Here is a 71,069-nt window from a genome sequence, read left to right as displayed (position 1 = left end):
TAATGGCATCTACAAGGTGGTTCCCATCATTCACACCCGGACCCATCCCTTTTCAACTTTGGATGACGTTCCTTGCACGGTGGCTTCGCCATGAGCCCCGGTTTATCAGGTAACTCCTTTTATGAATTTAGCATCTTTTTGTTCAAGATATGGCTTTATATTGGTGTGGGTGTGACTATTTGGGATTTTTTTTTGTAGGATCGAGCCAAGAGAGAGCGCGAGCACGCTTATCAAAGACTTCCCGAGATCCAGATGTCATTGTAGCAACTAGGTCTCGGATTGCGGCTCGGGCTAATCGAACTGGGACTAGGCCTGGTCCTTCGACTAAGTTGGCTCCCAAAGCTTTTCTGAAGCGCCCGTTGGCCTTAACTCCTTCGAAGACTCCTTCAAAACTGAAGCAAGTTCACTCGATGACTATGATTGAGGCCATGCACAGGGTCTCCATGATTCGGCTCTAAAAAATTAGAGGGATGTTGTGTCGACGAGTTGTCTTGAGTTTTTCCATCATGGCGTTGCTGATGCGCAATGAGTAAGCTTGCCTTGTCAATTTTCCCCTTGTATTCTTACGCCCGTATTGTGTTTCTGATGTGTGTTTTTTTTACTTAGGTACATGGCCGAGCGATGCGTGATGATAAGATTCTCCTTGACTCTATCCCCAATATAGGCCTCGTCAAAGAAGAATTTGCTCAAGCTAAATATCAGTTAGCTCAGATGGAGGGGAGTCCCCAATCCAATGCGAGGCTTGAGAGACTCCGCAGTGAGCTTCAAGAAACTCGCGTAGAGCTAGGCATTATTAATGGTTAGGGTTATCATGCCTAATCGGAGGCTGAGAAACAAGTGGTTTGTCGAGCGTAAGGCGTATGAGGGGGCTGCCCATACTGTCTAGATTTTATGTGGTGATGTTCAAGACCTTCGGCAGCTCTTAGACTCTCGGGAAGATGAGTTGGGAATCGTACAGGGTCACCTTATGATGAGCAAGGCTGCACATGTTCGGGGGGAGTGCGAGCGCGACTCTATGGCAGACGAAGTGACCCAGGACGTTCGGACGAAAAAAGAGGCATAATAGCTCGCAACTGAATTGCAAGATGACTTTGAAGTGAGAGTCAAGGATGCTCGCTATGCCCGGATAGGTTGCTCTCCAAGATGCCACTACGACCAAGGATGTGTACCGAGGAGTCAATTTTTCCTTCTTTGATGCCATGTTACCGCCCTTTCACGAGTTTGGATCAGGTGGCTGACCTTCCGGTGACGGCGAAGATGAGAAGATGGACTTCGGCTTTGATGGCAAGTAGTCTACTATTTTATTTATTGCGCCCTTGTTTAGCGCAGGCGTTCTCTTTTAGGAGTTTTCCCTTTCAGTGTACTTATTTTAGCGCTTGCTTTTTAGGAATTTCCCTTTCTGCGTACTTGCCTTTGCGCTTTCTTTTCAGGAATTTTGAAACAGTTGCTGTTTTCTTTTTAGTTCTAAGATGTTTTTTTTATTTCCTTTTGAATGTTATCTCTTGATTTTTTAAGCAAGTTTGCTGTTGTTGACTTTTTCCTTGAAGCAATAATTATGTGCTCTTATCTCGATTGGTCGTGGCGTGTTTCTTGAGCAAGCGTGTCTCATTTTGTGGGTTAAGACTATTGTCTCTTGCTTAACGAAAGGTTGGGCTTGTGTCTTTTTTTGGGCATAGAAACCATTGTGTGGTTTTAGTCTTTATTGTTGAGTGAGCGTGTTTTCTTTGCAAGCAAGTCGCGTCTTGGGTTAGCGATTTTCGTATTTAGCAACTAGGTGGGCTTTTAGCCTTTTCCTTTTGCCACATGACCATCTTCCGGTTGTGATCCTTGTTCTCGTGTGTTTCGGGTTGGGATAGTTGTGTCGTACTTAGCGATTTGGGGATATAGCCATTTCGCATCAAACCATCCTAAAGCTCAAGTCTTTCTTCCCATGCAAGCGTGTTGCTTCGGCAAGCATGTCACTTTATTGGATTGAGACGTGGTCGCTAGATCGACTGTGTCATCATTTGTTGAGTCTTTTTTGTTGGAGTGCGTTTTGCCTGAGGTTTCATGTCTTATTGCCTATGTCACTAGCCCCCCATGTTTTTTGAGTTTACAAATAAATTTACTTCATGTCTTAAAAAATTTTGTGGAGTTAGTTTTATAATGGAAAACTTATTACTTTTATGGAAGTCCCAAATATTTGAATATTCTAAAACGTTGGCTCGCAAGCCTTATTGAATTTTAAAAAGAAAAAAAAATTAAAATTGGGGGAGTGTTGGCTATTGGTAGTACTGCCTAAAGTGTTCCATGTTCTAAGGATGGATGATCAAGGTCCCGTCTATATACTTGATATAGTAAGTTTTGACGTAGATCTCTCGGTGGACTATGTACTGTCCTTTCCAGTTTTGTTCGAGGACGTCGTCGCCTTGCACTGTGGCATTTTGAAACACCGTTTTTAGTATGTAGCTTCCTATGGCAAAGCTTCTCCTCTTGGTCTTGGCATTGTAGTACTTTTCGACCTTGCGTTTTTGTGCAATGAGGCAGGTGAGAGCCTCAGACCTTTTTTCGTCGATCAGGTCTAGCTTGAGTCGCATTGCCTCGTCGTTGTTTTTCTCGGTGAAAGTCTCAACTCGAAATGTGGGCTCGCACCACGGCTTTAATCCTGTATGTGAGGGAAAATGTCTTCCCGATGGCATTCAGGGTAGTTGTCCGGTATGCCCACCAGACACATGGTAGCTCTTCGGCCCATGCGCCCTTCTTCTCTTCGAGCTTTTTCTTGAGGTTGCACTTTTTCATTTTATTAACTGCTTCAACTTGGCCATTGGCTTATGGGTGGCGCGGCGAGGAGAAGATCTAGCTTATTTTGATTTGAGTGCAGATCTCTCTCACTCTAGAGTTGTTGAATAGTGATCCATTGTCTGTCACAACTGAAGCCGGAATCCCGTATAGGCAAATGATATTCTTAGAGATGAAGTTCGTGGTGTTTTCCTCACTAATCTTAGCTAGTGGCTCGACCTCTACCCACTTGGTGAAGTAATCAATGGCGACGATGCGTATTCGTATTGCTTTGGCCCTCTTGGGAGTTTGCTGGTGATTTCAACGCCCCATTTGGCGAAGGGTCGCGACACTATGATTGTGCACTGAGGCGTGGAAGGCTGCTTTGGCACATTTGCAAAGCATTGACAATTGTCTCATTTTTACGCCCCCTCGTAGGAATCCTTTTTCATGGTGAGCTAGAAATAGCACTGTTTCGGGGCTTTTGTGTGAGTGAGAGTCCGGTGGAGTGGTTCCCGTAGATGCCCTCATGGATATCGCAGAGGAATTTCATCGACTCGACTTTGTTGAGGAACCTAAGCAGCGGTGTAGAATAACCGCGTTTGTAGAGTATGTCATTTCTTAGTTTGTGTTTCGATGCTAAGGCCTTTAACTTCTCGACTTCCTTGCCGCTACCTCAGGTGGATGGGAGTCCCTAACCAAAGGCGGAGCTTGAGAGATTCCACGGTGAGCTTTAAGAAACTCACGTAGATCTAGCCATTTTTCGTGGTCAGTGTGATCATGCCTAGTCGGAGGCTAATAAACGAGTGGTTTGTCTAGTGCAAGGCGTATGGGGGCAGCATGTACCATCCATATTTTATGTGGTGATGTTCAAGACCTTCGGCAACTATCTGTTAGACTTTAGGGAGAATGAGTTGAGAATCGTACAGGGTACCTTACGATGAGTGAGGCTGCACACGTTTGGACGGAGTGCGAGCGCGACTCTTTGGAAGAGGAAGTGAGCCGGTACGTTCGCGCGAAAGAAGAGGCAGAGGAGCTCGCAACTGAATTGCAAGATGACTTTGAAGTGAGACTCGAAGATGCTCGATATGTTTTCAATGGTGCCCACAAGAAGAGTAGTAGTGTCTATTTATGTACATTTGATGTAATATAGTCTCACGAAGACTCTTGCTTGTAAATGCTAAATCATTAATAAAAGTTGAAACCTTCATTCATTCTTCCTTGTCTGTTTGAAGCTTTATGATAATCTATAGTCTTTAGTCCTTAAACAAACCTAACAATATATGAAGAGACAAATGTAGATTTGCATGGTTTGCTTAAAACAATATATTCGCAATCTAAGGATCAAAGGACTATTGATCTCAGTACGATTGTTAGGAGAATCTATGATGTCTAGTTATGCAAAATTGAGAGTTGGAGACTCTATAAGTCTTCTAGGTATCTTATGAAGTTACTGAATTGACTAGTGCACTTCTAGAGACAGAATAAGAACAAACCATATAACCTCTTATGTCTCGAAGTCACTACGTATGAATTGCATCATGCTTACCTCAATCCTGAAATGAGACATCTCATTTCATAGTTTACGTATTCTCATTTGAGAAAGTCAGAGTTCGGATTCACTATGTGATTCTGAACAAGACCTATTGGTGAAATACTAAGTTACGAAGATGTCATGAGTAACTTTGTGAAGATCTCATAGATATGGAATTCATGTACAAGATTGCTGAAATGCAATGTATATCACATCATGCTTTGTTCCTTGGAATGTGAATAAATGAACTGGTCAGTGTCCAAATTGAGTCATGACTCTTTTGGATGAATCAATGTGACTTGTTAGCTCCTCGTCAATACATTGTTTCTAACTTATTCACAAGCGGCAAAGGAGTTGAGGAAATAATAGCTAGAAGGGTAAAATGGTAATTTTGTAAATCCCGACTAGCTGATGATATTCATGAAGGGTAAACATAGATAATATTCAGTGGATCCACTCATCACAATTAAGTTGAATTCTTGAGTAGAAAATAAATTCATTTGAACCGAGAGATTCTCAGTGGCAACTCTTTAGTGGAGTCAGTTGACATTAACCTAAACTTGGAAAAGGTTTGTGAACCTTTGAGTCCAAGTGTGTTAGCTCAAGCTTTGTTCACTTGGATCCATGAGGTCACTGTCACAAATCATATCGAGTAGGAATAGTTAAACTAGAAGCTAAGTCAAAACAAGAACGAGACAAGTTTTACGAAAATTGTCTAAAGAGTATTTTTGTCTTTTTGGACATAGAATGAAATGAATGTCAATAAATTTTTTTGACATTGTCATATGATGACAAATAAACCACTCGGCCATAACATGTTATTTGGGCCTTGAGGATTAATTTCATTTCATGGAATTTTACTTGAAAATTCTTAATGGGCTTTTCTTACGTTGTCATGAAAAAATGAAGAAAAATCTAGAAGACACTTCTAGAAGATGTTGCACGCCCAAACCCAAGAGAAAGAGAGTTTATTTTGTGCATTGATGTATGAAGATACTTGCCAAAAGAAAAAGAGGAAACAAATTTCCTCTAGAAGGAAATCCATTTGGGCGGCCAAGGCTAAGGGAGAAGCAAAAGAGGAAACAAATCCAAGGCCTTCTAGAAGGACTAGGCCGTGTGACTTAAAGGGAAGGAGAGCAAATTTTTCTCATGAATATCTGATATTCTATAGAAGAGGAAACTACCTTGTTGAAGGTAATTCCTCTGCTATAAATAGAGCCCTGATTCCTCTCATTTTATTCATCCCACATAAGTTAGAGATTGAGAGCTTCTCTCTCTAGACCTTGTGGCCGCCCAACCTTCTCTCTCTCTCTCTAGTTCTTTTCGTTTTTGTTTTGGCACCTAGGTCCACATTTGACCAAGTGTTTTAGCTCTTCGACTTTTAGACTTGTTCTTGAGTCGTCGTGTTTAAAAGTGCCCACACACTAATTCCTTTCTTTCTCGAGTGATTCATGTGATAAAAACTTTCATGGTTATTCGAGTTTCCCGAAGAACGAAGAAAGACGAGCTGCGTGGGGAGATGAATGTTTCAACCTTCCTAAGGCTACTCAACGTTCAAGCTTCACAAAAGTTAGTAAATGAGTAATGTTCATTAATAGTTTTAATTTAAATATAAACATGTGCTTGTTCTTTGTCTAGGTTAGTAAAATCGTTTTACTTGTTTAAAAGAAATTTTTTAAATTCCGCCGCTTGCTCGAAGCGTTAAATCTTTTCTTAACCCTAGATCAATTCCAACACGCTATGCCGTAGAGGTTGCTTGTCGAGATGCCACTGCGACCAAGAGTGTGTCCCGAGGAGTCATATTTTCCTTCTTTGATGCCATGCTTCCGCCCTTTCACGAGGTTGATCAGGTGGCTGACCTTCCGGTGATGGCGAAGAGGAGCAGATGGACTTCGGCTTTGATGGCAAGTAGTCTACTAGTTTATTTATTGCGCCCTTGTTTAGCGCATGCTTTTTCTTTTAGGAGTTTTCCCTTACAGCGCACTTATTTTAGCACTTGCTTTTTAGGAATTTCCCTTTCTGCGCACTTGCCTTTGGCGCTTGCTTTTCAAGAATATTGGAGCAGTCGCTCTTTTCTTTTTAGTTATGAGATATTTTTTATTCAGTTTTGAATGTTATCTCTTGATTTTTTTTTAACAAGTTTTTCTTTGTTGACATTTTCCTTGAAGCAATATTTATCTGTGCTCTCATCTCGATTTGCCGTGTCGTGTTTCTTGAGCAAGCGTGTCTCATTTTATGGGTTAAGACAATTGTATCTTGCTTGACGATTAGTTGGGGTTGTGTCCTTTTATTTGGGCATAGAAACCATTGTGTGGTTTTGGTCCTTATTGTTGAGTGAGTGTGTTGTATTTGCAACTATCAGATCCGAGTTCGATAATAATACCGATCACTCAATTACTAGACGGGACCCGAAAAAACTCGAGATAAGCCGATCCAAACAAAATCTAAACTTTAATCTCAAATTCAAAACACAACCTCTGAAGAGGAATGCGCATGGACGAGACAGGAACAAGTATACTCTGAATTCACACCTCTCAACACGACCCCGGACAGTATACTCGCAGTCGCACGCAGTCTCTTTAAGGATCCACCTCCTCTAAAGAGGAATGTGCATGGACGAGACAGGAACAAGTACTACGAATTCCACCAAGACTAAGGACACTTCACTTTGGATGGTATAGTATGAAGAAGCAAATCGAGGCCCTAATTCGCGAAGGACAACTCAAGGACTTTGTACTGAAGTTAGTGGGCATGTCACAAGCCCTAATTCCATAACACAAGCAAAATGAAAAGGAAGACAACACGCTTGTCACCATCACCGACAAGACAAACCTAGGCCAAGGACGAACACCTAGAGCTACGATGAACGTAATGAGCACCATATTTGGTGGCCATGAGACTAGAGATACCGCGCGGCAAAGGAAACAATATGTGAAAGTAGGCTATGGAGGAGGCGTACCCAAGTACGTCAAATCTGACGCAACACTTCGAGGAGCTGCTTCAGACGCCATACGAGAAGATACGATTCACCAAGGAGGAAGCGTTACGCATTGCTCACCTGCGCAATGACGTTGTTGTTGTAGCCATAGTGGCCAATAACTTGGTAAGGCGAATCTTGGTTGACAATGGAAGCTCTGCCGACATACTGTACAAGGCCGCACTCGACAAGATGAACATGGAAGGAGTAACACACACGCCCACATGCACACCACTGTACGGGTTCACTAGAGAAAGATTCTACACTGAAGGCACAATCAGCTTACCTCTGACCTTTGGGACACTTGGAGCGTCCGAGATAACGCGCATGGTCCATTTCCTAATAGTAGACAAGCCTAGGTTCTACAATTCTATCATTGGGAGACACACGCTCAACGAACTACGAGCGATCACCTCCACTCACCATCTTTTGGTAAAGTTTCCGACCGATATAGGAATAAAAAAATATAGGGAGATAAGGCTCAGGCAAAGGAATGTCTCGTACATTAAACAATGCTTGCACGTTTGGCACACGCATCCCAAACCTTAGCTTAGGAAATACCCACCAAGGAAGAAGCGTTACGCGTGAGCCGATTGAGGCAATGTTGTAGCCGACACTACAAGAAATACGACATTTAGCGACGAAACTATTAGCGACGATTTAATCGTCGCTAATTAATCATCGCTAATCACCTTATTAGCAACGATATTTTCGTCGCTGATTATTTGGTGCCAAAAATATTAAAGTTTGGCGGCAAAGATAATTAACGACGACAGTATCGTCGCTAATTATTTTTTATCGTCGCTAAGTTCGCGGGAAAATCTTTAGCGACGAAAAAATCGTCGCTAAATAGTTGTGAATTCAGTTAGCGACGATAATATCGTCGCTAATAATTTAGAATTAATTTCGAATTTTAAAGAGGGAAAAATCCCTCCAATTTAATTAAAACGAAATCATTTAGCGACGATTTGATCGTCGCTAAATATTTAAATGTCGTCGCTATACATTTAGCGACGATAAAATCGTCGCTAAATGATTTCGAATTTTAACGAATTTTAAAGAGGGAAAAATCTCTCCAATTTAATTGAAACGAAATGATTTAGCGACGAGAATATCGTCGCTAAATATGTACGAAAACATTTAGCGACGAAGAAGTCGTCGCTAAATGCCTGGTTATGAACTGAAAACGTAAGTTCAATTAGCGACGAAATGTAAAGATTCAGCGACGATATTATCATCGGTAAATGTCTTTAAATACCAGATCGCGCGTTTCAGTTTTCCCCATTTCAGTTCACTCATTTCAACCTAAATCCCCAAATCAAAAACGGATTTTATCCCCTCCCCGTCCTCCGCCGTCGTTGTCCTCCGCCGCCGCTATCCTCCGCGCCTCCGCTGCTGTCCTCCGCCGATCATCTCCTCACGTCTCTCTCTCTCCTAACCGGTCTCTCTCTCTCCTCACAGTTTTCTCTCTCCGGCCGCGCGTCTGAAGCTGCGCCGTCCTCCGCCGGCTTTCTCTCTCCTCACGTATGTAAGTCGCTATCCCTCTCTCTCTCTCTCACTTTCACTGCTCTCTCTCTCCCTTTTCTGCTCTCTCTCTCTCTCTCCTCCGGTCCTCACGCCTCTCTCTCCCCATTTGCAGATCACCCGAGTCCCACCGCCATCCTCTGCCGTTCCGCCGACGACGCCGAAGTCCTTCAGTCTGCTATATATACAAGTATATATATATATATATATATATATATATAAATATTAATATTTACATAAATGTTTAAATTATGTATAAGTATAATTATTTATATATAGATAAATATAAATTTGGATTAGATATATAAATATATATATTATGAAATGAAATTTTGTTTGGATTAGTAAATTAGAAATTATTAAATTAAGAAATTTTGTTAGGATTAATTGAAATTAGAAATTTTGTTAGGATTAATTTTGTTAGAGTAAATTAGAAATTTTGTTAGGATTAATTGAAATTGTATTTAATTTTTGTTACAAATGAATAAATTAATTAGGTGGTTATGGATTTAAAAATGAATAAAAATGTTAAATTAATTAGTTGGTTATGGATTTAGAAATGAATAAAAATGTGAAATTAATTAGTTGGTTACGGATTTAAAAATGAATAACAATGTGAATTTAATTAGTTCGTTATGGATTATGTATTTTAATAATCGAACCACTGAGGTTCGATTTATTGTTAGTTTTAGGATGTTTCTATGCAGGTTTTAAAGTTAAAGGCTTGATGCCGGGTTGTTAAGTTTATAGGGGAGGTTCTGCCGAAATTTCGATAGGATCGTGAAATTATAAAATAAAATCCGAAAACTACTAAATTTTGAAATGTTCAATCTATAGGTAAAATGAGTTATCCAAATAGGAATTGGATAATCGAGGACCAACGCTTAAGCGTTGAGTTTGCGGCTGGCATGACAGAGTTCATGGCAATAGCCCGACAACACGTAAATGTCGAAGGACGAGTTAAGTGTCCATGCAAGAGGTGTAACAACGTGTTGATGCAAAAAGTTCCTAATATAGAGAATCATCTCTTTATCAGAGGATTTAAGAGGAATTACACGAGGTGGAACTTTCACGGGGAGGAAGAAGATGACGTAATGCAGTATCCGACGGATTACAGAGGAGGAGGCGGGATGTTTGATGTTGTACATGATATCTTAGATCACAACGACGTAGACGGTGACAATGACAGTATTGACCCGAATGCAGAATACCAGAGTGGACAGTTCGATGACCTTTTCAGCGACCTGAACACATAATTATGGCCGGGTTGTACGGAGTATTCGTCACTCTCCTTTGTTGTCACGTTGATGCATTTGAAAGTGATGAACAAGTGGACGAATAAGTCGTTTGATCAGCTACTGAAAGTACTGAAAAAGTCTCATCCGATAGGCAACACGATTCCAGAGTCACACTATGAAGCAAAGGCGAAATTGCGTCGATTTGGTATGGGTTACGAGTCGATTCACGTTTGCAAACACGATTGCGCGTTGTTTTGGAAGGACAACGCCAATCTAGACGAGTGTCCAGTTTGTAATGAGAGCCGGTGGCTGAAGAAAGACGATGGAAAAAAAGTAGCGCATAAAGTGTTGCGCTACTTTCCACTGAAAGATCGACTTAAGCGACTGTACGCGAGTCGGCACACAGCTCTAGAGATGCAGTGGCACGAGAATGAACGCATTAAGGAGGATGGTGTACTGCGACATCCTACAGACGGAGCAAGGTGGAAGGAGATCGATCGAAAATATCCCATGTTTGCGGCAGAACCGAGGAACGTCCGGCTTGGACTTGCCGCCGATGGTTTCAACCCATTTGGTGACATGAGTTTATCGTACAACCGCTGATTGATGAGCTGAAGGAATTGTGGGAAACCGGTGTTGTGTTGAGAGATGGTTCGACCGGTGAGCTATTCAGGTTGTTTTCCGTACTTCTATGGACGGTGAATGATTTTCCAGCGAGAAGCAGTTTGTCGGGATGGAGTGGTCAAGGGTACCTTGCTTGTCCGACATGTAACGACACACCATCTTTCAAGGCTCGAAACAAGATTGTTTACTGCGATCATCGTCGATTCTTGCCGTTGTTACACCCGATGAGGAAGAGCAAACTGTACAAGGTACGAAATGAGAAACGACCACCACCAGTGAGAAAATCAGCGAGCGACATACTTCGACAATTGCGATTAGTGGGAGATGCAACCCCGGGGAAGCACCCTGACTTCGGCGGGAAGAAACGAAAGCGCGATGCGAGTGAGCTGAATTGGACAAAGAAAAGTATTTTCTTCGAGTTGCCGTATTGGTCGAGTCTTACGCTGAAGCATAACCTCGATGTAATGCATATAGAAAAGAATGTATGCGACAATCTTCTGGGTACCTTGCTGAACATCGAGGGGAAGACGAAAGACACAGATAAGGCGCGGTTGACTTTGGCGGACTGGAACATAAGGCACGAGCTTCATTTGTACCAAGAAGGAGATAGATGGATGAAACCGCCTTCGTATACCAAGTGATAGCGGGGTATGTGTACTAAGTGAAAGAGTTCACGACTTCTACGGTCAAGTAGAAAACGTCATTGTCTTGACTTATCAGAACAATTATCGTGTCGTCTTATTTCAATGTCGTTGGTTCGGTGACCAAGATCCGAGGAAAAGGACACGCAACGACAATAAGTTGACAAGCGTGTATGTGGCAAAAGAATGGTACAAAGACGAGCCATTTATTTTGGCAACTCAGGCGAAACAATTTTTCTACTTGGAAGATAACTTGAATGGTCCTGATTGGCGAATCGTCGAAGAGTGTAATCATCGAAATGTGTGGGATCTTCCTGATATTGACCTCATTCTTGGTCAATCTTTGTCTTCAGTTCAGTTGTCAGTAGAACCGTCAGATTTAGATTCACTGTCGACGCGTCATCAGTCTGCGATACCAGAGCCCGTGAGCAACGAAGGAGTGAACTTGGAAAATATTGAAGAAGAAGAGTTTATCGATGACGAAGAAACTGAGGACAAAGATTTGATGGAAGAAGATGATTTATCAGACGACGATGATTGATAGTATATAACGTTTTTCATTTACTTACTAAATTAACTGATTTAAATCATTACGAATGCATAACTAAATAAATTTTGTTTTGAATTTCAGATGGCTGCGGCTACAGGAGCTGGAGGCAGCGGAGGCGGGGATGACTACTTAGCCCGTCTCCCAAATTATTGCGAGTCGGCGCCCGTACGCGATGGCGTCGAAGAAGAAGACGAGGATATCGAACCGGCCGTGCGTGGGCCGACGGTCGGGCTTCGATCTGAGCGTGCACGGCGTCCCGGGGTGAAGGAAGTCGTTATTTATAACGAGGAGTTTCAGTCGTTCTTGCAGCCAGAGCGAGAGATGGATCCGGATCTCGTGACGTTCGCGAACACGCTCGGGTTGCTCGTCCGAGACAAGATCTCACCTACGGTCCCAAGGTGGACGAATGCGAACGTGGGGCCGGCGAAGGAGGCCGAGATCCGAGCAGCGATTCGAGACAAGTACGACATTCGAGTCGATGGTGATGCAACCGGGAAAAAGAAGGCGATTGTCGATGCGGCAATCATTCGAGACGCGAAGACTCGTCTTCGCGATTGGAGGCATACCTTGCGGTCATGGTTCGACATCGACTACAAGAGCAGCGTACAGGTGGCGCGGTCGATGAAACCGAGGACCGTTAAGCTCGACACCGAATGGGAGACGCTGATACATCGATATACGAGCGATGAGTTTAAGGTAATCAAATCATTTACGTTAAATATGTGTTTACCCTTTTATTAAACGATTTGTTATTTACGTGTACGTTTACTTATATTACAGGCCATACAAGCGAAGAACAAGGCGAATCGCGCGAAGAAGAAGACGAAGACTCGACAGGGGACGATTGGGTTCTCGACCCACCGCATGAAGAACATAAGTTTTATGTTTATATGATACATCAAATCATTAAAATTATCTAACACTTGAAGTTTTGTTTACATGCAGAAGAGCGTCGAGACAGGCGCTTTCGAGAGCTTGTTTGCGAACTACAAGCGCCAACATCAGTCCGACAAGTCCGAATGGCTGACTCCTGAAGCCTCTGCACGTTATGTAAGTTTACATTTATTTTGTCTTATTTTTCGATTAATATATACTAACTAGTTAATTATATCAGGATTGACTGGTCGATAGGTTCAACACGTTGCGAGCGGAGGCTGAGCAACAAGGAGCGGACGTTGATATTTCCGTCCTAGAGCAGCAGGCGATCCGCGATATTATGGGTTCGCGGACTGATCACTTGACCGGCGTCGGACGTTTGGTGCCACAGGGAGCACGGATGGCGGCTGAAGTCACCGAAGTCTACGGTTCGGAGGCTGGGACGTCGCAACCAGGATATATCTCGCAAGAGGTGTTGACATCGACCCTCGCCGCGTTCGCAGAGGCAATACAGAGTCAAGTGCCCAGCCTCAACCTTAGCTCGTTCATGCCCCAATTTCCGCAGAGTTCGCAGCAGGCTCCGTCATCCCACAGCCAGCAGACTCCGACGGCCGGCGTCCACACTCCGACAGGCGGCCAGCAGAGGACTCCCGACGCTAGCCAGCAGACGACGCCCGGCGGACCAAGTCAGTCTACTGATCAGCACATCGTTCCGCCGTATCTTGCAGAGTTACAGCGCCAGCAGAAGAGCGTTTCACGTCGCGGAGGGGGAAAACGAGCAGTGAGACGACAAAGCAAACGTCGCGACTAGTGTTTTATTAGATATTTTGTGTATAATAGATTATTATTTACATATTTCTCGATAACCGAAAACGTACGTAACCGGATTTTACATATTTGTTGATTTGGATAATATAATTTGGTTTTTATTTGATTTTTCATTTTAGAATTTCATAAACAAAAAACCATAACAAAAAATTAATAATTAACGACGAAAAAAATTAAAAAATAAATAAATAAATAATAATTAGCGACGAAAAAGTCGTCGCTAATTATTAAAACACTGAAGGTATTAGCGACAACTTTTCCTTTGCTAATTCGCGCGGGAAATTTTCCCGCGTGAATTAGCGACAGAAAAGTCGTCGCTAATTATCTTTCACAAAATTAAAAAAAACTTTTCGTTACAACATTTAGGGACGAAATTATCGTCGCTAATCTCGTCGGTAAATATTTAGCGACGACTAAATCGTCGCTAAATATATTTAGGCATGGACATTTAGCGACGATAATAATCATCGCTAAAATCGTCGCTAAATACATTTAGCGACGATTAATGGGTTATTACCGACGAAAAAAATCGTCGGTAATTGTTATATTTGTTGTAGTGCGATTTCATTGCCGAGTTAACGTATGCGTGAGCCTGGAGGAAGACAATGGAGAAGGAGAAAAATGGAAACTGCTAGCGAAAAAGAGGAAGTCGAGGCCTGTAGGGCTCGTATGGAAGTTACATGTGGATGACGCTTCGAATTGTTAGTGGAATTTCGAATTCGAATTCTAATCTGCTCGACGGCTAAAAAAAAGTATCAAGTAACCTCAAAAAGCGTGCGGATCGAGGTATCAAGACAAGAAGCGTTTCTGATGCAAATATTCCAGTAAGTGAGGAGACATAGGTCAACTCATTACCAAGGGAATAACCCTGTTTATGTGTATTTTACGTGTTAGTAAACAAGAGCATGTGAAAGCTCTAAAATTAATACACTAATAAGATTAAGGCTTCCGCCACTTTTGTTTTAAAACGTAGTTCGGGTTTTTTCCGAGAAGGTTCAAACGTACATTGGTTAGAACCCAGCCTCTATTATGTGATATTGATATCCATTAGTTCTCTGCTTGACCCATTAGTATTGGGGAAACATGATATCATAAATTAACTCTCGAATTCAACTCGAGGGTAGAAGTACCAAGAGTCACGTCCCGAGTCTTCAACTTAAAATACTTAACAAGCATCAAAGGGAAATGATAGCCCATCAAAGCCCACGAAGGCTAAGGTCCATGCAAAAACGGCCCAAAAGTCCAAGCCCAAGCTCATGCACGAAGCGGAGCTCACTCACGCACCACACGATAAACGCACGGCACACGCCCTCTCCTCAAAGGAGCACCGCACGCTCCTAGAAAAAAGCAGGCGCACGCACGGCGCGCATAAGACATGGCGCGCCGCGCCATATACTAGTCGCAGCGCACCAGTGTGCGACCATACCGCGTGCTTCGTGATGTGCACATCCACTATTAATACCCTCCCTCGGAGAGGATCAGAGACACATTCATTCATCTTTAAGATTAGTCGCTCTCAGAGTTCTGAAACGCTCTTGGAGACTTTCTGCGCACGGTTTCCTCTGATCGAGCACTTAATCTCCTGCACACACTGCGCCCAGAATACTGTACTGAGAATCTCCCTCATCTCTAAGAGAAAACACACATTTTCTCTCGGGTCACTCAATTCTAGAGTCTTGAGACATCACCGAGTACTCCTCGACGCTCTATTTCCTCTATTGAGCATACCCTTCAGGCTCCGCGCCTCAAATAGCGTACACACACGCATTTTGAACTACGTTATGACTTGATCATGTTGTGCTCAAGCACGTAGGCAGCTAATAAGAAGGGCAGTCATACCCCTCATTCACCTCATTCTCTCTTCATAGAATGCCTCCGACCGGAGGAACAACAACTCGAGACTTTCGAGTTTCCACACTTGGCTCGGGTGCGGCCACTTGGTCCGGCCTTGGGTCGAACCACCCGAAACTTTAAATCGTTGTTCATTTTCGTGCGACAACACCTTTCGTGGTCTAGGACCTGCTTTTTTTTTTGTCGTGGGTTGATACCGATCAAGAATTTTTCCGTGACTGGCTTGGTACCTTGTTGATTCTAAATATTCTTTTTCCATTTCGTATTGATCCTTACCATGTTTCCAGGATTTCTTAATCCACGGTTCTTGGTCCATGGATTCTTTGCCTGATCGATGCGAGGGTTCTTTTTCGGGGATTACTACTGCAATTCGCAATGTGACCTTCTTCACTCAGAGTCTTCCCTCCAATTCCTTGTTGCAGGCTTCCAAGACTAGGAGATGCTCTTGCATTTCCTTGAACTGTTCAGCGAGGCTGGGTTGGGGGAGATACTCGCCAAGTTCCTCCGGCGTGAGTGGTAGAATGCGGTTATTTTGTTCGATCTGAGAATCAGAACCATCATCGGTATTGTTCTCGGTTTGAATTGATGAGCTAGCCATTGATCTTCAACGTTATCCCTTCCTTCTAGCGCCAAATTGTTGACAAGTAAAATTATAACAACAATAATCTTACGGAGTACGACTTTGTACCGAGAACGCAGTCCCAAGAACTCCAAGTAACTAGGCAAGACTTTCTCTAGGTATAGATTAATCTAGTAGAAGATAGTAAGGAAACGAGGGTGATAAACGATATGTGAAGCTTTGGGCCTATGTTCTGTGCCTCAAAAAATGAAGTGTCCTTCTCCAGCGAGCTACTCTTCTATTTATAGACATTTTGAATTGGGTACGTTGGGTGATCAGTCTCACGTCTTTGACAGTTATCAAATAACCGCTCCCAAAACGTGTGTAGTCAGTGGTTGCTCCTCGTATGCTCGACATAACCGTCGAAATGAGTGTTTTATTTTAATTTTAGATTATGTACACGTGTTTGCTTTCTTTTGACTAGTCTTTGACCTATCATCTTATCTTTTCTTCGAAGTTCTGCTTGATAGAGTTCATTCTTGACTTATGAACGGGTCATCCCTTAACCTTCAAGAGTTTTCGGAATTATTTGACTCGAATTCGATGTCAGATAACTTCTGTAACGTAGAGATATTTAATTATAATATATTTTAGAAAATGATGCGTCAAAATGCACATTTCATGTGAGATGCTCGTACAGATATGTAAAAGTATAAATCATGTTCCCAGACGCATTATAAAAAAAAAAAAAAAAAAAAAATTAAAAAAAAAATCATGTACCTTGACATGTTTAATGATTTCACCACTTGACTGGTTCATAATTTATATCCATATAAGTAATATAATACCTAGTCTTTTTTGCACAACATCCAAAAGAGCGACTAATTTATTACTTCTTCATCACCACAGTCGTAATAGCTACATATAGTAAAGTCAAACTATGCATATACAAACAGCTGTCATGTCACTATTTATGGTCTACAGGAGAAAATATGCCGACGTGGACTCGGCAAGGAAAGTTGCTTTTGAAGTCGTCAACGCGTCCACAACAGTGGAAATGAATTACTCACAAGTATTAAGTATTAACACCTAACTCCAAGGGCAGTTCCGTAACATGGTCTCTATATAAACAGCTACCAATTCTAAACTCAAACACCATAAACACAACGTAGACGAAAGAAAGAAAAGAAACACGGCAGCAATGGCGAGAGCTTTTTTCTTCAAAACATTGTTCTTCTTCTTCTACCGAATCCTGTTCAGGAAGATAAAAGGCTTGAGAAGAAACAAAAGCAACGTTCACAAGTTTCAGTCTCTCTCCCATAGACCCGACCTCACGGAATCAACCTTGGTGTTCAACGTGGAGAGAGCTTTGTTACGATCTTCAAACCTCTTTCCCTATTTCATGCTCGTCGCTTTCGAATCCGGGGGGATTTTCCGGTCCATCGCGCTCTTGACGGCGTACCCGATCCTCTGCTTTCTCGGCGAGGATTCCAAGCTGAGAGCCATGGTGGTGATTTGCTTCTTCGGGATGAAGAAGGACGGTTTCAGAGCCGGCTCGGCGGTGCTTCCGAAGTTCTTTCTTGAAGACGTGGGATCGGAGATCTTCGAGGTTCTTCGGCGGGGGAAGAAGAGGATCGCCGTGACGAATCTGCCCCTGGTTATGGTGGAGGGTTTCTTGAGAGACTACCTGGGCATTGAGGTTGTTGTGGGGAGAGAAATGAAGGTCTTTCATGGCTATTATATGGGACTCATGGAAGATCATATTTCCTCTTCTTCTTCTTTTATCTCCGCCGTCGATCATAGTTCATCTTCAGCCACTATTGGTGTAACGGATTTTCGAAGCCTTGGTGATCATCAATTATTGTTGTCTCTTTGCAAGGTATACCACTAATTAATTGTGTCTAATTAATCTTTTTAAATGATTAGTTAGTGCAACGTATACTATAACAAAGAAAAAGCATACTCTATGTTGCAACATAGTCAAGTGATTAGTGGTTGGCACTGATGATTTTAGGCATGATTTGAAATAATCATTTATACTCTCCCAAAATTTATTATTTTTATTTATATATATTGAAAAGAGACGACGTATGATGACTACTACTTATTTTGTATGTTACAAAAAAAAAAAAAAAACAAGACTTATTACATAATCCTATAAAAACAATTATATATCATATTTGTGTTTAAAAACCTTGTTGTCGATCGACCAATATATGATGTATGATGATATATGCTAATCATGTACCACAACTATAGGACATCTACTTGGTGAGCCGAGCGGAGAAGGCCACGTGGCACGCCCTGGCGAAGGATGAGTACCCGAAGCCGCTGATCTTCCACGACGGACGGCTGGCGATAAAGCCGACCCCGGCGGTGGCCCTTCAGCTCTTGGTGTGGGGCCCGGCGGCGGTGGTGTTGTCGGTGGTGAGGATCGCCCTCTCCCTCTCCCTCCCTTACTCCGTCTCCATCCCCATCCTGGCCTTCTCCGGGCTGCGCCTCTCCTCCGCCGGCGCCGGAGAGGATGCCGGGCGGCAGAGCAAGGCGGGGCTGCTGTACGTGTGCAACCACCGCACGCTGCTGGACCCGCTGTACCTGTGCTTCGCCCTGAAAAGGAACATGACGGCGCTGACGTACAGCCTGAGCCGCATGTCGGAGATCCTGGCCCCGATCCGGACGGTGCGGCTGAGGCGGGACCGGCGGCGGGACTCCGTGAAGATGGAGGAGCTTCTGTCGAAGGGGGACGTGGTGGTGTGCCCCGAGGGGACGACTTGCCGCGAGGCCTTTCTCCTGCGCTTCAGCCCCCTCTTCTCCGAGATCGCCGACGAGCTCGTCCCCGTGGCCGTCCACACCCGAGTCGGGATGTTCCACGGCACCACCGCCGGGGGCAACAAGTGCCTCGACCCCGTCTTCTTCCTCATGAACCCCACCGCCGAGTACACCGTCCGCTTCCTTCCCAGGATGTCCACGTGTCGCAATCTCCATGGGGGGTCCAGGTTCGACGTCGCAAACCGGGTCCAAGGGACGCTCGCCCAGGCTCTGGGCTACCACTGCACCTCGCTCACCCGGCGAGACAAGTACTTAGTTTTGGCCGGTAATGAAGGCATTGTCTCCACCGCCACCACCACGTAACTGTCTGTTACATTTCATTTCCTCTACAATTATTCTTTTGTATGATTTTTTAATTTGTTATTAGGGTTACTTACTATTCTGTGTGATACCCCATGCTCCTTTTGTTATGTAAGAGTAAAAAAAACAGAAAATTAGAAAAATATCCCATTTAAATTTTGGATATTGCTAAATAAGGTAATATGTATATATATGGTTTAGAAGGGTGATGTAGCTAAATAGTAAATTTAAATTTGTGAATTTATAAAATAGTCAAAAATTTATTTTTTAATGTGTTTTTAAATAAAAATTTGATCATAAAAGTAATTTTTTTTAAAAGCGATAAATTGTTTATAATAATCGTCAAAATGTTTAATTTTGACTGTTAAATAAATTTTGAAAACGTAAATTTGATTATTTTATTGAAAAATTGAAACTTTGAATTTTGTTAATTAATAAGTTTCAAACGAATATATTGAACTATTTTTCAGGTTTAGAATTAGATACATGCATGGGTCACGACACGTACGTCAGACGAAGATAGTTGGATTTTCCCTTTAGGTATGTTTAACAACATAACATGTTCAAGTTTTAATGTTCCATTCTGTTCGCTACAGATAATGTATATTATATTGTTTATCATATATGATTGAAATGGTCAAAATAAAAAATTACAAAGAGTTTTATTGACAATATACGCGCCATGCAGTAATAAACATTAAAGTGATACGAAGCAGAAAGTCAGACAGAGCTTTAAATTATGACAGCTACGTATTCGCGAGTCTATGTTCATCTTCTTATGATAGAACTAGTTTGAAAATTCTCTTTCTCTCTCTGTCCTTTTTGAAAATTCTCTCTCTCGGTATATAATTATTATGGCTCATATTTAATTCAATGAGAACCATATATATAATCTTTATGTGCCTAACTGCCTATGTGTTGCTTAATTTAGCGTTTAATTTGGATAATAGCATTCATATACTTCGTATAGACACACACACAGAAATATATACATATCTATATAAATATATCTTATTAGGTACTCAGAATAAACAACCAATAATTATCCTCTTCCAGATTTAACTTCACGTATTTATAGATTGTACATGTTGGACATTCTTGCTGGTTAATTAATACACGAGCTAGACAATTTTGATGTATATTATGTTTTTACTCATAATCATTTTTGTGTCCCATGCGTGTCTATTTTCAGACAGTTGTGTAGAACTTATTAGGTTAACCAAATAATTCAGATGGATTAGGATATATTATCTGCCACGTCCCAGTTGTGTGTGGCTTAGAAAACCGTGATATATATATATATATATATATATATATATATATATATATATATATATATATAATGATTATCAACAAAGGGAAACACTATTATAATAGCATGCATTTAATTGGTATAGATTTATGATATACTTGCATATATATCTCATGGTAGTTGTGGCCTTCATTTCGATTTTTTATTGTGAGTGGGTGCACATATACGTATTTGCTTGGCTGTCCTCTTCTCATTCTCCGCTTTTCTTCTTTCGCTTGCTGTTATGTTTTGGTTTTTGCGTTATAAATTCGATGGACACAGATGTTGAACGGATTATTTTAATAATATTTTATTATTACAGTAACCACGTACGGTAGTTTTGATGATAATATCAAAACCTGCTGCATGTCAGCTGAAACAAGCTGGGTGAATTAGTGGTATTTTAAACTAGGGTTTTAAAAAAATGGGAATAATTATTGGGTCTCCTAATGAAATCCATTGACACTAATAAAGCTAATAAGTCTAAAATTAATGAAATAGTAAAAATCACACATGCCATGTGGTCTAAAAAATTCCTGTCATTAAATTTACAAGGAAAGCTTTATCTATTTTACTAAATATTTAAACATCTGCTATTTTTTTAATGAGTTAATTACTTAGTTTCAAATAACTATTTTATATAATCTTTCAAAATAATTTTACAGCTAATAAGAAACAATATTAAGTATATATATACGGCCATATTATTTGAGTTTTATGTGTAATTAATTAGTAGTATATATAGCACTGGTAGATCTTATATATATAGTGTACATACTGGAGATTTAGATTGGACATACTGGAGATGCTTTAAGTAGCTCAATCCATTCATCTCTTTTTAAATACTACCTCAAGCATCATTTAAGGAAAAAAAAAAAAAAACATTGGCCTTACTAAACAACATCACACTATTGATCTACAAATATTCTAGCACTTTAATTTACTTAAAAATTTAATAACTCATTAAAATAAACTATGAGAACCATAAGGCAAAGTCATTACAGGGAGAAAGCACAATAATTTTTTTAAAAATTTAATCATCAAATAAGGAATCAATAAGAAAGCACTATATATGAATGGTAAATTAAATTAACTATTCAAATAATTAAATTTACTATCAGATGAACTACGAAAATCGAAAGCAAAATTTGTGACCAAATGTGTTGGTAAGAGAACGAATCTACCAAACCAAAAAAAAAAAAAATCATTTAAGCGACAAATCCAAAAACAACAATAACAACAACAACAAAACTTATATCTGAATAGTATATTAAATTTACTAGATTGGTAGTTTTAATTAACTTGAAAATCTTCAGATGAAATTTAAGAACCAGAAGGCGAAACCATGAGAGAGAGAGAGAAACAAATTTTGTAATAAAAAACTTGCAAAAGAATTTTTTAATGCAATCATCAACTACATCAAATAGAGGAAAGAAAAAAAAAACTCTTTGAATGGTAAATTATTTTACTATCCTTGTAATTTTAATTTACCAAAAAAAACCTATCAAATTTTCAGACTTATGAGAATTGAAAGCTGAATCTATGAGAATCCATAACATAATTATTCAAATTGATCATGTAATGAAACTGCAAAAGAAAGATTTCATTTGAATAACATGAACAAAAATAAATAAGGGATTTGATAGTAGAACAAAAAAAAAAGAAAAAAAATAATTCAAAAATGACTCCGACGATTAAGTAATCGAAAGGAGAAAAAAATGAAATTTCGGTCACTAAAGTTGTTTTTCTCTGTACTGAAAGGAGAAAAAAATAGAGTTAAATAACATTAGTATAATCACTGTATATGTATAAAAATTAGACTATATATTTAGAGATTTGTAACTATCTAGGCCATTTTAAACATGTAATTTTGGATCTAACATACGTTTGACAATTTTTAGGGATATAGCCAAATAGCTTATGTGGCAATAATTAAGATCTGATCTGCCCTTATTTATTAACAAATTCGTCTCTTTATCTCTCCTATTTTTTTCCAAATAATTTTTTTTGCATCAAAACTTCAAAAATCCGTATCTTTCTCATACGAAATTAAGTGATTTCAGATCCTACAAATTCATGGCGTCGAGATCTTCAAAAATAGACCCATTAGGTTTGATGAAAAATTATGCATCATATTTACGTTTCCATTTATTTTTTTGATAATTTCAAAAAAATTCAGTTAGTTCCATATTTAAGGTAGTAACGTGATTTTTCTACATCTATGATATTAAACATGATTTTTCATCAAATACAATGGATCTATTTTTGAAGATCTCGGCGTCACGAATCCGTAGGATTTGGAATCACTCAATTTCGAGTTCATATGAGATAGATATGATTTTTTGAAGTTTTTAAGTAAAAAAGTGTAGGAAAAAAGTAGGAGAGAGAAAATTACGAATCTGTTAATAAATAAGGGTAAAGCAGACCTTAATTATTGACACATAAACCTGTTGTCTATTTCCCTAAAAGTACACATAAACCTGTTGGCTATTTCCCTAAAAATTGTGAAACGTAGGCTAAAAACAAATGTTTTATTTTGACTATTTTGCTACACTGCCCATATATTTATTTAACTAAAACATGTGCAAATATTTTAAGAGAGGATAGAAAATTAGCTAAATAACATAGACTCTTCTGTCATCCTCTGCCTGTAGGCTTTTCCTGTCTTGAATATCAAATCTTATTCTCTTGATTTTCATAACACTATATACACAGTGATGCAATATGCAATATATCTGGCAATTGTGAAGAGAGTGTTGTCATTTTTGGTGGTTGACCTATCAGTAATTTGTACCCGCCAAATATATGTAATTAATTAGACAAAAAAAAAAAAAAAAAAAAGACAACAAAGATTTTATAGCACACTGGATATTGGCTTCAGTATATATGCATCGCCATGTGTAAATGGGAAACAGAAATTACTTCATGTTGGTACACGATTGTGACTATATATGTAAATGTATCATAGGTCAAACTCAAATATACATAATAGAGTCACTACGATTAGTCTCATTCGATTCTTTGGTATTTAATTTTAGAATGTGTCACGTAATATATATAGGTATTGCCTATTGGCCGTGTCTATATAAAAATATCATATTTTTATTATTATTTATGAATATTCTATTTCACTAAATAATTTGATTTTTGTTGTTTTATTTTATTTCCTTTTCCCTGCTGAAACATCATAACATCAAGTGGACACTAACCAACTTTATATGTGGACATGTGGGCTATAAATGCTTCATCAATTTGCATGCACAACTTGAAAATTTTGTAAAAAATATACTTCGAGGTTTGAGGTATCAAGAAAATATCGGTTGATTCCCACGTAGAAACTCGCGAACTGCCAAATCTTTGTAGTGATACATCTAAAATTGGGTGCATCTTAGGAAACTGCCAAATCATCCTATTGAGACCCGGTTCGATTCTTGCAAACTAAAATTCGTTTCAAACGTGTGTATTTATTTTGTACAATCAATTAAAATTGAAAATTTTGGGGGTGAAATTCAAAGGATGATCATGAATCAAAGCTCCAAATCCCGCAGCCCCACTATCTAACCCACACGTATAACCACAAATACTCGCTGATTCTCGCAACTTCCCAACGTTTGCACACTATAAAGTACTAGAACGCTGGCGATCCCGCGGTGCGAGCAATATAAGCTTCCAGTTTTTTGGACTTGTAGGGCTTTTTAATTTTCTTTTATGAAATTTCATTTTGATTTTGATGTTTACAATCTATTTTCAATGATAATCTTATACATTTTATGCTCATTTTGTCAATTTTGTTTCTATATCCAAATTTTTAAATTTTTTAAAAAAAATTTATTGGTGATTTATTACTCTTGTTTTGATTCCGTACTTTTATATGAAATGTAGAGCAATCAACTTGCTTGACACTCAAAATATGATGGGCCTTACTCTTACAACGAGTATCCATGACCACCCCCTGTATTTGTCACCGTCCCATACCTATCGATGTCTTTGTTCACTCGTTCCCCACTACCGCCGTTACTGTTGGAAACGCCTAGAACAAACACCGAATACCTACATAAGATTGTGGAGGTGTACCTTACTACATATATATGTTCATCACATTACTTGGCATGCGTATTATCTATCCATCAGCGAAGAACCTCGCACATTTCCAAATACAGACAGTTCAAATTATGATAGAGAAAAGTAATCATTTGATTTGTTTCATTTTAGTTTATGTTGGCCTGTTTAATTTGGTTTGACTTAGAGTAGTTGAATGTATTATTTTTTAGTATGTTATGTTCATGTAATGCAGATATTGTTGATTTATGTTTATATCATATGAAAATTATATTTTTTGTATTTATTTGTTTAGAAAAAAAGCTCATCGATTTACCCTTAATTTGGGGTTTACCCATCACTGTGTGGGTTACCATTTTTCTCAGAAAACTTGTGGTAAACCTCAGCGGCATTATACCCGTAGAATTTGAGTCATGGCGCGGCGGTAAGCGATAGCTCAATCATTGGTTCGAGTTATGTGCGATAAAATCATACTAAAATCGAGGTATATAATAAAAATATCCATACAACAACAAAGTTTACGGCGTAAAACAACAAGAAAAATATTTAAAGGAAACAAATAGAGCTTTTGAAAGGTTGCATCAAAGAAAGAAAGAAGATAATCTCGGTTTCAAAACAACTACAAATTATAACTATTTTGCTCGAACAAACGAACTACGTACTTTTTATATACTTGATTTGTTGATTTATATGACGTAGATGAAATTTTAAATTATTTAATTGAAATTAATGATTGTTTAAACCATTTGATATGTAGATGTTCGATCTCAATTGATTACAAAAATACGCACAAAAAATTTGCGCAAACAAGCATAAACACAAGGAGTGTAAAGTAACTAGAAAACACAAGGCTGATGGCCGAAGACACTCTAATACTTAGGTCATATTGGAATTGAAACAAATTCATCACAATCTTGAAGATAAAAAATAAACACCCAAACCGTAGGGCAATTATATACGCATAAGATCGCAGATTTGAGAGTGAATGAATAAGAAATAATTTGATAACAATGAGGATCTCGAGTGAGCTAATTAAGGTGGATCGTTTCCCTTTCTATGTGGTATATTTTGACTTTCTTCATATGTGTGCAATTTTTTTTTTATGCAAAGATAAGAAGTCCGTCAAGAAAAAAAGGGTGCTTGAATGTGGGTCAAAATCACTTTTCAAGTTTGACGTGAATACTAGACTATATAAATGCATTCTATTGCTTATTTACGACGTAGAATTTACCATAGTCTCGATGTCATTGTATAGTGACAATTATGATAAACATCTTATTTAAGATTCGATGATAAGCTTATTCCGCATTATGGATAAGTGCATATTTTCATACATATTATACCATCTTGCATCGCATTTAGTTCATCTTTCTTTAACATCTGGAGCTCATTCATTGTGCTTTACACTGTATAGGAAAGTTTAGATAAGTTAGAGAGAAATATTAAGAATTCAGAGCAGCTGAGGAGTTAAGCGAGCTGGTTTATTGAGCGAGCTAAGGAGTTAAGCGAGCTGGTAGCGAGCTGGTTTATTGAGCGAGCTGAGGAGTTAAGCGAGCTTTATTTGTGTTTATTGTTTTACTGTTTTAACCTTACTTAGCTTTTATAAGTAAGGGTGTTTTGGTCTTTTGTTTCTCTATCTGTTGTTGCCTTTCTTTATATGCGTTTGTACTTTCAATTTTCAAATTAATGAGAATTATTTTTTCTTCTTCCGCGTCTCAATTCTCTCTGAAAAGTTTTCCTCAATTTTCCTCAAGTCCGATTCAGTTCTTGAAATGGTATCAGAGCGACTTTCGCTTCTCTGAGACTGATCGGAATTTCTGTGCATTCTCTTCCTTTTTCATTGGTTTCTTCACTGAGCTTCGACAATGTCGACTGAGGAATCTTTGACCGAAGGAATGTCGGTGATTGGAAATGTTTCACGGAAAACTTCGATCGACGAGGTCATTGATCCGTATTTTCTGCATCATTCAGATTCTTCGGGGATGATCTTGGTTACTCAACCAATGAATGGCGAGAACTATCATTCTTGGAGCCGATCAATGAAGATGGCGCTTTCGATCAAGAACAAGCTTGGATTCATCGATGGCTCGATTGAAAAACCAGCTGGATCTAACCTCAATCTTCTCAACGCTTGGCAAAGAAACAATAACATCGTCATTAGCTGGATCCTCAATTGTTGTACTAAAGAAATTGCTTCGAGTATTGTCATCAGCGACTCAGCAATGGACATTTGGAAGGATCTTCAAGAGAGGTATGAGCAGAGTAATGGTCCTAGGATCTTTGAACTTAGACAGGAAATCATGAATCTCGTTCAAGACCAGAAGACGGTTGGCGTATACTACACGAAACTTAAGACTCTCTGGGAAGAACTGAGCGTTTATAGGCCACCATGTGTTTGCTCGTGCAGGGGATCCAAAGAGCTTCTCAATTTCATGCAAAATGAGTATGTCATGAAGTTCTTGATGGGATTGAACGACTCCTTCAACACGGTTCGTGGTCAGATCCTTCTCCTGGACCCTCTACCTCCTATCAATAAGGTCTTTTCCATGGTTTGCCAAGATGAGAAGCAGAGATCAATGAGCCACAACAACCTTGCTCAGCAAGATCAATCCAATGCTGTCGCTATGGCCATCAATGATCAGAAGAAATCCAACAACAAGAAGGAGCGTCTCTACTGCACACATTGCAAAATGACAAACCACACTGTGGACAAGTGCTACAAGCTCCACGGATTTCCACCAGGGTACAAACCCAAGGGAAAGAATCAGGCAAACATTGCTGAGAGCACTATTGATGGAAAGCAAGAATCAGGTGGAAACTCAATTACAAATCTGACGAATGATCAAATCCACCAGATCATCAGCATGTTGTCCAACCAAATCACTTCTCCAGCACCACAAGAAGGTCATATTGACATCAACATGACGTCTTTCCATACAGGTTCTTGCTGTTTAAATAATGGCTCAGGTTGTATTGCTAACTCTAACCTCAATTGGATCATTGATTCTGGAGCTACAAGGCATGTTTGCACAAATAAATCTCTATTTGCTAACATGAAAACCTTGAAAAATTCCACAGTTACTCTACCTAATCACACTGTTATACCTGTGCATTATTATGGAAATGTCATAATTCAGTAGTGATCTAATGCTCAAAGATGTGTTGTTCATCCCTGATTTCAAGTTCAATTTGATTTCAGTACATACTTTGGCATTAGATTCATCTGTGATGATGACCTTTACACATAACTCTTTCATCATACAGGATATGTTGATGAAGAGGATGATTGGCAAGGGTGAGGAACATGAAGGGCTTTATGTGCTGAAGAGTGGTCAAGTTACACACGTCAACAACATCACTGCTCATACTTGGCACAATAGGCTCGGACACCTCTCCTACAAGAGATTAGAGTCTCTCAAATCTAAGCTTTCTTACACCTGTTCAAATAAAAACAATCCTTGTTACATATGTCCTCTAGCTAAGCAACGAAGATTGCCTTTTACATCTAACAACCACATGTCTAAAAAAGACCTTTGACCTTATCCACTGTGATGTATGGGGTCCATATTCTGTGACCTCACACTCAGGGTTTAGGTTCTTTTTAACTCTCGTTGGTGATTGTAGCAGGTTTTGCTGGGTATACCTCATGAGAAATAAAACAGATGTACACCATTTGATTCCTAAGTTTTGTGCCATGATAAAAAATCAATTTTCTTGCACTGTCAAAGGAGCTAGTTTTTGTAGATTACTTTGCACAACAGGGGATTCTTCACCAATACTCTTGCGTTGAAACACCTCAACAGAATTCTGTAGTTGAACGCAAGCACCAACATATCCTCAATGTCTCCAGATCTTTGTATTTTCAGGCACAAATCCCCATTGAATATTGGACAGAATGTGTCTTGACTGCTGTGTATCTCATTAACAGGACTCCAACTCCCTTGCTTTTGAATAAGTGTCCTTTTAACATTTTATTTGAAAAAGAGGTTGATTATCACTTCATGCGTGTTTTTGGTTGTCTTGTTTTTGCTTCCACTTTACAGGGACATAGAACCAAGTTCATGCCAAGAGCAAGAAAATGTATTTTTGTGGGTTATCCACCTGGAATTAAGGGATATAAGTTGCTTGATCTTCAGTCTAGGGAAATTTTTATATCTCGTGATGTAGTCTTCCATGGATTAGTTTTTCCTTTTCATCATGAAAAAGTGAAGAATATGATCATTGATCCCTTTCCAGATATTGTTTTACCCATGCCTGCTATCATTGAACATTCTGATAATGAATATGTTACCAAGAATCTTGATGAGCAGGTACAAACACCAGCATCAAGGAATGCAGATATTTCCCCTGAAAACACTGAACCTGAACAGCTGACTATGGATCAAGGCTCTCAGAACATTGAACTGTGAGGAGGTCAGACAGACCAAGAATGCCTCCAACCAAACTCAAGGACTACCACTGTAGTATTGTGAGAGCATTCCCAGGTGTTAAAGCTCCTTCTCCTCACCATATTTCCAATGTATGTTGCTATGATTCCTTGTCACATAATTTTCAGAACTTTGTGCTTTCTATCTCAGATAATTATGAACCTCAGTACTATCACCAAGGTTGCAAGCATAAGCATTGGCAGCAGGCGATGTCTGAAGAATTAAAGGCTATGGAGGACAATCATACATGGTCTGTTGTTACACTGCCACCAACAAAGAAAAGCATTGGATGCAGATGGATCTACACAAACAAATACAACTCAGATGGTACACTATCAAGGCATAAAGCAAGATTAGTGGCCAAAGGGTATAATCAAAGACAGGGAGTAGATTTCATTGACACTTTCTCTCCTGTGGCTAAGCTTACTACTATTAAAGTCTTATTAGCTCTAGCTGCTTCACAAAATTGGATTTTAGCTCAGTTAGATATTAATAATGCTTTCTTGAATGGTGACTTGTTTGAGGAAGTCTATATGGACTTACCTATGGGTTATGAGAAACAGGGGGAACAAACAAAAGGTGAAGGAAAGCTAGTGTGCAAGTTGCACAAGTCGATATATGGTTTGAAACAAGCCTCTCGACAGTGGAACATCACCTTCACAAATGCCATATGTGGTTCTGGGTTTACACAGTCTAAATCCGATTACTCTTTGTTTACTCGTGGTTCTGGAAATGATTTTGTTCTCATTCTTCTATATGTAGATGATATAATTGTTTCAGGTCCTAATCAGAAGGTCATTGACTCAGTAAAGACTTATCTTCAGTCAAAGTTTAAACTTAAAGACCTAGGTCCTTTAAAGTTTTTTCTTGGACTGGAGATAGCTAGGTCTTCTACTGGGATTGTAGTGAATCAAAGGCAGTATGCTTTGCAAATTCTTGAAGACTATGGGTTCTTAGACTCTAAGCCTGTGTCTACCCCCATGAGTCCACATGTGACTCTGAATTCTAATGATGGTGTTCTTTTAGAAGATGTTACTCACTTTAGGAGTTTGATTGGTCGTTTGTTGTATTTGACCATTACTCGTCCAGACTTATCTTTTGTTGTGAATACATTGAGTCAGTTTTTACAAGCACCTCGTGATGTCCACTTGCAGGCAGCTCACCGACTCTTGAGATACATCAAAAGCTCTCATGGACAAGGCTTGTTCTTCTCTTCATCCTCGTCCACACAGCTGAAGGGATTCACAGATGCAGATTGGGGAACTTGTACTGACACAAGACGTTCCATCACTGGATTTTGCGTCTTCATTGGAGACAGTCTTGTCGCATGGAAGTCCAAGAAGCAAAGTACCGTGTCCAGGTCATCTGCAGAAGCTGAGTACAGAGCTTTAGCCTTTGCCACGAGCGAAGTACTTTGGTTGCAGCAATTACTGCGTGATCTCCACGTTACACAAGGAGGTCCGACAGTCATATACTGCGATAACCAAGCAGCGGTTTACATTGCCACTAATCCAGTGTTCCATGAGCGCACTAAACATATAGAGATCGATCTCTACTTTGTGCGAGATCATGTGCAACTTGGAGAAGTGAAGTTGTTGCCGATTCGTTCTCAACATCAGCTAGCAGATGCATTCACAAAGCCTCTTTCTGCCCCAGCATTGTGTTCTATATTGTCCAAGCTTGCACTCAAGGACATTTTTCGTCCAGCTTGAGGGGGAGTATTAAGAATTCAAGGCAGCTGAGGAGTTAAGCGACCTGGTTTATTGAGCGAGCTGAGGAGTTAAGCGAGCTTTATTTGTGTTTATTGTTTTACTGTTTTAACCTTACTTAGCTTTTATAAGTAAGGGTGTTTTGGTCTTTTGTTTCTCTATCTGTTGTTGCCTTTCTTTATATGCGTTTGTACTTTCAATTTTCAAATTAATGAGAATTCCTTTTTCTTCTTCCGCGTCTCAATTCTCTCTGAAAAGTTTTCCTCAATTTTCCTCAAGTCCGATTCAGTTCTTGAAAAGAAAGAAGCATAACGATTTGCTCTTCTTCATGTTTTGGCAAGGAGAAGAATGGAAGCACCGAGCTTTGGCAAGGAGAAGAATGGAAGCATGAAGATTCGAGAGTCGAAACATGAAGATATGGATTTTTTTTTAATAAAGAAAGAAAAGTGAGTTTTCTTTAAGTTTTGGTGGAAAATGAAAACGTGGACGAGAGAAAGATGAAGTTAGTAGGTAGAAGAGTATTTTTGCAACATAAATTACCGTTTGAAAAATCTCTTAAGTGAAAAGAGAAAAACAATAGTTTGTGGTTGATTTTTCATTATTTTAGTCGTACTTATCTACCTTTGAACTCACTCTTCTGGCGATATGTTTTCCACTGTGTATGCGAAGTAATTTCTTCTATCGGGCCTTCTTAAAGAAACGGCCCAATATATGACGTTGGATAGTGGGGCAAATATTTAAAGCCCAAGCCCAAGACCAAGCCCAAGCCCGGCGCAAACAGAGAGGTAAGGTAAATCGGAGAAAGTTCCTCGCAATATTATTATTAGCGCCACATTAAAATTTTGCCCTAAGCCCTCCTTGTGGTCGTCTTGTTCCTCAGCTCAGTTTAGGTCTTGTAATCGAAACCAGTCTCTGAAACTCGAATCGTAGCCATTGAATGGGTACGGAGAGGAAGAGAAAGCTGAGCTTGTTCGATGTGGTGGACGAGGCCTCGGTCCCCGGGAGGATCCCCAGACCTAACGGTGCCATGAAATCCGGCGACGGAACGGTGAATTCATGGACCGGAAAGCCGTACTCTCAGAGATATTTGGACATCCTCGAGAAGAGGAAGACACTTCCCGTTTGGCAACAGAAAGAGGAGTTCTTTCAGGTTCTCAGCAACAACCAGACTCTTATTTTGGTTGGTGAGACTGGTAGTGGAAAAACCACTCAGGTTTGTATAATCTATCTTTTCTGTTTGATTAGTTATGGACCGTTGTTTATCTGATTTCTTACGCTGTGATAGTTTGAAAAAAAAAAAAATCAGGAACCGTTTCTTAGTCAGTCATTGTATTACAAATTCTGGAAGCACGAACTTTTTATGGCCATGTTCAATTCTGTGGTTGGGCATGTGAACTTTTTTGGCATGTTTAAGTGTTGGAAAATGAGATGACACGGAAGGAAATTCCGTGAACTAGTGACTTACAAAGCATTTATCCTTAACGATTATAAGAAATTTAATAATGTTGTTTATTTGATTTTAGATTTGGTTTTTAAGAATGCTTGTACTTGATTATGAGCCTGATTTGAGTGTGCATGAAGTTAGTGGCATCGTGTTAGAGTGGTAATGTTGAATGTTGGTTATGTGTGTTGGAGAAGCCAAATGGCTGTATTGAGTTACTAGTGTTCTTGTTGTAAGATATTTATATGCATAATTATTTTGATTATTTTCCAATACAGATACCTCAGTTTGTTCTGGAAGCTGTTGATCTGGAGACTCCGGGGAGGAAAAAGATGATGGTTGCGTGCACTCAGCCCCGGAGAGTGGCGGCCATGTCAGTTTCTCGACGTGTCGCGGAAGAAATGGACATAACCATCGGCGAAGAAGTTGGTTACAGCATCCGTTTCGAAGATTGCAGTGGTCCAAAGACAGTTCTCAAGTATGATCATTCTTTTTTGTACTTGAAGTTCTTAAGTACATATCAAATGGGTTACTTAACAATGTGTTATCATTGCTCTGTGTCAGGTATCTAACTGACGGTATGCTTCTGAGGGAGGCAATGACAGACCCACTTTTGGAACGCTACAAGGTGATAATTCTCGACGAGGCTCACGAAAGAACTTTGGCGACAGATGTTCTATTTGGGCTTCTGAAGGAAGTTCTGAAGAACAGACCTGATCTGAAGCTGGTCGTTATGAGTGCTACACTTGAGGCTGAAAAGTTTCAGGGCTATTTTTTCGGAGCTCCTCTGATGAGAGTCCCGGGAAGGCTTCACCCCGTTGAGATCTTTTACACGCAAGAACCCGAGAGGGATTATTTGGAAGCGGCTATTCGGACGGTCGTGCAAATTCACATGTGCGAGCCACCTGGCGATATTCTCGTGTTTCTGACGGGAGAGGAAGAGATTGAAGATGCGTGCCGTAAAATCTCCAAGGAGGTTGGGAACCTCGGTGACCAAGTGGGACCCATCAAAGCAGTCCCTCTCTATTCTACGCTTCCTCCAGCGATGCAGCAGAAGATATTCGACCCGGCTCCTCCACCGTTGGACGAGGGAGGACCGCCCGGAAGAAAGATCGTGGTGTCGACAAACATTGCAGAAACTTCTCTGACCATCGACGGAATAGTTTATGTGATTGACCCAGGATTTTCCAAGCAAAAAGTTTACAATCCGAGAATCCGGGTTGAGTCCTTGTTGGTTTCTCCTATATCGAAGGCCAGTGCTCATCAGAGATCTGGTCGTGCCGGAAGAACTCAGCCGGGAAAGTGTTTTAGACTTTACACCGAGAGGAGTTTCAACAATGATCTTCAGCCACAGACTTACCCAGAGATATTGAGATCGAACCTCGCGAACACAGTCCTCACTTTGAAGAAATTGGGAATAGACGATCTGGTTCATTTCGATTTTATGGACCCACCTGCTCCAGAGACATTGATGCGAGCGTTGGAGGTGTTGAACTATTTGGGAGCGTTGGACGATGAAGGTAACTTGACGAAGCTCGGGGAAATGATGAGCGAATTCCCGCTCGATCCTCAGATGTCAAAGATGCTCGTTGTTAGCCCTGAATTCAACTGCTCGAACGAGATATTATCGATCTCTGCCATGCTTTCAGGTACTTTCTTCTCCTACCCTGTATTTTGTTTCTGTTATGCTGTGATGTATTGTCCCGCCTAGAATTTGTTGGGATGCATTAATCTCAAATGCACAAGTATTTGCGGGTGTCTTAAATTGGTGCATATATATAGATATAAATAAAAGAGAGTTAGAAGGGTGTGGTGTGTCGAAACATCAGCAAGTGGTCATGTCTTGTTGACATGAAACCACAGGGAATATGTTTCGAAAAAGCTGATGACAGAATTTAGTTTGTGAGTTTCTCAGTTATTATGTGATCTCATCACAAGCAAATGGTGGGCTTCGCTTCTATGCATCTGCTGACTGACCTCTCTTCCGTGTCGTGTGGACCTCCTTCTTTGATAACCAATTTCTTTGTTAGTACCCAATTGCTTTGTCCGGCCTAGGGAGGCTCAAAAAGCTGCTGACGAGGCCAAAGCTCGGTTCGGCCACATCGACGGAGACCATCTCACCCTTTTGAACGTCTATCACGCCTACAAGCAGAACAGCGAGGACCAGAGTTGGTGCTACGAGAATTTTGTCAACAATCGAGCGCTCAAGTCAGCGGACAATGTTCGCCAACAGTTGGTGCGAATCATGTCGCGGTTCAACCTGAAGATGTGCAGCACCGACTTCAACAGCCGAGACTATTACGTCAACATCAGGAAGGCCATGCTGGCTGGCTATTTCATGCAAGTTGCCCATCTCGAGAAAACTGGCCACTATTTGACCGTCAAAGATAATCAGGTCAACTCCCCAGAATTCTCTTGTATACATATTTTGTTTGTTTCCCGCGGTGAGACTTGAATTATAAATGTTCTCATGCAATATTTCTACTGTGCAGGTGGTAAATTTGCATCCTTCGAATTGCCTGGATCACAAGCCGGAATGGGTGATTTACAACGAGTACGTTTTAACAACCAGAAATTTTATACGTACAGTGACGGACATTCGCGGTGAATGGTGAGTTCTCTCTCCTCTTTCTCCTTGACTTTATGATGTGATTTGATCCTGAAAATGTTAAATTTGGGCTGTGATTATACAGGCTGGTGGACATAGCACCCCATTACTATGATCTGGAAAATTTCCCGCAGTGTGAGGCAAAGCGGGTTCTTGAACGGCTTTACAAGAAGCGCGAGAAGGAACGCGTCGAGAGCAGAAGCAGCCGAAAGTGATTTGTTTTTGTTTTTTTTCCATATAAACAACAAATAAACATTAGTGTGTCTCGTGGAGGGTTTTATCAGTAAGAAACACATCACTAAGGTTATTTTTTTTTTGAGAGTGGGGGATTGAACCATGATCTTCACTTTGGAGATGGTGTGAAGGTGTAGAATTATCAACTAAGTTATAAGTTATGCTAGGAACTTCTTTAAGTTATATAAATGTTAGAGGTTCTTCGAGCAAATTTCATTTACCAGCTTGAAAATAATTTCTAGTTTTTTTTCTTCGTGGTTGACCACTGACTTCAATTTCATTATTATTTTCTATGGTTGTAGTCTTGTAGATATCTATTATTATCGTCAGCGCATTGATCATAGATGGATTCTATCATGTCTGTGCAACTCTCTTGTATCAGTGTCATTAGCGCTTGAAAATCATTTTCCTTATTTTATTCTTTTTACCAATTTGTCACCATATCTCTAAACAACTAGGCAGCCTTATTGACTATCCCACCTTTCCTTACACTCACTCCATACTTTGAGAATATCTCTGTTTCTCAAATTCCCGTATCATACATGTGCACATCTCCATCTCTCTCTCGTCAAAGACCATTGAAGAGCTGGCGCATTGGCAAAAGGATGCACCAGCGAGGGTGGGAGATATTGCATCGTCATTCACTGTAAGGGTATGCGGCTAGTCTTGACTCGGTCCTCAGCAAATTCCTGCCGGCCACAACGGGTTTTGGTCCTATGAATCGATGTTGACTTTGGAAATTCTCAGTTGTTCCTTGGTTAGTATCGACCGTTCTTCGGGAAACTTCAATAGAGCATTAGGTCTAAATTTTATTTCGCTGTTTATTTATCATATTAGTCATTTTTAAGTAAATAGTTGGGGCCCGTTTGAAACCCAAAAAATAGGAGGAAGGGAAAATGGAGTCCCTCCTATTTTCTTAGCGTTGTTTGGATGCGAGGAAAATAGGAGGAAAATAAAAGGGAAAACATACAACTAGTGTTGGGATTTCACTATTGAATCCCTCTCACAATCACAAGATGAAAAATAAACAATGGCAAAGAACACAAGATTTATAGTGGTTCAATCAAACGTGAAATCTACGTCCATTTTGCCGCTACAAATATCACTATAAATTCGACGGGAAATGTGTGTACAATCGTTCTCTCTCTCTCTCTCTGTACCTACTCTCACTTGTTTTTCCACACAGACAAAAAAATGACGGCTACAACATATTTATAGAGAAACATCTAGGGCAAAGACAAAACTGAAATACCCAGAATACTGTTAACCTAATTTATGACCCAAATACGACATACACACTGTTGTCAAGACCGGTAGTTGAAGTAACTCCTTGTTCGAGATGAGTCACTTGTCGCCTTTCGTTTGATGCTTGATTCGTGCAGTGATTCCTGTTAGTAGGAGCCGCATGAAGACGGGGGTGAAAGACTCGGCCGTTTTCAACAGCCTCGTGAGAGGTCACTCCAAGGATGCCCAAGAAGCCTCCAACATGTTCCGACTCTTCATCTCCAGCTTCTTCCTTAGCGTCGGTATCCTTGCTCTGCACAATGGAAGCTTGATCTGGTTGTTAACTTTTTTAATATTTAATAATTAAATAAATGAGTTTCAAGGTATTTAGTTGACAAATTTATAGTAGGAGTGCAAAGATGGATTTTTTTTTGACAAATTAGTCCTCACGTGCCTGGCACGTGGTATTTTCATCCATATTTAACAGTTTAGTTGTGACGGTGATACTAAAATCAAACAATAGGTATTTTACCCGTCGAAAAAAAAAGATTAGGTAGTTAAATGTATTTAGTGAAAAAATTTAGGTATTTATGCCGCCATTACCTCATAAAACTACAACAACTATTAACGTCTAATATATATAAATTTAACACGTCTAATATAATAATATTTAAGATTTTAAAAAATTAATGACAGTGAAACGCAAGTTATGACAAAATAAGATTTTTTTTTACATGAGTATTTCACAAGTTATGACAAAATAAGATTTTTTTTTACATGAAGTTGGTTTGATATATTTACGAGTTGTATATTTAAGTGCATATTATGTAAAATATATATTTATATATATATATATATATATATATTATTTTTTCATTACTTGCGTTTCACTGTCATTAATTCTCCAAAGTCTTATTATGTACTGTCATTACATGTTAAATTTATATGTATATATTAGACGTTAATAGTTTTTGTTGTAGCTTTATTTTAATATGTATGATAAAGTCCCACCATAAATAAAGAGAGAGCAATTTTTTATTATTTAAACGTAATTAAAAAAAATTATTATTTTTAATTTTGAGATGATGACATTTGTCATTTCATCGAATTTAACGGCTCGGGTATTAACGGAGGAACAAATTCTCGACCTTTGATACTTTTTCTGTAACTTTTAAAGAATTGATACTTAAATGTTACAACTCGTAAATATTGAGTCTTTTTACCGTCATTTCTTGTAAATAAAACAAACAAACAAATTAAGCCAAATTGCCCGGCTTTAATTTTCTTGGTTCTCAATATTACTGCGTAGGAACAGTAATATTCTTAATTTCTTATTCAATTAATTACTTTTTTTTCTCTAATTTTTTTTTATATATTATTAATACATGGGGCTGTTTTGACTATTATTGCGCAGGAACAGTAATTTCACTGATAAATTACTCTCTTGTCCGCCAATTTTGCAGCGAGCATGGCCCCCCACATGAGTGCGTCCGGGTGAAGGTCCATGTGTCGGAGTAAGTGGAGTGCCTTGTGGACCTGGCCACCTTTGGCGTACACGTCCAGCATACACCCGTAGTGCTCTCTCCCCGCCCTCACTCCGTACTGCTCCCCCATTGCCCAGAATATCTCCTCCGCTTCTCGCACCAAACCCCCGTGCGCGCACCCCGCCAGCACATTCAGCAACGTCACCCCATCCGGCCCCACCCCTCCTCTCACCATCCTCTCCAATTCCCGTATCGCCCTCTCCCCCATCCCGTGCCTCGCGTACCCCCCAATCACAGCGTTCCACGTCACCACGCTCTTCTCCCCAATCTCCTCGAACGCCCGCGCCGCCGCCCCCATGTCCCCGCACTTGGCGTACATGTCCACGATGGAACTCGAGAGCACGACATCGAGTGGACTTGGCGCCCATTTCAAAACCACCGAGTGGACTTGCCGCCCCGACGCTAAGGAGCACGAGCCTGCGCACGCCGCCAAAGCAGCCGAGAGCGTGAACCCGTTGGGTCTCACCGATGATGATGATGACATCATTGCCGCAAAGAGCCCCAACGCCTCCATGTACCCCCGCGCGTGCACGTGCCCCCCAATCATCGTCGTCCACGTCACCACGTTCCTTCTCTCTCCCATCTCATAAAACAGTTGTCGAGCTTCGTCCATCCGACCCGCGGCAATGTACGCGCCCATCATCCCCGTCCACGTCACCACGTTCTTCTCTCCCTCGCCCATCTCGTTGAAGGCTCTCCTCGCGTCGTCCGCTAAGCCCAGCCTGGCATATCCCGACACAAGCGCATTCCACGTCGACACCTTCTTCTCGTACACGTCATCGAATGCTTTCTTGAGCGCCAACGCATCTCCCAGATCGGCATAGCCTCTGATGAGAGCTGAGCCGACGAAGAGATCGCTTGAGAGCGCTGATCGCACAGCAAGGGCGTGGAGCTGAGGGACCAAGGCCTTGAAATGCTCGCCGACAACGGCCACGATCACGATGGAGATTGTGTGTGCGGTGGGGCTCACACCGGACCTCACCATCCGTACGAACCCTATGTACACTCTCTCTGGCCTTTTCGCGCTTCGGTACCCTGACAGCATGGTGTTCCATGAGACCGCGTCTTTCACCGGCATTTCCTCGAACACCTTCTCTGCCTGCTTTAGCCTACCGTTGTTGATGTAGCAGAACAGTGTTTTGTTCTGCCGGAGAATGTCTTCGGAGAGTTGTGTTACGGTGTTTGTGTGATGATGGAGATGGTTTATGAGCGTGTAACTCACCCTGGCTTTTGGTGGAGAGGTACGAATCTTCACTTGGATTCTTGTCAAGAAGCCAAAAACTCTGACCAAATTAATCATTGAAAATATTGGTAATAAAATACAAGGCCTTTCCTTCGTTTCGTTTCTTATTCTTCTCGTTGTATATTACTCGTGCATAGTAGTCTAATACTTTGTCTTTAATAGTGAAACAATTTTTTTTTTATTACTCTTATAAGTTGACTATTTCGTTTTGACCTTTTTAGATAACTGAAGATATATAATAGCCAAAATCCTAAAGTTTATTTATTTATTTTTGGGTGATAAAAACTAGAGTTTAAACTTAGTTCGCTTGAAACATATGAAAAGCTCACAACAAACATTGATTTTTTTTTTATTACATTGAAACTTATTATAATAAAGAAAAAGTGTTCTAAATTCAATACACGGCGTCACAAAGAAAATGAAAAACAACACCGTTTATTAACAATAATGATACAAGCGAAATAGTCATCTCTGCGAAATATTCATCTCTCTGTCTCTCTCTCATTTCTTTCTTTGTTATATTCCTACTAAAAAGGAAAAAGACGGGGAACAAGGGTGTCACTTGTTGTGTAGGGGCAAGTTTTGGTAGAGTTCATCTATCTCAGGCTGCAAAATGAGGCGTTATATCTCGTCAACACGGTTGCTCGCTTCACAATCTTCGTAATTAATAATATCAATTAGCCGAGTGTTTAGTTTACCTGGTAGTATTTGAGAAGATTGTTTCTTTTCTTCTTCAACGTCGCTGTAACCAAATCTCTTTCCATGTCGAACATTTTCGGCTCTAGAACCACTCCTTTGACGTGTTCAAATCCTCTCAGCTGATCAAATCAACCACAACAGCATAGTGAGTTGAGTTGAGTTGAGTCCTGGATGGACACATTATGAATTGAATTACCTTGTTTCTCTGGGCCGTGACATTAAGCTCGGAAACAACGTGGGTCTTGAGCTGATCAAGATGACAGAGGTCGGAGAAGGAGCCCATGTGACCGTTCTCGTAAGCCCATTTCTTTGCGTTCTCTTCGTGTGGCACAACCACCGCGACCAGTGACGACTTGAAGCTGTCTCCGTACACCCAGATCTTCTCAAATAAATTAAACATATCAGTGGTTTGAAGATATAAAAAAAAGAAGCTAAAGTTATAGCAGGCCTTACATCTTCGACGATGGGAGTGATTGTGTAGACATTTTCGAGGTGCTCGAGTGCGATGTACTCTCCTTGGGACAGCTTCACGAGATTCTTCTTCCGATCGATGATCTTGATAGTTCCGTTGGGAAGAATTTGTCCGATATCCCCTGAAACAAAAGTCAAAAGGAATATGTTAGCAGGTATGTCCTTTGGTCAAAATACAGAGAAGAGAAGGACATACCTGTGTGAAACCAGCCATCTGTGATGGCTTGAGAGGTGAGTTGGGGGTTTTTATGGTACTCGGTGAAAATGGAGTGGCCGCGCAGGCAAATCTCACCCTGAGGAGGGTCAGCGAGAGGGTTATAGCCCATCTCGGGGACTTCCTCTAATCGAAGCTCGTTGTAGACCGACACAGAACCGACCGTCCCGAGCATGCTCATCTCGTCCGGGTACGCACACGTCGTTGGTCCACACGTCTCCGTCAATCCTGATTCACACAACTTCAATATACATTTAATATGGACACAATGGGGATTTTGTTTATTTACCGTAGCCTTGGACCACAAATGCACAACAAGTGACGCGCAAGAACTCTTCGATCTCGCAGCTCAATGGAGCGCCTCCCGATATTATAAGCCTAACACGACCGCCCAATCTTGCTTTGATCTTCCAAAACATTTCCAAGGACAACAACGAAACATACAATGTGATGATTATGACGCGCGGCTTCAATAACGACCGCATTAATCGGATATAAAAAAAAAATAGAACCTTCCTAAAGGCTAACAGATCGGCTAGGGGAGAAGCACTTCTGTTTTTGTAACCCCAGTTCATCCAAGCAAGCTTGCTGTAACAAGACCGCACAATGTTTAGGATCCAAAATTGAAAAGACACAAGGACTTGGCAAAACATATAAAAGCATAGGTTATCATAAGAGAATAAAACTCACTATCGGTAGAGAAGGTCGAAAATCTTTCTCCTTCTTGGGTTGAGCACTTGTACACCTTTCTTTATACCTGAAAAACAAAACAAAAAATGAATAACTTTGGCATTGGATTTAGTCCCATTTAAGCACCGGTACAAAACTTGCAAACGCATCGATGATCATGAAAATGTTTCTGTACCTTCATGGACTCTCTCGAAAACCCTGGGAACTCCAGCGAATAAAGTTGGTTTCAGTTCCCCGAGATCATCGACCAAAGCATTAAGATCCTTCAATTCAAGAAACATGAGAAGTCAGTTACTAAATCACCGTGAGTTCAAGAGTAAAAGGATCTATAATATACCCCGTGATAATAGCCGACCGAAGCACCATTACGGAAAAAGTACTCCTCGATCAACCGGTCCAGGATATGAGCCAGCGGAAGAAAAGATAAGTACACATCGTCCCCGGTCATCTACTCACAAATTTCACTATCGGTGAGTCGAATGGCTATGACTTGTTTTTTAGTGTTTTTTGTTTTCATTTTACCTTGTCTTCGAATTGCTCCAAGAAAAGGTCGATCCCTCGAACAGAATAAGCGATGGTTTCATGGGTCAAAACGACACCTTTGGGAGTGCCACTTGTACCGCTCGTGTACATGATTGTGCTCACATCGCTGCCCTGCGGCGCCACAATCTCTGCCGGCTTTTCCTTTCCCTATGTTAAAGCAAATGTTTCATATTCAAATCATTACTATCATAATTTATTGAGCTCTATTTTTTCAGACATTCATTAGAGACTAACTAACCAAGTCAATAAATTCATTCCATGAGAATGGCTTTATCCCGATTCGCTCCGCCTTTTCCTTCTCTTCATCCGCCAATGTAGTGAAGCAAACCATAGCTACAACCACATATAAAACCAAGACTTAATCATTAATAAATATATTGGTCATTGAGCGATAAACAAAATTTCATGCAGCGGCGCTTACATTTCAATCGTTGAGACGACACACATTCGGGATTCAGCAGCTGAAAGAAACATGATCACATCAAAACTTGATAAAGAAAACATAATCCATTTCCATTATTGGACTATTTTTTATTTTCTTACTTCTTTGACTTTCTTATCTTGAATGAAAACGTAATCCACTTCTGCGTGATCGATGATGAAGTTCACTGCTCCAGGCCCTGCAGTAGATAATAATAATAATAATAATAGTAGTAGTAGTAATAATAATTATTATTATTATTATTAAGCCAAATCAGAGGTTCTTTATACCAAGAGTGTCATAGAGAGGCACACAAATTAAACTGTGGGCATTACAAGCCTGCATATATTAAACAAATAAACATCTGTTACAAAAAAGAAAAAAAAAATTGAGAACTATACTAAGTTGAATTGTAGATGAGAGAAACCTCCATTGCCACAATCCATTCCGGGCAATTCGCTCCATAAATACCCACGCGCGAACCCTGTCACGTCTCACCAACATCATTAACAGAATTCCGTTAAAAAATATACTAATTCTAATATGTACTTACGGGCTCAGCGCCGGAAGCTCGTAACGCAGAGCCGATACAGAGAACTTCCTCATAAACTTGCTTGTAAGTCTTCCAAACGTAAGGCCCGAACTATGATCCAGTCAAGAAACAAACGCCAAAACATCATTATCCTACTAATAAAGTCCAAATGCAGAGTGAAAGTGAAGATGGAAAATGGAAAATGGACATGAATAATACTTTCTTCCATGTTCTTTTATTTTTAAGTATGGACAATTGAAAAAAATCCAAACCTAATATTGTTTTTATGACGAGCTATGAGCCTACGACAAAAATTGTCATAAAATACAGCATTTTATGACGAGTTTGTCATAAAAGAGTATTATCTTTTATAAGAAGAAAAATACAAACTATATTTTCCACATTTTGGTTAATTTTTTCATAGATGAGTTCTCAGACCTTGCCATCGATGAGTTTTCGCCAACCGAGCATCCGATTCTCGGGAGTCTTCTCAACAGAAAGCCTGCAATGTAACAAAAATCAAATGAGTGTTTTCCATGATAGTAGTAACGGTCTTGAGTAAGAATCAAGTAAATGAGAGAGACGACCTGAAGATGTCCCATGAGGTTGACATTTTGGGGTCCGGCGGAGGAAATCCGTTCTTGGAAAGTGTATTCCGATACACGGGACCCACCGAAGGCCTTCCATTTCTGCCTTCCTTTCCTTCCTCAACTTTGGCCGCGAACTTCATATCTTCTGTTCACTCAAATCAGGACAAGAAGAGACTCACAGAGCTACACCAAAAGGCTTGTTTGTACTTGTATTTATGCATGTAAATATAAAGTGTACACGAATATAATAATAAAAACAGTGGTCAAGAGGGTAGCTGCAAGAATTCATAGGAAGATTATTTAGAATTCTGACAATAGAAATTGAGGTCAGTTAGTCAATTTCAGAAAGAAGAAAACTAAATTAAAAACAAAATTCAAATTTAATGAAATGACCCACCAACAACCACCACTTTAAAATTTGGTTAAAATCAATAAACTATGTAAACATTTTTTTTGCTCTACCATAACGTTCAATCCTTTGTGTGTTTGTTTGTTTCTGTCACTCGGAATTAGGAGCGAAGTTAACATATTATTAGTGTAGTGCAAAAAAGCGGACTTAAAAAACAAAATACAAACATTGTAAATAATATTATAAATGCAAAAAAAAAAAAAAAGAATTACAGAGTTGACAATTTTGTATTTTTTTGTAAATGAAAAATCACGAAAAAATAAATAAATACAAAACTACAGGCCAAAGAGCCCACCGAAAAAAAAAGGATGAAACGGAACCCTAAACCCTATTGCAACAAAGTAGCATATATCAAAAAATAAAGGCCGATATCCATAATACACTTTCGTTGATTTTATTTATTCCAAAAAAAAAATAAACAGCAAAAGGTATGATTGATTGTTGCACTTTTGTAATTTCTTGAGCTATATAAGTATATACTATGAAGCTCGTTTGAAACTTACGGTGGAGTTTGACAATTTTGGATATCTGGAATAAGGTTGATGATGATGATGATGGTGAAAATAGAGTTCGAGGTTTTGTGTTTGAAGTTAACCCTTAAAAAATTATTTAATTAAAATGTGGGAGCCGGAAAACACATAAGAGAAGTGTTTGAGTTTATGTTTGTACGTTGTGGTAAATGAGTTGGTTGAAACCGGTGCAAACTTTTTGTCCCATTTGAAACCCACTTCAATAAATTACATTTATGGTTTTCTTTTTTTAAAATATTTTTACAGTAATTTTAATATATTTTTTAAATTACATGTATGCGTATCTAACGTTTCTTACGTAACTTTATCAGTTTTCTTTGGTTTTTTTTTTTTCCTTCATAATGATTATAAAGAAGTAGATGGATGGTGTGGTTGAACCTACATTTTAGATTTCCTTTTATGTTTTAAAGTGACCACCACTCGATGGCCTTATTTTATTTTCAATTATCTTCCTACACGTATGACTGAATTTCTAGTATTAACTTAATTATTGTCTTTGAAAATTGCATGCATGTGGGTAAGAGATATCTATGGTTGTGTCTAAATGTGTACATGAGACAATATATTGTGACTTCTAATAGTCTAGTCGTTCTATCTAAGAATTTAACTTGTAAATGTCGGTGCTAATTTTTAATGCGTAAACCTAATTTGTGCGATTTTGTCAAAGTACAATTGACCTTGTACTACGCTATATCAATGCATTTGTTTCTTTGTATTGAAAATTATGGCCTCAATTAATTCAATTGTAAACTCCAATTAATCAATTTTCTATCCAACAACAACAAGGCATTTGTTTCTGACTTTTGAATCCAAGAAGTTTAAGAAAGGGTTTTCACATTAATTTATAATTGTCTTATAGATAGAAGTACAATCCTAACAAACGAAGAAGTCTAATCAAGTGATATTCAACTATGGCTAGCTAGCTCTACACACACATAAAAAAATTATATGGCTATGACTATGTGTTGGAAAACATTTGTTATTTGTCAATAATTTGTTTTTCTTTTGTTCACTAAAAAAGATAAAATAATATGTTGTGAGACAATGTATCCATGAGAAAGAGTCTCACATGGAACAACTACTAAGAATTTGAGATCATTATATATGTTCTAATTAATAATCATTATTAAATACTATATATCTTAGAGAGTGCCAATTATCACTCTCTCGCGTGCGTTGCTTCAACAAGCGAGTCCGACGAAGGCGTCGGCGTCGCCGTCGGGCTCGGACGTAGAGGTTTTAATGGCTCTTTATAGACGCATTTAGGCACTTCATCGTGGCGAGTCCGGCGAAACAGCGCGGTTTGCGGGCTCTCTCACGGCGATTCTCGCCGAGGCGGTTGCCTTACCAACAGTCGTGTCCTCTGGCATGATGGTTATATTTTACTGTCCGTTTGAATGACCAGTTGCGTCGTTTGGAGAACGGTTGTGTCGTTTGTGATTATAATTGTCGTTCAAATGAATATGTACGACTGTTTGTCGTTACCTTTCATAAACAGGTACGAATTCCTATATAAACCACTTTGGGTTTTTGGAATTCGTCACTTGGTTTTTGAACCCATCTCTCGCCCTCTCTGAAACACTTTCTCTTGAAAAATTGTTCTTGCCTACATTTGAATTTCACTGCGTCTTTGTGCAATCCGAATTCAGGCTTGTCGTATCTTGCGGTATTCTTGTTTTTTACCTTAAGACATTTTTGAGGTGCAAGAAATACTATAAAAAAAAAGTGTATCTTATGCGTGATTTAAACCCATACATCTACAACTTCGACGAGTTTCACAACATTATGTCCAAATTTTATGTCCCAATAAATGTCATTCATATCATATGTGATTATAATCAAACCTATTTTACAATGATGATGATGCCTCGGCTAAGACTAACGGGATAATTAAGCCCATAATTATTGATGGCGGGACATGGTTCTAGATAATTTTTTCTTCACATTACTGGCATACCTACAAATATTTATTATCATAATCGTTTTCTGTAAGGTCGTTATTTTAGAGGTTAGATCCTAGTCCATGACTTCTTACATTTTACTTGTATGAGTGATCACATTGATAAAGTAGAGCAAAAGTATGAAAATCCATTTGCGTGTACGTACATTAGATCTTTCTTTCTAGCGATCTCCAATTTTCTTTGTCTTCTATCCTTCATTTTTTAATAAATATTTCACATGACCAAGTACAAAAGTCCCATGTGTGTGTATATATAATTTAAAAATATTGCTCTCCTCCTATAAAAAAAAACGTCCTATATCATTCGACCATCTATTCTTTATAACTGGGCAAGGCCCATAGTTCAGAATAGATTCTCGATAGTCGAAACTAAAGAATCGAGCATGAAAAGAAACGCTAGCTAACAATTTCTAGTTAAAATGAATCATTTCGAAAATAACTCAAGAAACACCCTCAAAACATCATAAACTACACACGACCCATAAACTAAACATAAACCATTAGTTTCGGGTTTTGAAAAAAACATTGACTTTCGAAACTTATTCCCAAATAAGCTTTGAAAGACATTTTTTTGACTTGTCTTTCTTTTTGTTGACAAGTTACAACTATTGAGAACATAAATAAATAACGTAAAACTTCTTCATTTAAAATAAACTAATTCGTTATTTTAAATGTTCAACCATATTATAAATAGAGGTTCGACTTAATAAAATGTTTATGAAATAATCGAACCCTTGGTTCCTATTCGAATCTTTCTTTCATTCCTTGCATAATTAAAATATTTCTCGTTGATATTCTTTTCGATTGAAAAGGGTCAAACTTATAGTCGAACTCGGTTTTAATACGTAACTTAAAATAACGATATTAATTATAAATCGAATGATCAACGAGTTTAATAATAATAACATAATACTTTTTTTAAAAAATTCATATCCAATAAAACTCTGAAATTAAAACACTTAATCGTTGACAAACATAATAGTATCATAATTAATAATATATGAAGCGACTTGTACAAAATAATTAATGGTTCGTAATTTAATTCGAGTTGAGACTCGGGAATTTCTCGACCCGCTACATGCTAAACAAACAATTCGTGAGCCTCCGAGCCAAAGCCGAAAGGCCTTTCTTTCCCGGCCTACTCTCAGCTTGGTCCGGCCTCGCCTCGTCGACGCTCGCACGACAGCTCTGCCACCTCTCGGACAGCGCCCTCGCCGTCCCGAACCCGCTGCCCCGAGCCCTGTGCCACCTAAACCGAGCCTAGACCCTCGATAAAAAAACTCTCACGCAGACCAAAAACATCTCATTAAATCATAATATCAAACCTAAAACTCAAACTTAACTTCTTAGATAAAAAAAAAAAACCACAATATTCCATAATCCCTAATAAACACCATTCTCATATTCTAACCATCATCACAAACAACTTCACATTGTTTTAGCCCAAAGCACAACAAAACGCTTAACAACTTCAGCCAAGAGAAGAACAAGCATCAAAACAACCTCTCAACACTCATAATCCAAATATCCCCAATTTATCCATATCAAAATCGGCCAACCAAAGAACGAGCATCAATCTTGGGTTCATCAACAATTAACACTAAATAAGGGAATCAAACACGATCACAATCCATCAAACAACTCAGAATCATCATCGAATCACAGCTAGAACAACCCAAACGAAAACCCCAAATCACAAAAACAAAACCCTAATTTCACAAATCCAAAACCCTAATTAAATCTCTTGTTCTACAGAGCCTCGGGTTTTACCTCAAGTCTTCACGCCAAGCTTCGATCGGACCACGCCTCACCGGCGAAGCCAAAAGTGTAATTGGTAAGATACATGCATGTATTACACCGTCTCTCCCAAAAAAATCCTAGTTGTAGCTCTCTCCCAAAAAAATAAAACTTGGACTTTTAATCTTCGGCGTCGTCGCCTCTCCTGAGATAGGGAAACTCCGATGGTCTCAACCAATGGAGAACTCTTGACCTAAAAGAATGTACTTTTTTCTTCTTTATGTTTTGCTTTCTCTTTTAATAATGTTACAAAAATACAGACTTACTAGATTTGACTTTTTTACCGCTTGATGTTTAATTGGAGTGGTTTTGAATTTTTCTTTAGACCGGAATCTCATATCTAACATTTGATTTTCTTCTTTGGGCGTGGATCTCAATCGGGCAAGACCCCTAAAACTGTAATTTGCAATAAGCAAATTTTTTAAAGAAATTTGTAAACATCAAGAAAAATAAGTGTTTACAGCTTGAAAACACTATTTACGTGATAAAAAATTTAGCCTAAAAACCACGCTATTCTTGCGATTAGTTTTAAAAAAATCTCTTTCACATGTGATTCTCAGTTTCATTTTATATAAGAAACTATATCAAATAGCAGATAGCCACTGTCAAATAAAATAATAGCTCAACTATTTAAATATGAAAGATATAGTTCCTTATGTCTTACCTAGTATGGCACATGAGTTTTGACTTAGTTTTGTGATATTTTCTTAACTTTTAGATAATTAAACTATAATTTTAACATAGGAAAAGTGGTCATGTGTCTAACTCTCCATTTATTAATTACATGTCTTTTAATTTTCTAAACATAGTCATGTGGTACTTTTTATTCGAAAACTGGAATAACTCGACTCTTACAAAGATAGAAGTTTTAAATGAAGTTGGAAGCCTAAGAGGACATAACATTTCATACATTATATGGAGACAAAGGTTCTTTAAATTCAATGGGAAAAATATATATCACAAATATATTTAACTTAGATTTTGGATTAGGCCATACTGACCGAGACTTTTGTAACTGAAAAACGAAACCTGAGGAAATAAGAACCTTGGTATCTCAGTAGCATCAAATTTTGCTGTGTTGTGTATGCTAGTATCAATATTTTAATTGTTGACAATGAATGCCAAAATGGTTGGCAATTCAGGATAAACAAAACATTAAACAGTTGCCTTAGCTGTATAATTGTGAATTTAAGAAAAAAAAAAAAAAAAGAGTAAAAGCAAAGGTAAATGTAAAAGCGATTACACAGAAACCTTATCATAACTGGAAATGGCAGGCATTTGGTTGTAGGAAGTGATAAGACATTAAATACTTTGTACAGTTTCGGACCCATTTAAATTTATTAAAATGACAACTCAACTCAACAGACGATATTTTTTTTTCCTTGCAAACAATGGGTGAACCAAACGAGGCGAGAAATCAATTTTGGCAGAAATTAAATTATAATTTATTACTAGTCACAATACAGGACATGAAAGGAAACATGATATTATTAGTCGAGCACACGCGAAAAAAGTGGAATTCACAACTTGTTAGTTTTCTCTTTTTATCACTCAAAGTGGGTTATAGTGTTAATGCAAGTACCCACACCACACGGCCACACCTAAAAATTTCCTTAAAAAAAATGGGCAAAAAGGCTTAACTTTCATCAACCAATCTATGAACAACATTTGTTTGATTAGTGGAGATATATATAAAAAAATATATATCAATTTTAGCTACCTATATAGGCTGTAATAGTACCAATATCTTAAATGTTAGTGGTGTTTCGTCCCATGTCATACATAGGGAAAGGAAAGGCCGTAACTAATGCTCATCTTTGCCAAAACTAACTCCTGAAAACAATGTGTAATAAGATAAGAGTAAAATGGAACTCCAAAACCGTAATATTTTACAGAAAATTTTCGGAATCATTTTCATGGGACGGGAAATTTTCAGTCCCAACTTTTATGGTAATGGAGTATTTCATTTGAATTTTTTACATTTACTTCAATTTTGAAGGGTCTTACACATAACAAAAAATAAATATAGCACTAAAAAAACACTTAAACATGGATCCATTGTATATGGTACCGGAACAAACGTCCCGTCACCATTTTTTTTTTTCATTTTTCAGATGGTACAGAAACAAATTATGGAAGCGATCTCTTGCCGAGTCTCATATGGCTACTTTAGGTAAGAGATTTTAGACAGAAATGATATGTTAAATTATTTTTCTTCGCCTTAGTATTCAAATACCAACGAAATTAGTTTCCGAATCTATCATAAATACTAGAGAGAGTAGAAACAATATATACTGAGTGACCTAAGTGATCTACAACATGAACAAAAATAAATAATAATAGTAATAATATCCAAAAGCATGAGATGAGTGAGGACTGACGACTAGTACAAAATCATATCCATAGCTGCAAAAAAGGTGGGGCAGCGAGTCACAACTTGAAAGGGGCGGCTCGTAATTTGTCAAAATCTCGGCGGAGGTTACTAATGCTGCCGTAGGAGGTGTCGAGGTTGTGCTGAAGTCTGTGGACGTCGAGATCCTTGATCTCCATCTGGACTCGGATGTAGTCTCGCTTCTCTTTGAGCTCGCTCAGCTTCCTCTCGACGTCCTCGATCTCCGCGCACAGCTTGCTCCTGTCCTTCATCCGCTCCGTGATCTTGGTCTCGATGTCCTTGACCTCGTCCCTCACCGGCTCCACTTTCTCCTTGATCGACGACAGCTCCTTCACTCGCTCCCTCAGCGGCGCCACGTTGAAGCCCTGCTTCTCCAAGTCCACCAGGCTCTCCACAATCCCCGAGAAGGTGTTTCCGAGGTCCTCAAATTGCAGTTTCGAGATCTTCTCCACCAAGCCCGAGAAGGTCACCAGGTTCCCGATCGCCAGCCCTTCCCTGCACTCCTCTTTGCATTCGTATAGCGGCTCGAAATGCGGGTTTTGCGGCATCACTCTGAAGATTTCCATGGATTCTATCACTTTCCACACCGGAGACGTTTTCGTGAATGGCAGCAACTTCTGACTTTCCCTTCCTTTCGTTTCTTTAGCCGTATGAGCAGCTGGTCCTTCTTCTTTTTCCCCGTTCCGTTGCTCGGCAGCAGATTCTAAACACAGACAAACAACAAGTCCAACGACGTTTCAGAGAGTCTCTACCCGCTAAAAATTAAGAGAAGCGGTTCGGAATAATATCTATTTTCATCGTCCACTTTGGTAAGATTTTCAACAAGGGATAAGTCAGCAATAAAACAGACAACTTATGGTATGATTGTGACCGACTTTTGAAAATACAGGATATAAAGGCAGCATTTAAATGAAAACATAAACTCTGGGTATACATATAATACTTTACCTTGTAAAAGAGGCTTATTTGACTCGATAGTTGGTTGACTCTGTAACACGCCAAACCACTTTGAAAGAGGACGATCATCTTCATCCACGCTGTCGGCTTCCATTGCTGACACCGTCCCAGTTTCATTTGCGATGCCCTTTTTGGCAGAGATAGCGGATCTTTTTCTCCCAATGACTTCCAGCGATTCTACCATTACATCACATATGGCTTACGTCCCAAATATCTTTCTTCGAAATGCTCTTTTAAAAGAGGATAATCCAAACATGGTAAGAGATTACCATACCTGTGGTTTCATTAACCCCTCCTGGATAGGGCGTAGTAACTTCAGATGGTAGATCGTCCTTCTTAATCACATGAAGAACAAGCTCATCTCTGTTCTGCGAATCAACTACGAGCAATACAAGAGAGGTTATGGAACATCTCATGGATCGATTCACGGTCAAAACTTAAGCCTACCTTCATCGGAAGCTTCAAGGCCTAAAACCACAAACTTTCGAGGCCTGCCTCTCTTTCTTTTACTGCTTCTTTTTCCACCAGCTTCTGGCTGATATAGCTCATGCGCAATCAATTATTCAGAACTTGAGAACATATTTAGAAAGTGAAAGAGAGAAAGAAAAAAGAAAAAACATCAACTGCATTCTATTTCGCTAAAGAAAAAAAATTCTCGATTTGCTCCGCAATTCTGGTAGACTCAATATTATTACGTGTATAAATTAGTGAACTTTATTAAATAAATTACGTAATTTATTTATTTAATTACATTCTTGTATAAATAAGCCATATGGGCGGGTAATTAAAGTGAATGAGAATATTTGTCACTTTATTTATTTAATATCCTTTGCAGTAGAGCAGTGTAATCGGAGGAATTTGGTTCACCTCGGGAATAATGAACTGAGATTATCAATAAACTTATCACTTGTGTATGGTTCTTAATCATCCCAGGTCACAAGTAAACTGGCTTACCGAGCTTTTGTCTTTTTCCATTTCATCTGGAATCTTCTCCGGCTCTACAGTTATTGTTTGCAACACTCTAATAAACCGACGAGATAATTTAGCCGGCAAACTCTTTGTTCCTTCGGCGCTTGAAGCAATCGTACCGGAAGTTTCAGCAGAACCATGGACTCCCGGAATAGAATCAGACATTTTTGTGGCACCATTACTTTCAGTTTGAACCTCCTCACCTACAAAACCGACACGCAACACATGTAGAACTATAAATAACAATATATACCTCATAATTTTTCTCCTTCTAGCTAAACAACACACACCCATGGCAGGTTCCTCAGGATCTGTAACTTCAGACTTCTTCAGTCTTACAGGCCGTTTCACGGGAGCCCCAGCTGCACCGAAGCTTGGCCGCTTGGATCTCTACGCATTCATGTACTATGAATTGGTTAGAAATAGCATGATAACAACTAAAAAAAAGGGAAAGGAAACATTCAAATCGGTGGAGAAAAAAGAAGAAGAAAGATGCTCACAACTCTCGTTACCGTGAAGTTCTCAAATTTGAAAGGAACGACAGGCTTTCTTGCACGTGCGGGCAGGCTCTGCAGCGAGGCCAATATGATCGGATTTTTCTTTTTAGTTTGAGTTGAATCCTCTGTCTCAGCTCCGTCTAAGGGATTTTTCGAACAACGCCAACGCCCACGCCCACGCCCACGACCACGCCCACGCCCACGTCCGCGCCCAGGTCCACCGGTGGTGGCCGAGGTTGTTTCAGTCATTTTAAGTTTCGAGTCCGGAGTACAAGGAACCGATTCTGGGCTTTGCTCCACCGGATCCTTGCTCGAATTCGTGTGATGATGAGCTTTCTTTTCGAGCCCATCATCAACGTCGGCCTGGATTTCAAGTGGTCGAGTGGGCGTTTCGGAGGTTTTTATTTTCTTCTGCACAGGCTCTAAATCCTCTTTCGCTTTTGGCTTTGAAGTACCCGAGGATTCCTATAACAAATTTTGCATCGATAACTAAAATTATTGATAAACTCAGTTCACAATTTAAGAGATGAACCAAGCTCACCGATTACACTTCTGTACAACTACGAAAAATAAAATAATGAACTTGACAACTTTTCTCAATAACCCATCTTAATGACTTATTTATTCTAAAGATATGCTTAAATAAATAACTAACCCCTCTAGGATTAACGAATACACAGACCTTTTTGGGTTGGAATTCCCATCTCCCTCCTTTCCATTCGACACGAGGCCTTAAATTTGAGCGACTCACGTCCTTGGACTTGACACCGTTCTTCAGACTGACCATGTAAGTCTTCCCGTAAGCTTTCGTGATTTCTCCGGCGTGCCAAGCGAATTCGTGGAGCACTTCGACTTTCTCGTGCAACCTGTGAACCCAATCTGAGCGAGGAGGCGGGGGTCGGATATGGAGGAAGTCCACGGTGTGTCCCCAATGCTTTGGCTTCGGGTTCTGAAACTTCACCAGGAATGTATTGTCCTTGTTCTCTTTCACCACGATCGCCGGGACCCACGTGGCGGTTGAGTCATCGCTCTCGAGATTCACCTCCACGTCGTTTCCTGGGCTGAAATGAGACCCTGTCATTTGCTTTAAACATTAAAAAAAAAAAAAAAAAAAATGAAAACCAAATTAATTTTTTTGTGCGGCAGGTAATAGGAAGATGTGATCTAACATGAAAGTTCACACAGAGATATATGAAATAATATAAAAGGGTCTACTTCAAGGAATTTCGTGATACACAAGAAAACACACTGATCCTAGTTCTTCTTCTTCCACTATTTTTACGACTTATAAAGAGGCGCTACTGTCACGGATAGAGAGTGCCCTTGCTGTAAATGAAGGCAGCATGCGGCACTTGATACAAAGCGCGACACACTATCGGGCCCGAGCGCTCTCCGTTGAGCAGTTTAAATTACGCGTTTTATCCGTTGGATCAACTTTGATGGTAGAGATCATTCCGGAAACTGTTTACAAAACTATATATCATAGTTTGGGTTTAAGGAAACATACCTTTTGTTATTTCAAGGTTTTCTATTCACGCTTTTAGAGCTTTTGGGAGAAGAAACAAGTGGAGAATAAACGCCACAAGCTTATTCATCTTCTTAAATAGTTCATTCCTTTCTCCTCCACTTCACTTTTATTCATTGAATTGCTTTCGGAAATCTATATTTCATTATTGGGCATCTTAGTTTCAATTATGGCTGTTATGAACATCTTTTTAGTTTTATTGATTGATTTGATTATTTCTTGTATGAGTTCATTTTTAATTTGGGCTAATATGTAGCCGAGATTGACTATGGTCGGTTTGTTTTAAATAATACATTGATTTCTAGTTTGTTTAAATATTTGGATGCTTGGTTTGAACTTTCAATTAAAAAAAAGAAAAAAAAAAAAAGAGAAGGATACGGCAAAGCCGAAAAAAGTAGAGAGCGTGCCGGCAGGGGCAGGGAAAAGAGGACCCGAGCAAACGCCAAACTAACACGCCACCTGGGGGGACTTATGACACTGCCCCACAACTAACTGAAAAGAAGACCAAATGTAAAAAAATTACAAAGCAGTGGACCAAATCCTTGGACAATTTGGCTAAAGAATACAAACTGAAGTCGCTACAATTGGAGGAGAGCCATAAGGCGATACAATGATTTACACTATCGACAGTCTGTGAAAGTTCCAAGGCAAATTGTTGGAAGATCGAATTATTTCAAGTAGACCATATACACCACAGCCCGGTCAAAACTCCAGTCTTTGCAGCCACTACCCATATCGAGCTGCGCTGAGTGTCGTGGAGATGAAACAGCGCTACGAGTGAATCCGGACAGGACCAGTCAAGAGCCGATTTGGATAAGAGCCAATGCCAATCGTCAGTAGTTATATTGCTCTATAGAAAGAGAGGCTCCAAATCTTCCCACACTATAAGTCCTCCCAACTTTCCCAAAAATCCATCTCCACAATCCGGATGGCTGCGATCACCTTGTGCCAGAGCTCGTTGGGCTCGAGCGGGAATCTCCTTAGCCATTTCGCTAGCAGAGCCCGATTTTTCTCGACTAACCCCCCGATTCCAAGTGGCATGCCGAGATAGGAGATTGGCCATTCGGTTTTCTGACACCCTAGAGAAACCGCAAGTCTCTCACAATCCTCGGAGTTACAATTGATTCCCACCAAGCTACTTTTCTCTATATTAATTTTGAAGCCCGAGTCTTCACAAAACTGCTTGATGATGTCCATGAGATTCGCCCAATTGTGACTCTCAAAAACCCCGAAAATAAGAGTATCATCTGCAAACTGAAGATGAGAAATAGGCAGCGCCGGAGATCCCACCGTAAGTGCTCGAAAAGATTCTTCCTCCACGCCTCGCTGAATTCGTCGGGACATCGCATCCGCCACTAGTATGAAGAGAAAGGGCGAAGGGTCTCCTTGTCGGATTTCTCTCGAGCTTGAGAAGTGTTTACTCTCTTTACCGTTAATTATGACTAAAAAATACGGCGATGAACGACATCCCTTCACCCACTTTCTCCACCTAGTATCAAAACCTTTTTTTCAATTACAAAGTCTAGAAAGTTCCAATCCACCATGTCGTACGCCTTCTGTCGATTTTGAACACCGCTCCTTTCCTTTTTGAGCGCTTAGTTTCTTCAACAACCTCATTTGCAATTAGTATCAAGTCCGAAATTTGTCTTCCTTTGACAAAAGCACCTTGGAAAGTAGAGATTGTTTTTCCCAGAACCTATTTGATCCTTTCCGCTAAGACTGTGGCTAGTATCTTGTATAGCCCCGTCACCAAACTGATCGGTCTAAAATCCTTTGCTTTGCAAGCGTTAACAGTACAAACTCCATGGAAGAGAGAAATGGTCTATTGCGGAGGCCGAGCCCTGATCTTGCACACCAACCAAAACCCAAGCTCCACTTAAATCAATTTACAAGTTCCCAAAATCACCTTTTCCGAGTTCAAAATCACAAAAATGTCACTTTCTGCCCAAGTTACAAAGGACGAGCCCCAATTCCACGATAAATTTGTCGACGATTAACTCGAGAACTCCAACTCGGCGAGGAAAGCCAAAGACCCAAATTCAAGTTGATGTTATCTCGAGTCTCACTAGTAGATTTGTCGCCATCTTCTAAATTTCTTAGTTCCATTTCCCCCAAATTGACCAAGAAATGGCAAGCCCAGATTTTGTGGCGATGGCCCATCTCACATTTTTTCCGGCAGCGAAGTGGATGGAGAACGCTTCTTCTAAGGATGAAATCCCAACTGAGATGAGTGAAATATTCAAATAGAAGCAAGTCCAGACCAATGTTGCAAAGGGGCATGCAAGAAAAAGATGATCTGCGCACTCATCAGCTTGCCCACACATTGGGCAGCAGCTAGAAGAGAGCGCATCTGAAAATTATCTCTACATTATGACAGCTAGATTGACTTTCCGGAGAGCAAAACGCCCACCAAAGACTTTGATCTTAGGAACCGGCGCTTTCCAGACCGACTTGTAGAAATGAGCCCTCTTTGTTGACGCACGAGGAGATCACCGAAAACAAAGACTTCATCGAGAACTCCAATGAGTCGTCTAACCAAACTCTACGATCCAGAAGGTCCTCCCACAGCTTGACCGGGTGTAGTAACTCCAAAAGCTCCATAGCATCGGTCTCCTCCCTAAGATGTTATTCCAAGGGAAACCCAAATTCCAACTCAAAATCTTCATCAAATTTTGACACGGAAAACAATGTTCAAAATAGGGACATTTCGAGCAGGGCAAAGACGTACTAGCGTGAGAAAGCTGACTTACAGAGTCTGGTCACAAAACCAGAAGACTTCCCGAAACCTCAATGACTACCTCTCTTTGACTTTCCAAGAGCAGCACCTATAGAGCTCGTGGATTGAAAATATTGACCGCCATGGATTGCGGAAGGTGCGATTTGTAGAATCCTTGGGGTCCCCCATGTGCTGTTTTGAAGCCCATTAATGGCCCAAATAACCTAAAGCCACAATGTGGGAATTGCTAAATCCATTTACTTGTATGCATTTCACTTGATCCCCCACACCACTTTTCTCCATTGCTCAACAATATGTAAGGCAACACCGTGTCTACTCTGCTTCTCTCCAAATCCTTCCCAAAAATATCATCCGCATCTCTTATCAGTATGTAAAATAGATTGTGAAAGTATTATGGGGTTACATCTCAAAATCAATTGACAAGGAGAAGAGTAACCGTGACCTTTGTAAACTTTTTTTTAATAGAAATGGTAGAAAAACTCCAAATCGAGGGAGAGCAGTACAGAGAAGAGCAAAGCTCAGACAGGCCTATAACAGCCACGAAAAACTGCCGAGCCAAAAAAACATCAAATCAAAGCGGAAACCCAATCCCTCGACAAAATAGAGAAAGTGAAATCATTAAAATCTTTACATTTAACATGTAACCAAAGAGCAATATAGTGATTAATGCTTTCCATCACCGCCCCGAAGTTCCAATCATCATCCTCGAAAATGATCTTGTTTCTTTTGCCCCAAATACACCAAACATAGAATTCCTGTTATACGCAGCTGGCGACGAAAATAACTCGGGCACAGAAGTAGGCAGATGGTCGTCAAGCGAGAAATTATTAAAGATCCAGTCCCAGATGAAGGACGAACAGGGACACTCCAAGAAAAGATGCTGGATATCTTCTGATGCGCTTCTACAAAAGGGACAACAGCTAGGGAGGAGGGTCCAATGGGGATTACTCCTTTGGACGAGATCTGACGTGTTTACATTGAGAACCAAAATCTCCATCCAAAGAATTGAACCTTTTTAGGAACTTTTGCCTTCCATATTTCATCGACCAAGCCACTGTTGGAGAGGGAGAGAAGGAAGCCAAATCTGAATACAGACTTTGAAGAGGAGCCAGAATCATCGAGCCATTTTCTTCGGTCTACGAAGCCAGTCCATAAGGAGATCGGATCCAAAAGATGACTTAACTCCGCATATGCAATCGCTTCCCTATCCGAAAGATTCCGAGGAAATTTTAAATCCCAATTCCAGAGAACTCATCGGAAAAAATGGCAAACCGATTCACTTTAGCCAATTTGAGCGGGCAAAGACGGGCAAGCCCAGGAAATCTATCTATAAGAAGGTACTGCCTTCCACCCATTCATCTTCCCAGAATCTAACCACTGAACCATCTTGCACTTTCCAGCCACACCTTGAGAAGGACTTTTCTTGGACCGAACAGACCGACCGCCAAGGACTTTTGAAAGTCCTGCAACTAGCATCCCCCGCGTCCCACCCGTTCGTGTGAACCCCGTAAACGGCTTTGATAACTTTGTGCCAAAGCGCCTCTTTCTCTAACGGGAAACGCCAAAGCCATTTAGCCAAAAGAGAGGTGTTTTTGTCCACCACTCTTGCAATCCCAAGCCCACCTTTATCCTTGGATCTGCAGCAAACGTCCCAACGATTCTTAACATGTTCTCTCATGATGACGCTATTTACATTCACTCATCTTGAGTCCCAACGATTGAAGCGGATACCTGTTTGAAGACCATGTGAACGTATCATGCGTTTCTATCTCAAAGACAATTGATTTTGAGATGGAACCTCATGATATTTCCACATGGACATACGGTACAAAGACAAAGGGGCCAACACAACTTGAATTGAAGTCAGCACCATTCGAAAGAAATCCTCGTTTCAGCTGCTCAAGAAACCATATTGGCCATGAGTCCTCCCAACACTCAAGAGTGGCCGTTATCAGAGAAAACTCTTACGCAATGTTAAGCCCTATCATATTACTCTTATCGAGGTTAATTTCCAATCCCAAAGCGCAACATTAACGGTTTATCACGACAATAAAGATAACTTCATCAGTACAATTTACCATCTCTTTTATAGCATTCCACGGTATAACAACAAAATGTACCATCTCTTTTATAGCATTCCACAGTATAGCAGCAAAATGTAAGTCCTAGTACGACAACGATAATGTCATAACCCTATCTCGACGAAGGAGCTTTACAAGCGGCATTTCTTTTTCTCGTACATATAAAGTCTCAAACTAAAATGTTACGTCTAAATATCAAATTTTACATGTTACATCTGGAATAACATTATAAAAAGATGATCGATCTCATATCATTGAATGTAATTAATGTTTATGAGTTATATAATGAGTTCTCTTATGATTCCCAAGTATTACTCGAGGCTAGGCCAGTAGCAACAAAGAAAAGAAACATTTAATGGTAGCATGTCAATCTGTTATCTCTGATGCCTCGTACGAGCACGTCAGCCCGTAATAATAGCATAAGGGACGAACGGAGAAAAAAATTGAAAGCCATGCTAATGTTATTTTTAGCAATAACTTTTATCATCGTGAGTTTGACTTATTTATAAATCTCCACCGCCTGAAACGATAAGTACACTCGTGTCACGGAAAAATTGCAACATCCAAAGACATAGGGAGGAAAAACAAAAAGAGAAAATCGCGGATAGAGGGTGGGACCTATGACAAGATTTGTTACCCGGAATCGCATCAATTTGGTATCAAAGTTGCTTGTCATGGTTGATGACAGTTTAGAAACGTGGGTGGAAGCAGTCACGTGGTTGTAAATTAATAAGAGGCATAGGAGACATAATTGAAAGAGATCATGACACAGGTCTAGATCTTACAATCGAACAAAGGTAACTCGGCAAGATTCCAGCCATAGCTACAAACACACCGCGTGAGGCTGAACAAGATGACGCATATCATTGACATGCTGAAAGGCAAACAGCAACGGATTTATGTGGTGACCATTGTTTTAAAAGGCACTTTCTAGGCGTGCCTTTAGGCGAGTAGGTCGAAAAAAGCTTCGAGACTTGAGCCAGGGAAAAAAACAAAAAAAAAAGAGGTCGACTTGCGCCTTTTGGCTTTTAGGCGTGCGCGTACACTCTGAAAATTTTCTCCCAAAAACGCATGAAATAGGGCAGTTTTTTTATTTAAAAAAAAAAGGCCCAGTTTATAAGTTTGGGCTTTTCTTCACCTTTTTTGGGTTTTTTTTCACGCAAAAGATTAATAAAATGTAGACTAGGATTTTTTTAACACATAACCTGTATCGTAATTCTAAATCTAGTATTTCAGGGTTTTCATTATCTGATATAAATTAGTCTAAAACATAGATTAGGGTTTTTTTAGGTCATTATTAAACTAGAATATGAAACTAAAACTAAGCATTATCAGTCTAAATTTTTTTTGGGATGATTCCAAAATTATACAAAAAATTAGGTAACTATCCAACCAAAACATTTTAAATTGCTATATAGTCAACGTATCGTAAATCTGAAGTAAATAACCATAAAAATAACGTGACATTCTTGGTTCGCCTTTTCAATAAAAATTAAAGGGTGGGATATTTACGTCAATTTACACGTGTAAATACATGAACATGACTATTTACTTAAGATTTACGAAACGTTGACTATATAACGATGTGATTGTAAATATGAATATACATAAAAGACCCAAAAATTAACTTATGCCTATCTTTTGAGGCTTACGCCTCATTACGTCTCGAGGCTTACGTTTCAACTCAAAAACAGAAATCACCTTTATTACTATCTACGCCTTTTAAAACCTTGGTGGTGACGATCTAAGCGCTTGCAACAATAGGGCGCAACATTGATCGCAAGCTTCAAGGTGACCACGCAACAAACACGGGGTGAGTTGAGGGTTTTGCATCAGACATCGTGGCGGAAGGTTCAGCATGAACACAAATACAACGAATATGGCACCGGGTATCATGGACAATGAAAATTGGAGGGTTTTTCCATGATTTTGATCGAGGCCTTGGAGCAAATGAACACAAATTTTAGGAGGATTACGGTTCCACGGTGTTTGTAGTTGGATTTTCTAGCGTGTTAAAGATGTAGTGATCCTCTCGTTTGGATGCGCTGGTGTGATAAGCTCTTCGCCCATCAACGAATGACCAATGAGGAGAAGGTGGGTCTCGCGTCCTTCCATTTGAATGGGGAGGCGCACGTGTGGTTCTTTAGTTATTAAAGGAACAACATGGCCTCGCGTCTCAAGACTAACGCACTCTTTGCAACATTCGCTTCGAGCCACCTCTAAGCAGCAACCCCCTCTTGGAGAATTGGCAAACCTGAAGCAACACGGAACTCGTGAACTACCAGCGAGAGCTTCAATCCTCGTTGGCTCAGATGAGAGCGTTGTGACATGATCAACAATTGCAATTATTCACAGACGCATTGACAAATTCGCTACGACTCAAGGTATAGCCACACCAACCCGAGGAATAAGGCACCGCCATGAATTCGGCAATCACACTACGAGGCAGCGGCAGTTTTATCAAGGTTGGGGTGGCTGACCAAGCCATCTTCCTGGCAAGCACGGCTCGTCCGACCCTCATAAAAACTAAGCCCTCTCTTTAAAGCGCAAAGTGGGCACGCCACGGAGCCAAGAGCTAAAGGATTGTGCTTTAATTGCAAAGACATATAAGTTGGGACAATGTTGTAAGCTGCTGTTTTGGATCTAAGTTTCAGAAGAGCGATGAAGATGAAGCAAATCAAGGATACCTATGCGGAGTTTGAGCTCAAGGACAAGCTCAAATTGGAGGCGAGTAATGGTACATATGGGGCTTATTGGGGTTAGGTTTATTTAGTTCTATTTATTTATCATATGAATCATCTAATTGTTGTTAAAAGTCTATTTAATTAAGCCCAATCCATTGTGTGTGGTTCTCGGCTATTTATTGTCATGTTGAGTGAGAAATCAAAACCAAGAAACTTGCAGAGTAGAGAGAGAGAGAGAGAGATAGAGAGAGAGAGAGGATGAGGAGGACCTAGTCGCGGGTTCTAGACCCGTGACAAGATCCGTCACTCGAACGATTTCGACGATTGCCGAGGTTGTGGGGTGTCTTGTTGACTCCTGGCCGACCTGTTATTTGGGTATGCCACTAGGGGACAGCCCTATACGGAAAGGATTTTGGGATCCGGTGCTGGCTTAAGTGACCAAAAGGCTGGCTGGTTGGAAGCGAGGTTTTCTGTCGAAGGAAGGTAAAATGACGCTTATTAAAGCGGTTCTCTCAGCCTTCCCACATACGTTATGTCCGTTTTCAAAATGCCGAAGGGAGTGGGCGACGACATTGAGAAGGTTATGAAAACGTTCTTTTGGAAAGGGTTCGAGTCGAGTCAATCCCGAGCAGCTGTGGCTTGGGACATCTAATCGAAGCCTAAAGATAAAGGAGGGTTGGGCTTCGGGAGCATCGTGGTTAAGAACAAAGCGCTCCTCACTAAATGGCTATGGCATTTTCCCCTTGAAGAAGATGCCGGGGGAGGTTGTAGATCGCACTTTTCACAATCCTTGGCAATCGGTTTCGATGGTTCGGGCTTTCATTAGTCGCGTTTCTTGGAGGGCTTTCAATGGTTCAGTGATTCGCTTTTCGGAAGATGTGTGGTGTGGAGAAAGGTGCTTCAAAGAGCGGTTCCCAGGGCTAGCCAGGCTTTGTCCGCTCCAGAACGCGCCCATTCAAAGCTTCACGTTCCTTTCTTCCGAGATCTCAGAGCTTGTTAACTTGGGATTTCTGTTTTCCCAAGAACCTATCGACTAGGGAATCCTGTGAAGCAGCCGAAATGATGGAGGTTTTGGAGTCGTTCTGGCTTTGGGAAGGAGTTGAAGATCGCCGGCTATGGTTAGGCGACGAGGAAGGTTTTTCAGTGAAATCAATGGTGGTAGATCTTTCCGTCGAGGCGTCAATGGATTTTGTCTTTTTCTTTGACACGGTCTGGAAGTCTTCGGTCCCGAGTAAGGTCCAAATTTTTGCGTGGTAGCTAGCGCTAAGGAGAGTTAATACGGCAGATCGTATTCAAAAGCTCTATCCTTACATCTCTTTGATGCCTAGCTTATGTCCCCTCTGTGCTAGAACGAGTGAGGATGCTGAACACCTCTTCCCTGCGTGTCCTGTGGCGGAGGTGATATGGAAGTGGCTCTTCCACAAGCTAGGTATTTCCACAATACCCGATTCCATAAAAGGCTTGTTACGTATTCACGAGACGCAAGGGCACAATGCCAAATGGCTCGCAGACACTAAGACCAGAGTTTTGTCCACTTTGTGGTGTCTATGGAATTCAAGGAATAAGCGGCTTTTCAATGAGGAAGCGTGGAATACGAACAGCCTGGTTGACAACATAAATCATTGTATAGCCTTATGGCTTCATTCGAAATATAAAGATTTTAGGCTTTCTCTATTCCGATTTGGCCAGGGATTGGGCATGTGTTCTTTAACCCCTCTGCGTAGGGGGCTGGATCGTTTTTTCTCGGACTTTTTTTTTCTTTTGGTTTTGTAATGTTCTTTTCTTTGTACTTTCTTCGGCTAAGCCGTTTCTATCAATAAAAGATCAGAGTTTTTTTTTTTTTTTTTAAAAAGATGCGTCACTCGGAATTGTATCAGGGGAAAGTGCTTTAGAGACAATGCCTCAGCACAATGAAGCAGTCACAGTCGTCATGGATGTGCGAGTGCTTAGCTAAGAAACTCGGAACAATAGTAAAAGATTGACCTTGACTCACAGAGTCATGACTCCACACGAGTGAGTTATTGCTTTGCTAAACTCGCGGCCTGTGACGATTCTCTCGTATGGAAAAACACTAGCTCATAGAAGACCATTTATGAGCCAAAAAAAGAAGTAACAGCCCATAAAACCAACACTTGCCCTCTGCTTTGAGTCAAAATTGGGATAGAAATAAGTGTATTCATATCCAATCGCTTAGAATTGCATAATCATATGTGTATATATACACAATAGCATTTTCAAGCAAAGACTGAATTTTCGAATAAGATTGGAAGAGAATTTACCGGCTCTCTTTTGGGTCGAATCCAGTGACCGTGAGTCCAGTCCTGATGAACGCGCATTTGGCTCTGATGAAACTCGATCATATCAGGAGGGTTGTCGAAGAAAACCCTAAAATTGGAATTCCCGAGGGACCTCTTGACCACGCCGGTCCACCACCCATCCCTGTAATCGGCGTCGACGACATCTCCGACCTCGAAGCACAGGCAGCCCACCGCCGGCGGGAGAGGCCGGACGAGCGTGATGTCCACGTGCTCTCTCAGCTGCTCCGAGCCGTCCTCGGTCACCAGGTTCCGATACTCCACGAGAACTTTCCGGCGCTTCTCAGCGGCAACGGAGGCAGAAATCACGGTGGCTCTGAACCACGCCCCGGTGAAGCCCTCTTCGTCGCTGCTGACCTCGACCTCTGTGCCTTCCGGGAAGTAACTCGTCGCTGTTAATGTATCGTTGCTCGTTGTCTTCGTCGTCGTTGTTGTGGTCATGGTTTTCGGGGTTTGTGACTGTGTGAAACCCTAAGTAAAAGAAAGGGGTTTTGCCACTTCTTCCTTCTTCTTCATTAAAGATCTAATCTTTGATTTTTCATATACTTGCACTGTTCTTATGTTTTAATGATCTCAACTTTTATATTTAGAGGGGGAAGTCGGAGATGACTTGTGTTGCTGTGCCTCTTTTTATCAATTTGTATTTTATTTTTTTACATTTTTGTTTTTATTTTTTAGTGTTATATATATATATATATATATATATATATATATATATATATATATATATATATATATTAAAGCGGATGTGTTAATACCTAGGGATAACAATTTCATATTCTTGTCGTAATCGAGTCGTGCTAATCGTGTTTTTAAAAATAATTATTAAAATCAAATCCAATAATTTATTAATCGTGCTGGAAATTTAAATTCAAATCCGACCGTTTATTTTTTAACAGACCCATATTTGTTTAAATTTGACTAACTAATAATTGTGTTTTAGTCCTTTGTAGACATTTAGACTCAATTTAAAAAATATATTTGATTCATTTGAGCTTACCCAACTCAAAAACTTGAACGGATTCGTCGTTTAACTTAAATTTCAAAACTTCTCGTATGAAATCATATTTTTTTAACTACTCATGATGGAATCACATATACTATAGAAAAACATATTAATGTCAAAACTAATTGACAAAAACAAAACAACTATATGATTAAAAGGTTATTCTTCTTGAATTGTGATTATTCTTAATTGTTCTATATAATCTGACTGATTGAAAAACTATTTGTTGTTCTACATAAATAGTTAAATTTAACTTTTTCAAAACTATTTACATCACTTTTGTACGTAGTAATTATTTTACATATATAATGTTAGAAAAATCTCACAAATTAGATCACTTCAACTTTTAAATTTGCAATCTAGTCAACGTTTTAAGCATGTTTAAAATATAACCTTATTTAGTGACGTGGCCTCAATAATTAAACAATATTTTACATGATTGTCCTTAGCATTTTCATATGTTAATTTTATAAATATATGTTAATTTTGGTAAAAGACTAATGTTGTCGCTCGTTTTCGGATAACGATTTAGAAACCCCAAGCGGTTAGACCCAAGGCCGACCAAGTGGCCTCGCTTTGGCTTGAGCGTGTCGGACTTGGTATCCCAAGTCGTCCCTTAGCTTGGAAGTTGGTAGCGTTCGTTGGAACACCTGAAATAAGAGAAAAACACGTGAACTACAAAGGGGGTGTCTCTATTTACCTCTTCGATGCTCAACATTAGGAGGATTGATGTGGAGTATAGAGGGTTTAGTGTTTAGAGGGTCGAAACTTGAGAGAAACGAGTGAATCATTTATTCGACAGCGTTTCAGTACTCAATTTTCGGATTACCTAATTCGAGGGATTGAACCTCGTATTTATATGCGACCAAGGAGTGGTTTGAAGACTCCTTGGCCGAGTGAGGATGGGTCGGCCATTGGCCGGGTGAGACTCGGTCGGCCAATGGCCAGGCGAAGATGTTGGACCGGCCAATGGTCGGGCGAAGGCTGGGCCGGACATTGGCCGGGTGAGAATGTTGGGCCGGACATTGGCCAGGTGAAGATGTTGGGCCGGCCAATGGCCGTGCGAAGGCTAGGCCATTGGCTGGGTGAGAATGTTGGACCGGCCAATGGCCGGGTGAAGATGTTGGACCGGCCAATGATCGAGCGAAGGCTGGGCCGGCCATTAGCCGGGTGAGAATGTTAGGCTGGCCATTGGCCGAGTGAGGCTCGACCAGCCAATGGCCGGGTGAAGATGTTGGGTCAGCCAATGGCCGGGTGAAGGTTGGGCCGGGTGAGAATGTTGGGCCGACCATTTGCCGGGTGAGGCTCGGCCGGCCAATGGCCGGGCGAAGACATTGGGCCGACCAATGGTCGGGCGAAGACATTGGGCCGACCAATGGCCGGACGAAATTTGGGCCGACCATTGACCGGGTGAGAATGTTGGGCCGGCCATTGGTCGGGTGAGGCTCGGTCGGGCAATGGCCGGGTGAAGACGTTGGGCCGACCAATGGCCGGACGAAGACTGGGCCGGCCATTGGCTGGGCGAGCCTTCCGGTCGGCCAACGAGGCCGATAGTGTTGTCGGTACGGGACGGGCTGATAACATTAGCCCCCCGAGTTTGCCACCGGGCGTAGCCCCCTGCGGTAAACTCAAGCACCCTCTGTCACTCTTTGACTTGTCGGACCATCCCGTCGCCGAGCAGGTATGCCTTCCCTCTTTACTATTATTTTATTTGTATTCTCCGGCACGTTTTCCCTTGTTCCACGCGTCCATGGGGTCCCCCAATCACTTGTCGGCAAGTGGGCCCCTTGACAATGACTTTTCCATCTTGTTTGAGGATCCTCATGGGAGTCTGGACGAATTTTGGGATCAACTCTCACTGACTCCCACCGATTTTTACCCACTCCCAACGATGGGGCTAGACTTTTCTGGATGAGCAGCGGCGAACACGGCCGGCTGTGATTTTTCCCAGGTGGATGCTTGGCTGGCCGGTGAGGATGACCACCCAACGGTCGGCGAGGCTGTCGCGTCGGATGGACCGGTCGGACAGCGGCTGCGAGCACGGTCGGCTGTGATTTTTCCCCGGTGGATGCCTGGTTGACCGGCGAGGATGACCACCCAACTGCCGGCGAGGGTGTCGCGTCGGAGTGACCGGCCGGACAGACTCCTAGCGGTGCAAGGGCGGCGCTGGAGGATGCGCGCGCCGGAGATCTCCCACGCGACCCGAACGAGGAACGCCCGGGCGGGACGAGCGCCAGGGGAGTCCCGCGCGGCCCGGGCGAGGGGCGCTCGGCTGGGGGGAGCACCTAGGGGGTCCCCGCGCGACCTGGGTGCGATCGGCGTGGACGACACGGGCGCCGGGGAGCCTGTTTGTTAGGGACCTCCTTTTTGCTCTCCAGAAATTTAATGTCTACTGGAGTCACTTTGCCAAATGTTCGTTTTCCTTCTTTAGGGGAGGGTGGTGGAAGGGCAGGAGAGGAACTAGCCCAAGGATCCTTAGTCCACCACCGGGGATATCAAACTTGCCGTGTAACCTTCCCGTTTGATATCAATGAACAAGTAGACTCATTTTGCTTCTGTGTTTGCTGTGTCGTGTCCCTATGAATGATTGCTTGATTGTTGGCTTGTTTATACGTATGCTTGTCGATATGTTCTCGTGTATGTGTGAATGATGTGGTCCCAATAGCTCGTTACAATGTTATTCTGTGGCTGATCATTATCTCATGTTGTCTTGCAGACATCCAGTAGGCTGACTTGCTAGCGAAGCGCCGCAAGTGCCGCACGTCCCGACTATCTACCGAGTGAAATTAGTCGGCCCGTGACAGTTGGTATCAGAGCCACAAGAGAAGCATTGGAAGAACGAGATGGCTCCACAAAGACCCACAAACACTCAACGCCTCGATGCTCTGGAACACCTCATTGGGGGCGTTGATGCGATTGAAGAAAGACTCCACGACATACAAGAGAACCTGCGGACCATCGACATCGAAAACCTCATCGAGAGGGTGAAGCCACTCGAAGAGGAGCTGCGAAAGACCGAATCCCTCGGCCCGTCTGTCGAAGAAGCCGAGGCAAAGCTAGAAGCTATCATCGAGCGCCTCTCCCAAATCGAACAAGCAAATCATTCCCCACGGCACTCAACCATCGAAACAAGTGTGCTCAACTTGTCCGAAAGAGTCGAGATCCTTGCCAACCGAATACTCGCCCTAGAGCGGCGAGAACACCATGACCCAACGGCCGATTTCGAAGCAGGATTCGGCACCCTGGCAGAGAGAATAAATGCCCTGGAGCACAGGGATCGTTCTCCTCGCGACTCGAATTCTTCACCGCGAGTTGCCGCTGAGCCAGGAATGGGAGATCATCTAGCGAATCGGATGCAAGATCTCAAGGAAAACACGCACGATGCTATCGATTCCCTTCAAAGGGAACTACTGGATATAAGGTCCACCGTCAACGTCACAATCCGGGCCATGGGGAACCAACCCATGGGTCCGGCCCCAGCCGAATTTGGCCGACCCCGAGTCCCTAACCGAAACACTTCGATGGCACCCGAGATGCAAAGGAGTTGGAAAACTTCCTCTTCGACATGGAACAGTACTTTCGTGCGGTCAATGCCGAAGAGGGTACTCGGGTGATCACAGCCTCGATGTATTTGACGGATGATGCCAAGCTATGGTGAAGAACCAAACACCGTGCGATCCAAGCAGGCGAAGTAGCCATCAACACTTGGGACGACATGAAGAGAGAACTCCGCGCCCAATTCTTCCCCGAGAATGTCGAGTATAGGGCAAGACAGAACCTCAGAGACCTAAAGCAAACGGGCAATGTCCGAGAGTACGTGAAGAAGTTCTCGACCCTTATGCTAGACATCAGCGATATGTCCGAGAAAGACAAAGTCTTCGCGTTCCTTGACGGGTTGAAACCGTGGGCGAGGACCGAACTACACCGCCTTAATCTGCAGACCCTTGCCGCCTGCCAAGCTACCGCTGAACGTTTCACTGACTTCTCAGCCGAGCCCTATCAAGCGAAGAGACCACAAGTGAACCCAAACCCGAGCCACATGGGCCCGAGTAGAGCTCCGAGGGGGACAACGCAAACTTGGGAGAAGAAGCAATTCAACCCGAGACCTGCCCCTCCTCCACGACCTCCCACAAGGAATGCTGAAGTCGAAGACGCTCAGGGTGAAGTCAGGAAAGGGCCGTGTTTCCTATGCAAAGGTCCCCACAATGTCCGCCATTGCCCCGGCTGTAGCCGCCTGACGGCTCTCCAAGCTGAGGTCCAGGCCGAGATGCACGAAACTGAAGCAGAACTGGGAGACGGGGAGGAGATCGTCCAGATGGGTGCCGTTAGACTCCTCAATGCACTCAAGAAACAAGGCGTCGACCCAAAGAAGCCTGTCGAAAAGGGGCTTATGTACGTGGATGCACTTGTAAATGGGGAATTTGCGAAGAGTGTGATGATCGACACGGGAGCAACCCACAACTTCATATCCGAAGCCGAAGCAAAACGCCTAGGCCTCTCCCTGGACAAAGATAATGGTCGAATGAAAGCCGTCAATTCAGAAGCAAGACCCACGTCCGGAGTGGCCCGACGAGTGAAGTTCAAGATGGGGACGTGGAAGGGACAAACGGACCTTATCGCAGTAGAGATGGACGATTTCGACATCGTGCTCGGGAATGAGTTCCTCATTGAGAATGGAGGAATTCCCATCCCCGCAGTAAACGCCCTAGTCATAATGGGCGAACGACCCGCCGTAGTGCCTGCCAGAGTCAAACAGAGTGTAGCGACGAGGCTCATCTCTGCATTGCAATTCAAGAAAGGAGTGCGTCGAGGAGAACCCACGTTTATCGCAGCTATCGCCGCCTTCGAAGATGGTGGGGGTGAACCCGTTCCCCCCATGATCCAAGAACTGTTGGCGAAGTACCAAGACGTGATGCCCGATTGCCTCCCGAAGTCACTACCGCCAAGAAGAAGTATAGACCATGAGATTGAGCTCGTCCCGGGCGCCAAGCCTCCGGCCAGAGCGGCTTACAGGATGGCGCCCCCAGAACTTCAAGAACTTAGAAAACAACTAAACGAGTTGTCCGAAGCGGGCTTCATCAAGCCCTCCAAAGCACCCTTTGGTGCCCCAGTGTTGTTCCAGAAGAAACAAGACGGGAGCTTGCGGTTGTGCATTGACTACCGAGCATTGAACAAGCTGACCGTGCGCAACACCTACCCGATTCCCCTGATCGCCGACTTGTTCGACCAACTAAGTCAAGCCATGTATTTCACTAAACTGGACTTGCGATCAGGCTACTACCAAGTGAGGATTGCAGAGGGCGACGAAGCAAAGACCACTTGTGTCACCCGATATGGGGCGTTTGAGTTCCTAGTGATGCCATTCGGGTTGACCAACGCGCCAGCTACCTTTTGCACGTTGATGAATCAGGTGTTCCACGGATTTCTCGACAAGTTCGTGGTAGTGTACCTTGATGACATTGTGGTATACAACACTACGTTAGAAGAGCTCCAGAAGCACCTCGAGTTGGTCTTCCAAAAGCTGAGGGAGAACCAGCTATACGTGAAGAAGGAGAAGTGCTCGTTTGCGCAAGAGCGCATCAAGTTCCTCGGGCACATAATCGAGCGGGGACGTATCCGCATGGACATGGACAAAGTGAAGTTCATCCGAGACTGGAAAGTCCCAGCCAATGTGAAGGAACTTCGGTCGTTCCTCGGCCTGGCCAACTTCTATCGAAAGTTCGTAGAAGGGTATTCAAGAAGGGCAGCCCCACTCACAGAGCTGCTGAAGAAAGACAAGGTATGGGATTGGAACTCTCGATGCCAAAGCGCATTTGAAGATCTGAAGGAAACGATTATGCATGACCCAGTCCTAGCCCTCCCAGACGTCATGAAGCCCTTCGAAGTGCAAACCGATGCTTCAGACTATGCCCTGGGCGGAGTGCTTGTCCAAGATGGCCACCCCGTAGCTTACGAAAGCCGCAAGCTATCTGATGCCGAGCGAAGATATGCCGCACAAGAGAAAGAACTCCTAGCGGTGATACATTGTCTGCGAGTTTGGAGGCATTACCTCCTGGGTTCGAAGTTCATTGTGAAGACGGACAACTCTTCAGTGAGCCACTTCCTCACCCAGCCCAAACTCACCCCGAAACAAGCGCGGTGGCAGGAGTTTGTCGCGGAATTCGACTTCCGCTTCGAACACC

General features: G+C 41.0%; 5 protein-coding genes across 8 annotated transcripts; 2 read left to right on the top strand and 3 right to left on the bottom strand.

The window, feature by feature from the left end:
• The first annotated feature begins 17,119 nt into the window (after nt 1-17,119).
• LOC149390032 (putative glycerol-3-phosphate acyltransferase 3) lies at nt 17,120-20,321 on the top strand. Of its 2 annotated transcripts, XM_089621497.1 has the most exons (3): nt 17,120-17,838; nt 18,219-19,130; nt 19,559-20,321. In XM_089621497.1, the coding sequence occupies exons 1-2, from the start codon at nt 17,161-17,163 to the stop codon at nt 19,089-19,091; spliced, it is 1,551 nt and encodes a 516-aa protein (XP_089477623.1). In that variant the 5' UTR covers nt 17,120-17,160; the 3' UTR covers nt 19,092-19,130; nt 19,559-20,321. The 2 variants fall into 2 exon arrangements, with proteins under 2 accessions (XP_089477623.1, XP_089477622.1); XM_089621496.1 differs by lacking the exon at nt 19,559-20,321 and having other exon boundaries at nt 18,219-19,359.
• Nucleotides 20,322-31,398: 11,077 nt separating this feature from the next.
• Nucleotides 31,399-35,110, top strand: LOC149390031 (RNA helicase family protein). The gene is made up of 6 exons (XM_089623084.1): nt 31,399-31,787; nt 32,294-32,493; nt 32,580-33,664; nt 34,046-34,410; nt 34,508-34,626; nt 34,709-35,110. The coding sequence occupies exons 1-6, from the start codon at nt 31,512-31,514 to the stop codon at nt 34,836-34,838; spliced, it is 2,175 nt and encodes a 724-aa protein (XP_089479210.1). The 5' UTR covers nt 31,399-31,511; the 3' UTR covers nt 34,839-35,110.
• Nucleotides 35,111-37,506: 2,396 nt separating this feature from the next.
• LOC149390030 (pentatricopeptide repeat-containing protein At5g16860-like) lies at nt 37,507-38,991 on the bottom strand. Its single transcript, XM_089622796.1, has one exon. It carries the CDS (start codon nt 38,923-38,925, stop codon nt 37,507-37,509), a length of 1,419 nt encoding a protein of 472 aa, XP_089478922.1. The 5' UTR covers nt 38,926-38,991.
• Nucleotides 38,992-39,107: 116 nt separating this feature from the next.
• LOC149390029 (long chain acyl-CoA synthetase 1-like) lies at nt 39,108-44,093 on the bottom strand. Of its 2 annotated transcripts, none has more exons than XM_089623296.1 (20): nt 43,941-44,093; nt 43,026-43,173; nt 42,877-42,940; nt 42,460-42,549; nt 42,334-42,390; nt 42,197-42,245; nt 42,029-42,105; nt 41,907-41,946; nt 41,724-41,818; nt 41,465-41,632; nt 41,280-41,390; nt 41,118-41,205; nt 40,943-41,009; nt 40,765-40,840; nt 40,542-40,659; nt 40,235-40,480; nt 40,021-40,160; nt 39,764-39,946; nt 39,567-39,686; nt 39,108-39,474 (listed from the first exon to the last, which is right to left on the bottom strand). In XM_089623296.1, exons 2-20 carry the CDS (start codon nt 43,166-43,168, stop codon nt 39,427-39,429), a joined length of 1,980 nt encoding a protein of 659 aa, XP_089479422.1. In that variant the 5' UTR covers nt 43,169-43,173; nt 43,941-44,093; the 3' UTR covers nt 39,108-39,426. The 2 variants fall into 2 exon arrangements, with proteins under 2 accessions (XP_089479422.1, XP_089479423.1); XM_089623297.1 differs by lacking the exon at nt 43,941-44,093 and adding an exon at nt 43,491-43,506.
• A 5,775-nt stretch (nt 44,094-49,868) lies between these two features.
• DUF7 (agenet domain protein) lies at nt 49,869-64,490 on the bottom strand. Of its 2 annotated transcripts, none has more exons than XM_089621837.1 (9): nt 63,846-64,490; nt 53,222-53,623; nt 52,543-53,004; nt 52,333-52,432; nt 52,028-52,245; nt 51,521-51,608; nt 51,348-51,452; nt 51,065-51,250; nt 49,869-50,819 (listed from the first exon to the last, which is right to left on the bottom strand). In XM_089621837.1, the coding sequence occupies exons 1-9, from the start codon at nt 64,320-64,322 to the stop codon at nt 50,155-50,157; spliced, it is 2,703 nt and encodes a 900-aa protein (XP_089477963.1). In that variant the 5' UTR covers nt 64,323-64,490; the 3' UTR covers nt 49,869-50,154. The 2 variants fall into 2 exon arrangements, with proteins under 2 accessions (XP_089477963.1, XP_089477964.1); XM_089621838.1 differs by having other exon boundaries at nt 49,870-50,819; nt 52,555-53,004.
• Between the last annotated feature and the right edge of the window lie 6,579 nt (nt 64,491-71,069).

Source organism: Urtica dioica, chromosome 8 (assembly GCF_054948205.1).
Source record: "Urtica dioica subsp. dioica isolate 48M chromosome 8, U.dioica_male_clone48M_v1_H2, whole genome shotgun sequence".
Lineage (NCBI taxonomy): Eukaryota > Viridiplantae > Streptophyta > Magnoliopsida > Rosales > Urticaceae > Urtica > Urtica dioica.
The sequence above is the reverse complement of the archived record's forward strand: the minus strand, read 5'-3'. Positions and strand labels throughout refer to the sequence as shown.

Bases quoted from the DNA above. Each gene is read 5' to 3' on its own strand.
- LOC149390032 (XM_089621497.1), top strand. From the start codon at position 17,161: ATGGCGAGAGCTTTTTTCTTCAAAACATTGTTCTTCTTCTTCTACCGA. The intron at 17,839-18,218 runs GTATACCACTAA...CCACAACTATAG, and splicing joins TATTGTTGTCTCTTTGCAAG to GACATCTACTTGGTGAGCCG.
- LOC149390031 (XM_089623084.1), top strand. From the start codon at position 31,512: ATGGGTACGGAGAGGAAGAGAAAGCTGAGCTTGTTCGATGTGGTGGAC. The intron at 32,494-32,579 runs GTATGATCATTC...GCTCTGTGTCAG, and splicing joins GGTCCAAAGACAGTTCTCAA to GTATCTAACTGACGGTATGC. The intron at 34,627-34,708 runs GTGAGTTCTCTC...GTGATTATACAG, and splicing joins ACGGACATTCGCGGTGAATG to GCTGGTGGACATAGCACCCC.
- LOC149390030 (XM_089622796.1), bottom strand. From the start codon at position 38,925: ATGATTAATTTGGTCAGAGTTTTTGGCTTCTTGACAAGAATCCAAGTG.
- LOC149390029 (XM_089623296.1), bottom strand. From the start codon at position 43,168: ATGAAGTTCGCGGCCAAAGTTGAGGAAGGAAAGGAAGGCAGAAATGGA. The intron at 40,161-40,234 runs GTATGTCCTTCT...CTTTTGTTTCAG, and splicing joins AGATGGCTGGTTTCACACAG to GGGATATCGGACAAATTCTT. The intron at 39,687-39,763 runs GTAATTCAATTC...TGATTTGATCAG, and splicing joins TCACGGCCCAGAGAAACAAG to CTGAGAGGATTTGAACACGT.
- DUF7 (XM_089621837.1), bottom strand. From the start codon at position 64,322: ATGACCACAACAACGACGACGAAGACAACGAGCAACGATACATTAACA. The intron at 51,609-52,027 runs GTAAGCCAGTTT...GAGCTATATCAG, and splicing joins TGGAAAAAGACAAAAGCTCG to CCAGAAGCTGGTGGAAAAAG. The intron at 51,453-51,520 runs GTAGGCTTAAGT...TATTGCTCGTAG, and splicing joins CCTTGAAGCTTCCGATGAAG to TTGATTCGCAGAACAGAGAT.